The sequence below is a fragment of the Nicotiana sylvestris genome, unplaced genomic scaffold (assembly GCF_000393655.2).
Source record: "Nicotiana sylvestris unplaced genomic scaffold, ASM39365v2 Un00012, whole genome shotgun sequence".
Taxonomy (NCBI): domain Eukaryota; kingdom Viridiplantae; phylum Streptophyta; class Magnoliopsida; order Solanales; family Solanaceae; genus Nicotiana; species Nicotiana sylvestris.
The window spans coordinates 7763-79851 of NW_027184348.1; the positions used below are offsets into that span (position 1 = coordinate 7763).

The 72089-nt window shown below is 42.0% G+C and overlaps 1 protein-coding gene across 1 annotated transcript; it reads left to right on the forward strand.

Annotated features, from left to right (window-relative positions):
- The first annotated feature begins 18164 nt into the window (after positions 1 to 18164).
- On the forward strand, positions 18165 to 43299 carry LOC104215777 (uncharacterized). Its single transcript, XM_009765674.2, has 5 exons — positions 18165 to 18684; positions 19571 to 19806; positions 19903 to 20115; positions 41904 to 42005; positions 43222 to 43299. The coding sequence occupies exons 1-5, from the start codon at positions 18165 to 18167 to the stop codon at positions 43297 to 43299; spliced, it is 1149 nt and encodes a 382-aa protein (XP_009763976.2).
- Positions 43300 to 72089: the final 28790 nt, after the last annotated feature.

A 72089-nucleotide genomic window follows, 5' to 3' on the forward strand; every position in this document is an offset into this window, starting at 1 on the left:
TGATTTTTGATGTCTTATTTGGTAGTTAGCATTGGGGACAATGCTAGCTCTTATTCATGGGGGTGTGGCCCTACTATTTGGATTAACTGTCAGGATGACTGTATATATTATTTTACCTTCTTTTAATTTCTATACATTAGTAGTGGATAGATGGTTTGTGTATAACTGTTCATTCCAGAGTTTATGTATATATTCATTTACCCCTGGTTGTATATTCTACTCCCCGTTTGTACATATTCATTAGGTTTTCATCTTGATTTTCTATTTTTCGTTTTAGTTGCAAAGTTAGGCTCGTAGCCTTTGTGTTTTGTTTTGGCATTTGCAATAAGCCCTTGGTTTTCTTAATGCCACGGTTCTTTCCAAGGGTAGATATTGTGCGAACTGGGTGGCTCTTCCCAATGATAGATGGTGTGACAACCTTCTTAAGGGTTTGAGGCCGTTTTTGATTTTTCCTTTCTTTTTTTTTGATTTTCAAGTTTTTGTAGTTAAGGATACCTCAGGCAAAGCCTCACTTGGGCCTAACACATTTGCCTTTGATCCTATGGTCGAAGGCATTATGTTGTGTTTAGGATGGTGAAAGTTGTGGCCATGAGACTCTTGTGTTGAACAAATAATCATCACGTGGTCATTTTGGGCCATGGGGCGCTTGAATCATATCAAAAGTTGTTGTGGGCCCTCGACTCCGTCTTAGGCAACCCTTGAGTGTGTGTGGTGAGAATTCGAATCGCGAGCCCAAGTACCGAGCCGATGGTCTAGAACTTGCCCTGAATGTTTGTTGAGGCGAAATCATAGGTAGAACTTGACTTGAGACGTGAGTATAGGCTCTCCTTGATCCAAAATGCAAAATTTGAACACTTTTCATGACCTACCAATGAAATAATCCCTAGTTCAACCCTTTTGAGCCTTAAATCTTTTTTGTTCATGAACCAAACAAAAAACCTATACCCGTTCCTAACGAAACCCCCTCTTGGCACCCAAATCTTCCCTTGAGTAAATGGCAAATGTCTAAGTTTGGAAGGGGGGGGGAGAGACAGGAAGGGCATCAATGTGCTAAAAAGATGCAAAAGCAAAAGAAAAGGAAGGCAATGAAAAAGAGAAAAAGACAAAAAGAAAGACAAAAATGAATAAAAACCAAAAAAGGAATCCAAGGACGACAAAAAGAAGTGAAAAAGGTGTAGAAAAGTGATAAAAAGGAGAAAAGATTTGAATTGCAAAAGAAAGAGTGACAATGTGTCCCTCTAACCCCTTGAAAGAAGTGAACTACTCAATTGAGTCAAGAAAGTGTGCCAAAATAAATCAAAAGAAGGGCTTAAGGGAAGATTAAACCCATTTGAACAAAAACACGTCCTACCTTTACCAAAAGCCTTCACAATGACTCCTCAAAAGCCCTATATGATCTTGAGTTGAGGGAAGCCTACATTAGTGGATACTTACATAAGGGGCAAGCATATGGTACTTAGAGCCGGACTCAGGGCCTCTTCTTTGTGAGAGACGAGAGAGAAATCCATTCATCTCGATTTGTGTGCAAATACACTAATAGGTGAGATTCACTCGGGGAAAGTCAAGGATGTGTGAGTTTGGGTTCGATGATGACCAAAGAAATTGAGAAAGGTTCCGTGATGAAATGTGTCAACTCTTGATGCTCTTGTGTCGCACTTGATCCACAAGTTTGCAAGTTTAAATATGTTGAGGATGCATTTGCATTGAGGGCAATTGCTAGTCCCAATTGATGCCTGCTGAGGTTACTTTAGGATAAACAGGAATTACTTGGTTGTTTTCCATTGAGGGGTAGGTCTCATTTTATTTGCTTAAGGACAAGCAAAGGTTTAAGTTTGGGAGAGTTGATAACTACAATTTCTGCATGTTTTTATACCCATTCTTACCTGAGCTTTGTGCATTTATTGCCATATAATAGTCCCAAAATGCTTACAAATGACACTTGATTGCAGGTTTGAGCGACAAGATGATACTAAAGATCTGCTCAAAAAGGAGTGAAATCTGCCAAGTATTAAGAGACAACTGAAAGGGGGGATCAAAAGGCCCTGCGCGGTCCGCACTGTTCTGTCACGCGGCCGCGCAGGAGAGTTCAGAAGCTGGGCATATCCAAGTTCAACCTGCGCGGACCGCACTGTTTTGCCACGCGGCCGCGCAGGAAAGTTCAGAGGCCATGATATTTTTAAGATAAGCTGCGCGGTCCGCGCCTCTTCTCGCGCGGTCCGCGCCCAGTTCCAACGCGGTCCGCGTCCCTTTTTGTGCGGTACGCGCCTAAGAGAATCAGAGAAGCAATCACTTGAGACAAAAGCCCATGCGACCGCACACCTAATCAGTGCGGTCTGCGTGGATGAGTTCATGCGGCCGCACGTCACTTTTGTGCGGTCCGCGCCCCCCAGTACCAGATGCAAGTAATGAAGACCCAGAGACCTACGCGGCCGCGCGTCATTTGTGCGCGGTCCGCGCCAGACCCCCAGGGGTATTTTTGTCCGTTTTTTCCTGTGAAGTATAAATAGAACATTTTACTTTTTAGCAAGAGTTTTGGAGAAGGCGGTTCGAGAGCAGAGAGCAGCTGAACTCGTGTTACCCTATTATCAGCCTATTTTGGGCCATTTCTTCTAGTTTTAAAGTGGAATCAAGTATATTAACATTGTAGTAACTATTATGTCAATTTCATCAATTATTTCTTTGATTTTTGTTACTACTATGTCTAGCTAAACCCATTAGCTAGGGTTGTGGCTCAACCCTAGTGTGGGAAATTGATGGGTGTGATTGTTTAGTGCATGAATGATGTTGGGTGTTTGCTATTTGGATTAATCTTAAGTTTTCACTAAGATTTGGTGGTTGCAAACACTAAGTCTAGCTTAGTGGGTCTTGACTCTTCTTGAGAAAGAGAGTCTATGACCTCAAGATTAACTCCAACAAGGAATCGGGATGGACCCATGAGAATGGTAGTCCCAATTAACGGGTTAAACCTCGAGAGAGTAATTACCCAACTTGAACCATAAGTTGCTTGGGCAAATTAGCCTACCCAATTGGTCTCGAGAGAGTCAATTGGGCAAAATCACTCTCTCTACCGAGAGGTGTGAGAGTGGGTGTAAAAGGTGCAACGGTTATAGCATAAGCCCCATATTCGTCATTCTTGCATTAGGAATTTCTACCCGTTAGTGGACCACCTAGGTAAATGCTGCATCCCTAGTGCTTTTATCTATCTTGCATACAATTTAGAATCATAATTTTAGCATAACCTAGTTTTACAACTGTAGTTGATAAATTGTAGCTCAGGGAGTTACACCAACCACTTCAATTGGGCCGCTCCACTTAGACTTCAGCTTGCCCGGAAATAACCTCAACCGGGAGTTGAAAAGAAGAACCATGTCACCAACTTTGAATTCCTTCCCTCGGGCATACTTGTCGTGAAGGTACTTCATCTTGTCCTTATACAAGGACGAGCTGGAGTAAGCATGAAACCTAAATTCATCAAGTTCATTCAATTGCTCAACCCAGAGATTTGCCGCGACATCCCATTCTAAGTTCAACTTTTTCAGGGCCCACATAGCCTTATGTTCCAATTCTACCGGAAGATGACAAGCCTTCCCAAACACCAACCGATACGGCGACATACCAATCGGAGTCTTGAAAGCTGTACGATAAGCCCAAAGAGCATCATCCAATTTCTTCGACCAGTCGGTCCTATTTGCATTGACAGTCTTGGACAAAATACTCTTGATCTCACGGTTGGACACCTCAACTTGACCACTCGCTTGAGGATGATAAGGAGTGGTCACCTTGTGATTTACCCCATACTTGGCTAGCAAAGAGTCAAAAGCCCGGTTGCAAAAATGAGAACCCCTGTCACTCATGATAGCACGTGGAGTGCCAAACCTCGTGAAGATACTCTTTTTCAAGAACGCCACCACACTTCGAGCTACCAAGATGTAGGTGTTGCCACAAGAACTTACGAATGGTCCCATAAAGTCTATCCCCCAAACATAAAAAATGTCAACCTCTAGAATCGTGTTAAGGGGCATCTCATCTTTCTTCGAAATCCCTCCGGCACGTTGGCATTCATCACATCTTTTCACAAAGTCACTGGCATCCTTGAACAAAGAAGGCCAATAGAAACCACAACTCAACACTTTAGACGCCGTCCTCGCCCCGCCATGATGGCCACCATAGGGCGAAGAGGACAAGCTTTCACAATACTCAATTGCTCTTCTTCGGGAACACACCGGCGAATTACACCATCGGTGCAAATTTTGAAAAGATACGGCTCATCCCAATAGTAGTCCAAACAATCCCGCTTGAGCTTCTTCCTTTGGTTAGAAGAGAGCTCATACGGAATCACACCGGTAACAAGATAATTGGCAATGTCGGCAAACCATGGCATGTCTAGCATTGAGACCGAGAGGAGTTGTTCATCCGGAAAAGCATCATTTATCTCAAGGCCGTCCAAAGGCCTCCCTTCCTCCTCCAATCGAGACAAGTGGTCCACCACTTGATTTTCACTACCCTTTCTATCAACAATCTCCAAATCAAATTCCTGAAGAAGAAGCACCCATCTCATTAACCTCACTTTCGAGTCTTTCTTCGTCGTCAAGTACCTAAGGGCGGCGTGATTGGTATGAATAATCACTTTGGCCCACATAAGGTATGGGCGAAACTTCTCCATGGCAAAAACAATGGCAAGCAATTCCTTCTCGGTGACCGTGTAGTTCCTTTGAGCTTCATTCATCGTCTTACTTGCGTAGTACACCGGATGGAATATTTTGTTGATTCTTTGGCCCAAGACTGCCCCCACCGCAACATCACTAGCATCGCACATGAGCTCAAAGGGCAAGCTCCAATTTGGTGCGGTAATGATGGGGGTAGTCGTCAACTTGTGCTTTAGAAGCTCGAAAGCCTCCATACATTTCTCATCGAACACATATTTTGCATCTTTCTTTAGCAATTTACACAACGGGTTAACTACCTTAGAGAAGTCTTTGATGAATCTTCGGTAAAAACCCGCGTGTCCAAGAAAACTCCTCACCCCTTTGACGGAAGTAGGGGGAGGGAGCCTTGAGATAACCTCAATTTTCACCTTATAAACCTCAATCCCTTTTTTTGAAATTTTGTGACCCAACACAATTCCTTCTTCTACCATAAAATGGCATTTCTCCCAATTGAGAACCAAGTTTGTGTTTTCGCATCGGGCCAACACACAATCCAAGTTTTGCAAGCAATCACCAAATGAGTCCCCAACCACACTAAAATCATCCACGAAGACCTCCAATATGTCCTCCACCATGTCGGTGAAGGTTGCCATCATACATCGTTGGAAGGTCGCCGGTGCATTACATAATCCAAATGGCATTCGAGGGAAGGCGAATGTGCCATAAGGACATGTGAAGGTTGTCTTTTCTTGATCTTCCGGGGCAATGAGAATTTGGTTATAGCCTGAATACCCATCCAGAAAACAATAGAAAGCCCGGCCCGCAAGACGATCAAGCATTTGGTCCAAGAACGGCAATGGGAAATGATCCTTTCTAGTCACCTTGTTCAACTTCCGGTAGTCCATGCATACCCTCCAACCCGTCACAGTACGAGTCGGAATAAGTTCATTGTTGTCATTGGTCACCACCGTCATTCCTCCCTTCTTTGGCACACATTGTACCGGAGAAGTCCACGAACTGTCAGAAATTGGATACACCACACCGGCGTCAAGCCACTTGATGACTTCCTTTTTGACCACCTCTTGCATGGCCTCATTGAGTCTCCTTTGATGTTCAAGAGACGGCCTAGCATCCTCCTCCAATATTATCTTGTGCATGCAAAACGCGGGGCTAATACCCCGAATATCCGCCAAGGTCCATCCAATCGCCCGCTTGCGCTTTTGAAGAACCGCCAAAGTGGCGTCAACCTGCACGTTAGTCAAGCAAGAAGAAAGAATAACCGGCAAAGTGAAATTAGGACCAAGAAATTCATACCTGAGGTGAGGAGGAGTGGTTTCAACTCCAACACCGATGGCTCCTCAATAGATGGCTTGGTGGGTGGAGTCTTGCGGTTTTCAAGATCAAGAGATAACTTTCTCGGTTCATAAGAATACGAGCCCATGCCATGTAATGCGTTCACACACTCCACCCTTCTAGCATCATCATCAACATCCATGTTCAATAGCACGGCCTCAAGTGGGTCCTAAACATTTGCCATTGCGCTTGTGTCATCCACTATCACCGTCGTGACAATGTCAACAAACGAGCACACCTCGGTGCTATTTGGTAGCCTCATTGATTTGCATACGTGGAACACCACTTTCATCGCCAACACGGAAGGTCAATTCTCCTGCTTCAACATCAACCAAGGCCTTCCCCGTAGCTAGGAAGGGCCTTCCATGAATGATAGGTACCTCGAAATCCACTTCGCAATCCAAGATCACGAAATCGGCCGGCAATATGAACTTATCAACACGAACAAGGACATCATCAATAATTCCCTAAGGTCGCTTCATTGACCGGTCCGCCATTTGAAGCCTCATAGAAGTTGGATGAGGTTGTCCGATTCCCAAGGTCTTTAAGACCGAATATGGCATTAAATTGATACTTGCTCCCAAGTCACAAAGGGCTTTTGCAAAGTCGGCACTTCCAATGGTACATGGGATAGTGAATGCACCAGGATCCTCAAGTTTCGGAGCCATAGAATGCACAATTGCGCTCACTTGATGGGTCATCTTGATTGTATCACACTCCATTGATCTCTTTTTTGTAACTAAATCTTTCATGAACTTTGCGTATCCCGGCATTTGCTTGAGTGCCTCCACCAAAGGCACGTTGATAGTCAAACTCTTCATCATTTCAATGAATTTCTTAAATTGGTTGTCACCCTTTTGCTTGGCCAACCGTTGAGGATAGGGTGGAGGAGGTCTAGGCAAGGGTGCCTTGGCTTTTGGCACCACCGGTTCGGGCATATCAATGACGTGTTCCCTAGACGGGTTCACGGCCTCTTGAGTCCTCCTCACCCTCATCAATTTCAATTCTCACATCATTATTTGCACTTGGTTCAACAACATCCTCAACTACCAACGGGATCTCATCATTTTGCAACTCATCTTCATTTACCGGAACTTGGTTTCCTCTTGAGGCATGCACATCACCGCCTCTTCCACTTCGCGTTGTCACTGCCATCACATGATTATTGTGCCCACCCTTGGGGTTTACTACCGTATCACTTGGTAGAGCACCCTTTGGGCGAGTATTTAAAGACTGAGAGATTGGGTCTAATTGCACTTCCAAGTTCTGGATAGATGTGTTATGCGAAGCTAATTTGGCCTCGGAATCTTGACTCTTTTTCATCATTTGCTCGAACATGTTCTCTATTCGACCCATGTCATTGCCCGATGAACTCGACCCTTGAGAATGAAATGGAGGTGGGTTATTGGGTTATTGATACATTGGGGGCCTTTGAAAGCCTTGCCCCCTATTACCTTGTCCACCATTGTTGTTGTTCCAATTGTTGTTCCCGTTCCAATTACCTTGATTCCCCGAATTATTGTTCCCCCAGTTGCCTCCTTGATTGTTGTTGTAATTCCAATTGCCACCTTGTTGATTGCCCCAATTACCTTGGGGTCTCCATTGTTGATTACCTCTATTCCCTTGGTAGTTGTTGACATATTGGACTTCCTCACTTTGGTCATCAAAACCTTCATTCGAATATCCACTACCATCATTGTTGTTGTCATATTGTTCACAATTACCTTGAGGTTGTTGTCCTCTTTGCCTCCTTTTCAACATAGAAACACCTTCCATTGCGTTGACTTGGCGCGGGTTTTGGACTTGTTGCAATTGCGCCTTTGCCAATTGATTCATAGTTGTGGTAAGCTCGGCTATAGCTTGGCCATGATCGTGCAATTCCTTATGCAAATGGATGACCGTGGGGTCACCTTAGGGCACGTTTGCTCGGCTTTGCCATGCCGAAGAGGTGTCGGCCATTTCATCAAGTACATCACATGCCTCTTGGTAAGAAAGTTTCATAAAATTCCCTCTAGCCAATTGGTTCACAATGCATTGATTTATGGTGTTGATGCCCCGATAAAAGGTTTGTTGAATCATAGCCTCGGTCATGTCGTTATTAGGACATTCTTTCACCATTGTTCTATATCTTTCCCATATCTCATGCAAATGGCCGCGTGAAAAGGGGCGCGGACCGCGTGAAAAGGAGCACGGACCGCGCAGCTTGACTTAAAAATGGCATGGCCTCTGAACTTTCCTGTGCGGCCGCGTGGCAAAACAGTGCGGACCGCGCAGGTAGACATTGAAAATGCCCAACCTTTGAACTCTCCTGTGCGGCCGCGTGACAAAATAGTGCGGACCGCACAGGTCATTTTGTTTCCCCCTTTTGTTGTCTTTTGACACTTGGCAGATTTCACTCCTTTTTTAGCCGATCTTTAGTATTTGTCATCTTGTCGCTCAAACCTGCAATCAAGCGCAACTTGTAAGCATTTTGGGACTAATTTATGGCAGTTAATGCACAAAGCTTAGGTAAGAATGGGTATAAAACATGTAGAAATCACAGTTATCACATACCAAAACCACGACAAGTCCGGAGAAGGGATCTCGCCAATCACTGCTGAACTGGACAACCTACTGTGGTGGGGGAGTTGCACCTGCCTGTCTATTAGGGCCTGCAGCACGACATGCAGCGTCCACAAACAAAAGGACGTCAGTACGAATAAAGTACTGAGTATGTAAGGCAGGGAACCATAAATATGAACAGTAATGTAAGCAGGGATAGAGAATATACAACCTGGAACATCTGAGTACCTCTGAGGGCTACTGACATGAATTGCATGATACATATGTATGTATACATAAACTTTTAAAACATACGCCTATGTGGGCATCATCATCATCATATCGTACCCAGCCATAATAGGCTTGGTAAACACGTACCCGGCCGTCATAAGGCTCGGTAGAATTGTACCCGACCACGTGGATCTCAGTAAAACCCAACTGATCAGTGGTTGCACAATATGTGCCGTACCCGGCCGACTATAGCGCGGCTCGGTAGAGTAAAATAGATACATATATATAATGCATGCTAGACTCATGGAATCACATTCTAAACCTTTCGGAGTGACGTAAGGTCGGTATCCTCTGTACACGTTACTAGGACCAACTCTTCATTACGAACCTTATAAGAATCAGGAAGTACCAACAACATTGATAACATAAGAATAAGAGAAGCAACATTAACATCAATCGTTCCATAAGAGGGAAAGCAATGTAAGTACTGCTAGCTTCTAAGAGTAGAGTATCTTTGGAAGCTCGTTCATTACATTATGTACAATCGGAGTCGTGCAAAAGAAGAAAAGGGATAGCCTCACATACCTTGTATATACTGCCCCAATCACAAGCTATGCAATTGTCACAACTCCTTAGTCTACAATAAGAGAAACGATACTATCGTTATCATTTAAGCGTCATAACTATTATGTATCGACCACAACCTATTTTACGTTGAAACGGACAGCACCTCCCCTATATATATGACTTCACACCATTCCAAACAATCACCAAACAGCCCAAACAACATCAATAATAAACATATTGAGCCTCCCAAAACAGTCCACACATAACCTAATTACATCATACATACGACGACCACCGTAGTCGTGTCAAACGACCCGGAAATGTTACGAATCACTGTCAGCCCACAACCCTACATATATATGGTATTCCTCCACACCCTTCCACCTCCAAAACTCCACAAAATAGTAGTAAAACACGCAGCCCAATAGCAACACAAAACAGTCCATAAAACAGTCCGTTACAAATGAATAACTCGAACTCACGGCTTCCGATCACCGTCCCGTGAGTTCTTACATGTATAGAACGAATTACCATGAATTCACAGCAGAGAAAAATGTATGAAAGATTGCAGTAACTTACCTTGCTTGTTGGATAACTCAGCCCTTCCCTTGGTTCTTCAAACTCTAGGTGTTACCTTCAAATAGAACTTGAAAGAGAGGGAAAATCGATTAGGGTTTGTGTGGGATTTTTGGGGAGGAGTTGCAGGGGTTAACTTTGGTTTTGAGGGTCTAAAATATGGATAAAATAACTGAGTTCTTAACCCCTTAAAAGTCCTCTCTTGGCCGACTTAGGTCTTTTAATTTTGTCCTATCATTTTGGCAAGTAGGTGATGCACCTACTTGTCATCTACCAATCTGCGCAGGCTTGCAAAAATATGAATATCTCTATACTCCGAGATCGTATTGACAAATGGTTTAATGCGTTGGAAACTAGACTCATAGATCTTTAATTTGGTGGGTGGATCACCCCGTAATTCCCTGTAAATTAGGAGAAAATCTTAGAAACATTTAACCTAATGTTTAAGTAAAATTATGAACCTAAGTTGCGACAACGTTTGTCGACTTTTGTTTCATAACTCGTTTGACTTCAAGACTTATGATACGGATATTATATGATTCAAACACTTTAATACATGACCTTGAGTGTATTAAGAACCTCTAGGTTTACCTGAAAATACGAGTTACAACATCCTTGATTCGTTTAACTTCTAATACTTGTTAATCACCCTTATACACCCTTGTATCACTTAAGACCAATAGGATTAACTTCTTATCATCTCAAAGGTAATTCCTTCTTGAATTTATGTTAACTAATATATGGCATGAACTAACGCATGTGGATATGGGTTGTAACATGTTTGCATAATGTTCTGGAATCGTAGCGTATCTATAGCATTTGGATAAGTGTAATCTCAGCCCTTTCTTATTTTTATCGCATTCTTCCTTTTATCATTCCATATTCCCCCCTCTAGGGGAGTACTAAGAGTTGGAGCTACGATGACCTGCCTATAGATGTTTCGCCCTTTCATCTTTGCCGTTCTTTTACATCATCGATGACCCTTACTCGCCTTGCAGTAATCCTTATTGTCACGCCCTGAACCTGGACCTGGACGTAACACGGCACTCGGTGCCTGACTACATGTGACCGAGCGAACCAACTGGCTAGCTGAATCAACATGTGGTATCATAACATACTGAATGCGGAAGATAAACTAACACATGCTGATATACCGAAAGTTTGGATGATATAAATCAAAGTGCAAAAATACTAATACAATTCTGAAACATATTTGTAACTAACATAGCTTAATATGAAAGCCTGTGACTTTGTCTAACTGTTACTCTAGTCTATGAAGCCTCTATTTGAGTACTGAAAACACTGACTGTATGTGAATACTGAAGACTGTAGCAATGATAATGCCCTGAAAGAACTGGGGATCACCAAATAGCTGGTACGAGAATCCTAGCGCTCTGAATCATCAACCTGTAAATCATTACCTGCATCGCGAGATGCAGGCCCCGGGCAAAAGGGACGTCAGTACATTTGAATTGTACTGGTATGTAAAATAGCTGAACAAAAGAACTGTCAACACTGAAACTAAAACTAAACTGCTAGCTGATAAACTGATAATTGAACAAGGAAGTAAGGATGTGAATACTCCCTCTTCTGAATGAGATAAACAACCTTTTTATCTGAACATTAAACTGCAGCCTCAGGCCCAATATGTGTATATATATATGTGTGTGCACAACTGCGGCCTCGGGCCCAAGTATACGTATACATAACTGCGACCTCAGGTTCAAAATGCATAAAGCATAAACTGCGGCCTCAGGCCCAAATGCAGGTGTTCAACATTCAGGAATTTAAATCAGGAACTGAGAATCATACTGTAATATGTGATACTGAAATAATGAGCCATACCGACTTACATGATACTGGTATAGTGAATAGGATTAAACTGAGATGAGTATTCATAATAAGTTGATTTGTCATAACTGAAACTCATAGAATATCGAATGATTATGAAACTATGTCATCTAGAGAATATAAGTTCTACTTCTATTCATGGAACCAAGGCATAATTACTTTCTGAGGAAACTAGTAATGTTCATGATGAATGGGACGTAGGGAGAATCATAGATATTCCCAAACGTAAAGAGTTAGCCTTACATACCTCAATTTGCCCCTTAGTGATACTACAATGATCCACACTACTAAGAACCTTCAATCTACAACAACAACATCCAATGGAACCCAATATTAGTAATAAATTCCATAACTTATGCCATTTAGGCATATTATCAAACACCTTGTAGGCATAGATATTTACACCTCATAACTATAGTGTTGGTTCATCCAACTATCACCATTAACCAACAATTCATTCCACCATCATTCCTAACAAATTTATAACTTCCAACAACATATGTATGACCATCCATTCACACCCAACCAACAAATCCTATCAAATAATCACCTTTAAATCCCTACCATGGTCATGCATTTAAATTGGGAATTTATGACTTCCAATCACCATACCATAAGTTGTAATACTTGATTCATACTCATAATTCCATAATAACACCATATATGTAAGTCTAAGGGTGTAGGATTACCTCTTGTAGACCAAATCTTGAAAGACAACTTTTGGGGTGTTCTTGAGATTTTGAAGAAATCCTATGAAACCCAATCAAAATCATGTTGTAACTAGTGATTGAGAAGTGAAATCACCATGATAACATACTTAAAAACTCACCTTAGGTGTGCAATTGGATGCCTTGGTCGAGTTGGGGGTGTAGAGGAAGCCCTAAGCTTGAGAAATGACTCAATTTCTCTTATTTCCGGTCTTTAAGATATTTAAAACCTTCCAGACGCGCGAGCTCGCGCGCCTGTTCGCGCGCGGGAGGTAGAATACTCAGCAAAAACGCGCGACTTCGCGCTCCTGTTCGCGCTAGTGACACCTGCCTAGTAAAATGGTCATAACTTTCTGTATACACCTCTAAATGACGAACGGTTTGTTGCGTGGGAAGCTAGACTCAAAGGGCTTTAATTTGATAGGTTGTGCATCACACAACTCATTGTATCCAGGTAGATATGCTCTCCCAAAGTGAGGTCTTGTGCATACTTATTTGCAAATTTTCAGCTATAATGAAAATTTTCAACTTGGCTTAGACTTAAGCCTCTCCTTAGACCCCAAATCATCACATATAATATGCCTCGTACACTTATTATCATAACCACTCAATTACCATCACGCTAATACTCGTTTAATGCATCCACAACCGATTCAAATTACAGGGTGTTACACTTATGTACCAAGGATACAAAATTCCTTACTCACAACAGTGACACTTAGTGTAACTAGCACATACATTCCCTTAAGCTTAACTTTGCTCCCCTTGCTTGCTTTAGGGAAACGTCTTCCTGAATGACCATTCTCTAATTTCCCATGAATCTTCTTTTATTATCCATTCTATTATTACCGGAACGCGATATGAAATTCTCATGATGCCGACCGTTATCTAATCACTCAGTCCCTAATTCATGTTTAGTTTATCTTGTTCACCTGCCCATACTGATTTCTATTACTCTGGGGTCTAACTTTTCCTCTTGGTAATCGCGTTAGAGTTGCGAACTTATTTCTCGAAATGGGGATATGACTTTATGGCCTATATTCTTTTATTGTCTCAAGGCCTGTCATCATTTGTCTTTTTCTTCACTTGACTGTAAACTTTGTAATACTGTTATCATTTTTTGACCTACCGTTATTATCCGTGTATCACATCTTACTCATAATGCTTCATTAGCTCTCTTTTTATCTCTCACTAATTATCTATGTCTACTACTTTACTCTAAATACTCGAACAAAATATTCTTCTGCTTTTGGCTCCCCTTGCTCCATCCCTTGGATCTTTCAATTGACTAACATTCTTTCTTTACTGGAGGCGGGAGCCACACTAAGGTAATATTTATTCCTCAAGGCTTCCAGTGCTCATATCTAGCTTTATTATTTTAGGCTGCACCATTTAGGTGTCTCACAAGGAGATCTACTAGCATACTTGCAATATCCTTCGAAAATGTCAACTAACACAAACAATCCATTCACCATTTTGGTTCACTCTAACCCAACCAGGTCCTGATGTTCCGTCCTTTTCTTAAACTGCACTTGTTAGCCCCCATAGGGCATAACTGAAATGGGTGTGACCAACTGTACATACCTCTGTTACTGTTGAATATAACTCAATAAGCTTATGTTCATTTGCCTCAATTATAAACGTTGTTAACCTTCATTAACTGGGCGCCTCATACCCTTCTTCATCTTGCTTCTTTTGCTTGTTGAAACTTGTATTTATCTTTTTAATCTCTCAATATCTTTCACCATAAAGGTGGATAGACATTCTTGCCTTAAGGCTCCTTATCAAGAGGCTTACACCTTTCAATACGCACATGCTCTGCTGAAGATCTCATATTTACTTATCATAAGCATGATACAAAGTCAAGTTCCTCTAATCCAACACTTCCAAAACTATATCTCTTATCGATCATCTTTCTAAACGTAGGCATCAACTTATTACGAATAAAAATAGAAGCTCGGGACTTGAATTCTTATAAGTGGGCTCTACCACACGATCTAGAGTAAGAAGAAAGAGTGACAATCCTAAATACCCTGTAGCCTCCTGCTTATAAGTATGGTGCACGACACACCCAGAAACAAGACTATACTAGACACGGCTTGTAGACATCCCTAGAAAAAAACTGCTCTGATACCACTTTTGTCACGACCCAAACTGATGGGTCGTGACGGGCACCCGGTACCTTACTCAACCGAGTACCAACGTAATGTATCTTTCTTATTATATCATCATATACATGTGACATATGGGCCTAATAGGCCAACATGATTATTAATAAACTCAAAACATAGGCCGACAAGGCCGTACAATCTTTCACATACATGACATATGTCTACACACCTCTAAGAGTACATAAATGTCATAAAGGTCAAGATAGAGTCCCGCCATACCAAACAATACATGTCTAAATCATACTAACCAAACGAGCAACTCCGAAGCAAATGGAGCGCACCAACATCTTCCGCTGAGCTGATAGCCTACTTGGAGGATTCTCGACCTATGTATCGGGACCTGCGGGCATGAAATGCAGCATCCCCTAGCAAAGAGGACGTCAGTACGAATAATGTACTGAGTATGTAAGGCACATAAATAAATACATAAGAGACATGGACGAAATATAGAGTACATGACTCAATCTATAAGTCTGAACAACTTTGTAAATCATAAATTACTTTTAGCATCATGCATATGCGTATGAATGTCATGCCATGCATAGGTACGTGTTTCATAACATCATCAGCCTCTGAGGGTATCCCATCATATCATATCGGCCACTGTGGGCAAAATCATCATCGTATACCAGCTGATCAGGTGGTGGTGCGTATATAACGCCATAACCTTTCCCATATCCCATATACATATATATATATACATACATATATACACGTATATAATGTCGTTTGAATCATATTTATATACATATATATATACATACATATATACGCATATATAACGTTGTTTGAATCATATTTCAGCCACTGTGGGCAACATCATCATCATATACTAGTTGATCAGGTGGTGGTGCGTATATAATGCCATAACCTTTCCCATATTTCATATACATATATACATACATATATACGTGTACATAATGTCATCTGGTCATGGGCCAATGCACATGAATGCCATGCATGAAAAGTACGTTAATAAAATCTTTCGGAGCTTCATAAGACCATTTTGCCTTTGAGTAATATCATAAAGTAAACTCTTTTCAACTTTCATATTTTTCTGAGACCCATGAACAGATGATAAAATATTATGACACATGAAAATTCAAGAACATAGATATCTCTAATACTTCTATGAATAGAGTCATTCATGGAATTTGTGCATTTGAACGTTTTATTTGTATCGTATGGATCATGCAAAAAGAAAGAAGGGATAGCCTTAACATACATGTTTCTTGAATTATTTGAACGAAACCGCTTCTGCGAAATATGGACAAAATTACACTTGGATTGAAACGAAACTTTTCTGCTTCTAATGTTTTTTTGGCTTGAATTTCTTTTGAAATTGAAAGATTTGCTTGCCTCTTCCCCGACGTTTATGTTATTCCTTAACATAATATTCAATCAAACTTGGATTGTAGTTGGAATTTTGATGAAATACTTGCTGACCAACGTTCTTGGTCTCAAAACCAAGAATGAATTTTGTTGTCTTGAATTCTTTTATTAAAAGAAATGATGCCCAAGTCTTGTAGTCTTTAATTGCCACATACTACAATGATTTAAAGAGTCATCAAGGATGTTGATGGGTGCTGCCACGTTACCTTTTCATCCTTATCTAGGTTTCTTAATTAATTTAATTAGGTAATATCCCGCTATCCAGTAATTAATCAATTACCCGCATAATTTAAAAATTACCCCAAATTACTTAAAATATTACTCACTTTCCACATACTTTATACACCTTACTATCATGGCCATGTAGTACTTTGTATGACACTAGTCCATAAATATCGGGTATTTTAGCTCGAGCCGTATTTTATCCCAAAATGCCAAACTTTGACAAAATTCGTTTTCTCAGACTTGCTCCCCCTTTCACCTTTATGAATTTACTAATCACTTGTGAAATAGCATAATCCTTATAATCCCTATATAATCTTTTCCTTGGACTGATGTCAATTACCTTACGACAAATTCAACGTATATTATTGCAGGGTGCAACATCGTCGTAACTTATTACTACAAAGCGTAACATCACTGTAATATAATGTTGCTGGGTACAACACTGTCGTAATTTAATACCAATATCAATCGTAATATATTACTGCAGGACGTAACACCATCGTAATATATTACTGCAGAGGGTAACATCCTCGTAATATATTACTACAGAGCATAACATTATCGTAATATAACACTGCCAAACGTAATATCGGCGTAATATTGTGGGGCGTAACACATAGCTAAAGGTTACATTGTTGAAGAAGCTCTAACTTGTTGTTCTCGTTACTTTGAGGGGATTGAGTCAAGGCTGAATAGGACTAGACGTATAAATGATGAACCAAATCTTAATGAGGCTTCTGAAATGTCCTCTATCTTCCCTCCACAAGGTAAACCAGTTGGAGGCTCCTCAACGTTCCCCTTGACTCCATTGGTGAAGACGCAAGCTCATATTTAATTGTGCAGTAGTAAAGCCATTTATTTAGTAAGTAAATAAAATTGATATGAATATGGGCAAAAGTTTTGAGTTAAAATGATTAAATTTGATATAGTTAGCTCATTTGAAGTGAGTTTAGGGATCACATAAGAAAGAGTACAAGAGGACGAAGACCTTCAGCATCAGATATACATATCCTTTACTCATTGAGAGTTTGTTAATAGAGAGTTTCCTGATTGGTTCCCAAAACGGGTGAGTGAATGGTATAATAATTTTTGCTTCACATAGCTTTACTCATTGGATTTAATATGCTTAACTAAAATAAGTTTGTTATTATTAGATTATGAACCCAAAAATTGCAGACACCATCTCTACTTATCTGAAGTTCCTAGCACGAGGTCCAGCGCCATATGCTAGAAGGTTCACTGCTTATAACATCAATAGATTCAAATTTTGAGTTTTATCTAGAGATCAAGGATTAAAAACTCAAAATAGTGGAGTTTTTCTTACTTCTGACACCTCTTGTGTTGCATCTAGTGCTGATAAAAGTGCAAGGCAAGCAGACTTGCCATACTATGTGAAGTTAGAAGATATTATTGAGCTTAATTATTATCAATTTATAGTTGTGCTCTTCAAATGTCAGTGGGCAGACACTACTCGGGATAGAGGGTTCAAAAGAGATGCTTGGAATTTTAATTGTGTCAACTTTTCTAGATTGATTCATATTGGTGATCGTGAGGATGATGATCCTTACATTGAAGCATCTCAAGCAAATATGGTTTACTATGTCGATGATGAAACAGATAAAGAATGGAGTGTGGTTGTACATCTAAAGCCGAGAAATTTATTTGATATGGGAGAGGTTGATGAAAATGAAATATATGAGAATCAACCATACCAGCAACAAGAACTTGAACAATTTTTTGATGATGCTTATGAGAATATCCAAATTGCAATAGATGAGCATATGTCTAAATAGGCATGTCAATTTTCGTGTATCTTTGTTTGTTTTTTTTTTCTTCTATATATATGTACTTTATTTTTTATTTTAATTTTCTATTACTTATTAATTTTTTTGTTGATTGCAGATATGCCGAACACCAAACGTTTTCAGAACTTACAAAAGTCAGTTCAATCAGCGCCTTCTTTACAATCTACTGATGCGGCACTAGATATGACATCACTATTGGCTTCTTCATTCCCGACTACATCACATCCAGCTCCCTCATGTCAAGCAACATCACTACCATCTCCTTCATTTCAAGCCACAAGACAGCAAACTGCTTCATTTCAGGCTACCACACAACCAACTCCTTCTTGTCAGGTAACATCACTACCAACTCCTTGCATTCAGCCGACTCCTTCATTTAAGGGGACATCACTACCAACTCCTTCATTTCAAGCCACAAGACAGAAAACCACTTCATTTCATGCCACAACACTGCCAACTCCTTCATCTCAGGCTACGGGACTGATAACTCCTTTATTTCAGGCCATGGGACAAACAACTCCTTCATTTCAATCTCCAGTTAATCCCGCACCAGCACAAGTAACATCCAATAAGCATGCTAAACGTGAGTCTTCACATCATTGGACTGTCGATGGAATAGGTAATCATTTCCTAATTCCTTCTTCTTAATCTGTTGCGTCTTTTTTGACTTTGAGAGATTGGTGGTGTGCATTTGGAATATTTTTATGTGACCACTTATCCTTTGTTTTGTTTCTTTTTATGTGACATCAGCTTATGAATTATTTAAACTGATTCCCTGATTTTGTTAAGAGTTCTTGAAATAAATAGTTAAGTTGCATAATGTAAATTTGTATAATTAACAGAGTATGTCCATGTCCAGTTATTTATTAGCGAAAAAGGGTAAATTTGGTTATCAATTCATGACATGCTATTCTAATTTTCTTAGCTTCTCAATCATTATAATAACTCAAAATTTGTACCGCCCTATTAGAGGTTACTGTTTGTACAGAAAAATTATAATTTTTGGAAGCTGGTTTTATTCCTTTTATTACTTCAAGAATGTCACTTAGGAGAAAGAGTTGCAGCTCTAGAGTATAAAGAATGTCACTTCAATAATGTCAATTTTATTATTTTTCATTTCTTTCTCCATTGTCCATTAGTGAAAGAACAAAAATAAACTAAACTGGACTATGATCTGATTTATACTGCAAGTGGAAGTGCTGGCCATCTACTTGTTGAGTTGAGAAAGAGATCACAAATGCAGTTAGGCAAACACATCATATGCTACAAACAACTAAGAAATTAAATGTTTTAAAATCCCACACTCTACCTTTCCATCTTGTTTCTCCTTGAAAGAAAGCAAATATGAAAAAGAGACTAGCCCTTCAGTTAACTATCAAGCATGTAAAGCATGATGGATTACTTATTCATTTATCCGTTGTCTCAACATCTGATGAGAAAGAATGTTACTTTACTGAAGTTAAGACCTTATTAATATGAATTGTTTTTATTTTTATTTCTTAAAGATTCACATGGAGATACCAAAAGGCTCAAATTGAAGACTAGAGAAGCATCAAGTTTACCTCAGGAAAAACATGTGGTGGAGTTTGATTGTTTGGATCCGATTAGCGAAGCACAAGACCTTGTTGCAGGCGTATGTGGCCTTTTAGCAATTGACTGTACCATATTTCCAATTAGCTTTGATAAATGGTCGGATATGCCCAAGTCATACTTTAACGACTGCTTTAATAATATTATAAAGGTAATAAGCTCTATATCTTTATAACTATATCTCTATTGTGTCTTTTGTTTTTATATTTTTTATAAAAGATAAACTAACCAAAATTTATTTTTGAAGGCTCATTTCTGTTTTATGACCATTGAGGAAGTTGCACGAGGATATGTTTATTGCTCCATTGCAAAGAAGTGGGCTGCAAGTAGGCAGAAGTTGTGGGATGAGTTTAAAGACCCACTTAAAACCAAAGATGAGATTATGGATAATGTTCCATTAGGTATTACTCGGGATCAATGGACTTCCTTTGTGAACTACCATTATAAAGAAGAAACTCAGGTATTTTTCTAAAACGTCACATTGAAATGCATAAAAATATGATTATTCATTGTCACGACCCCGATTTTCCCACCCTCGGGAGTCGTGATTGATAACAACTAGATTGGAAATCCAAATTAGAGTAAGAATTTGAGAAGTAAATGCGGAAGCAATAACAACAAGGAATTGAACAACTAGAATTAAAGAGATGAAAATAAAGGATATGGGAAGAATTCAAGGAAAGAATTCCAAGAACTTCCAAGAACGCAAGTTCTATAGCCTTGACAAGATCAAAGTAACAACGTCTTGATTTATGGAAGAAATCAAACGCCTTTACTTAAAAAGCAAATCAAAACAATAGATTCGGATCTTGACCACTTTACGAGTAACTTGAGACAACAATTAATAACTAGTATTAATCGCCTTCTAAGAATACCACAAAGGAATCAAAGATATCATAAAAGAGAAGTAATCTTACTACCTTGAACTAAGAACTAGTAAAGGTTGAAAGATAAATCTCAAAGCACAAGTAACAAAGGTTCAAAAGAACTCTCAAAGTATGATATACTTAATCAATAAATATTGTGTCTTATGAATGAGAAGAACTCCTTATTTATAGGAGTTAAAAGCACTTAAAATAATGTAGGGGGTTGCTAAAAAGTCATCTAAATTAGGTAGGGGGCTGCTAGGGGTCACAATAGCCATCAAACTTAGGTAGGTGGCTCCTAAGGGGTAACAAAAGCCATCAAAATTAAGTGGGGGGCGGCCAAATCCTTTTGGGGCAGATTTGGGCCTTAAAACTATTAGTTTGGGCCATTGGTTTGGACTCCAATTGGGCTCCTTTTGAAACACCCCCTTTTGGACCTCTTTTAAGGTCATTTTGAGCCCTATTGGTGGACTTCAAGGGCTGATTTGGTAACCCAATCTTCCTCCTCTTGGACTTCAATTTGGACTACCAAATAATTGTAAAACTTGGACAATTCATCTCCTTTGGGCTTGAGCTCTTCCTCTACAATTAAAAGTTTCTTTATTTGCCATTGAAGTCTAGCAACCTTACTTGCAACTCTTTAGCTTGAGATCTTGTGCCTTGGAGCTTCCAAAACTCTATCAACTCTTTAACTATATCCTTGTTCTTGATGCTATCAGTGATGGCGCCTACTTGTATAAGCTAGGCAAGCCACGAAATATAAAAATTCTAACTCTTTCATTTTAATCCTTTTTAACAGTTTGAATTAGCAGGTAATCAACATTTTTAAATATTAGCGATAAACAGAATAAGCGGAAGACTTAAACAGCTAAAAATAACCAAGCCAGTACTACAAGGCCAATAAGTCTCTACCCGAAATCTGGTATCATAATATTCACGAACTATCTATGAGTACTACATACAAATGTCTGAAAGAAATACAATCTATCTCGAAATCTAATGAAAACAGAGTACATAATAAAGTAGAAGAGAACGACGGGCCTGCGGACGCCTGCAGGACTACCTCGGGATCTCTAGATGGACCGAAGGCAGGCTCCCCAAGTGCTACTATCCAAAAGCTGCTCCCGAATCTGCACATAGTGTAGAGTGTAGCATCAACACAACCGACCCCATGTGCTAGTAAGCGCCTGGCCTAACCCCGGCGAGGTAGTGACGAGGCTAAGACTAGACTTCAGATAAACCTGTGCAGTTAATAATATACAGCGGAAAAAAAATACAGGAAATAAACAAATAAAGGTGGGAGGGGGTACATGCTACGGAGAAAATATCAAGTCCAGCAGTAATTTAAGAGAAATATGAGGGAACAATTCAAGATCTACAACAAAACAATAATAACACTGTTGCGGCGCGCAACCCGATCCCTATCATTTAACACTGTTGCAGCGTGCCACCCAATCCATTTATATCACTGTTGCGGCATGCAACCCGATCCTTTTATATCACTGTTGTAGCGTGCAACCCGATCCATTTATATCACTGTTGCAGCGTGCAACCCGATACAATATAACATTGTTGCGACGTGCAACCTGTTCCATGTATAGTATAGACGCGGCGTGATATATAGTATTGTTGCGGCGTGCAACCCGGTCTATATAATTGTATACTTTTAGCAACAACCATACCAAGAGTCCCGGCAAGCGATCAATAATAAACTACACTATCCCGACAATGGATTTGGCAGTAAAAGTAAATACGTCCCAGCATGGGAGAAACAACTATTACCAATCTTAACCTAACTTCTACTCATCTCAGCTAACAGCAATACTCAATCATAAGTAATCTCCTTGAAAACAAACTTAATTCTTGCTAAGTATCGAGAATCATCAATTAAAGCATCCGTAGTATCATTTAATAACACAACAAATTTCAATTTAAGACTCACGGTCATGCTCAACACTAATGTATAGATACTCGTCACCATGCCTATACGTCGTACTCAACAAGAAGCAAATAGCAAATAGGACACAACTCCTAATCCCTCAAGCTAAGATTAGACCAAACACTTACCTCGAACATCCACGGCCAACTCAAGCCTCAACATCGCCTTTCCTTTTGAATTCGGCTCCAAATCAATTGTATCTAGACATAATCGACTTAATAACATCAATAAACGCTAAACAATCCAATCCCAATGCTTAATTATAGCTTTCCCATCATTCTTCCCAAAAAGTCAAAAATCGACCCCGGACCCGCTTGGTCAAAACATGAGGTTCAGGCCAAAACCCGACCACTCATTCACCCACGAGCCCGAATATATAATTTGTTTTGAAATCTAACCCCAAAACAAGGTCAAATTCCCAAATAATCAAAAAGCTCTAACTCTACCCAAATCCCTAATTTTCTACCCTTAATCTCATATTTTACGCCTAGAAATCTAGTGGGTGTTGATAAAATGGAAGAAAACGAGCTTAGGATTACATACATATGAAGCTATGGTGAGGTTCCTCTTCCAAAATCGCCCAAGAGGTGTGGAGAAGATAAAGTTTATGAAAAATGGTGGAATTCCTGTAATGCATTCTGTTTTTTATCTTAAAAATAACTGGGCCAATTTGGTTTTCGCGTTCGCAACAGGCACATAGCGTTCGCGATGAGTTAGGCCTAACAGACCTTCGCGTTCGCGATAATGGGCTCGCGTTCACAGAGAAGTAACTCCTCAAGCCCTCACTTTCGCGTCTATATGGTCGCGTTCGCGTAGGTATAATGTGACGACCCGGCCGGTCGTCTTAAGAATTAATGCCCCGATCCCCTATTAACTGCTTTCCCCAAGTTTATTTCTGCTATTTTAATTTGCCGGGATGTTTGGTTTTGAGTTTCGGGGAGTTTTGGGACACTTAGTCCCTAAATGAGAGCTTAAGCATTGGAAAGTTGACCGTAGTTGGAACAGTGTGAAGATAGCCTCGAAATGGAAATCTGATGATTCTGTTAGCTTCATTGGGTGATTTCGGGGTTAGGAGCATGTTCGAATTGTGTTTTGGAGGTCCGTAGCTAATATAGGCTTGAAACGCCGAAGGTTGAATTTTTGAAGTTTCCGGTTCGATAGCGAGATTTTATTCCGAGGGTCGGAATGGAATTTTGAGAGTTGTAGTAGTTCCATTATGTCATTTGGGATGTGTGTGCAAAATTTCAGGTCATTCGGACGTGTTTTGGTTGGGTTTTTTATCGAAAGCAGAATTCGGAAGATTTTAGAAACTTAGGCTTGAATCCGATGTGTGTTGGTTGTTTTGATGTTGTTTAAAGTGTTTTGAAGATTGGTACAACTTTGAATAAGGTTTTAGGATATGTTGATGCCTTGGTTGAGGTCCTGGGGATCTCGGGATGAATTCGATGGTTAACGGAGGAAATTTTTGAGTTGATGTTGTGCAGTAGCTGGTCTTCTGGTATTTTCGCATCTACGGTTTGGGGACTGCAGATGCCGCATCACAGAAGCGGCTAAAGGGCCGCAGAAGCGGTGAAGAGCTCGCAGAAGCAGAACCGCTCCTGTGGTTAGAGGTATGCAAATGCAGAAGCTGGCATTTTAATGAAATCGTAGATGCGACGTTGTGTCTGCAGAAGTGGGACCGCAGATGCGATCCCAGGGCCGCAAATGCGGAAATCGCCGGGCAGAACATATATATAGTTGCCTTCGCGAATTTGAGGGATTCTTTCACCATTTTCATCCAGGTTTGAAGCTTTTGAGAGAAATTTTTGAGGAAAACAGAGGGGAATCGCTTGGAGGCAACATCCTTGACTTCATAACTCATTTTTATGTGATTAAAGACTTAATTAGTGGTGAGAAATTTGGGAAAAATTGGTAATTAGGGCTTGAGTTTAAGAGGCCTTTAAATGAGGATTTGAGGGGTCATTTGGACTCCGATTTCAGTGTTCTTGTTATATATAGACTCGTGAGAGTACGAAGTTTCTGAAAATGTAAATTTTACCCGATTCCGCGATGTGGGCCTGAGGGGTATTTTGGTCATTTTTCATAATTTCGCGTATTAGCTTAGAATTTAATTGTAGAATCAGTTACTTGAAGTGTTATTTACATTATGCGATTGAATTGAATAGATTTGGGCCATTTGGATTCGAGTACTCGTGGCAAGAGCGTGGTGTTGGGTTGATTTTGTGCTGGTTCGAGGTAAGTGGCTTGTCTAACCTTGTGTGGGGGATCTTTCCATTAGGATTGATATATTTGGTAATCAAAATGCCTTGTACGTGAGGTGACGAGTGCGTACTTGTGCAAATTGTTGGAAATCCAGTTTTCTTTAAGTACTTATCAGTATGTTCCTTCTCCGTGGCTTATTTTGTCTCTGTTCTAATTGTTGTTCTGTCAATTCTATGTTATTTCTTACTGTTGCACTTATTTATACTGTTTTATTCCACACTGTTAACCCTTATATTGTATTTAACCTCAGTAGGGCCCTGACCTTCCTCATCACTTCCCGACCGAGGTTAGGCTTGGCACTTACTGAGTACCGTTGTGGTGTACTCATGCCCCTTCTACGCATGTTTTTCATGTGTAGATCCAGGTACTTCTACTTAGGACTACCATCCTTGAGGGAGGCGACTCCTTAGAGACTTCGAGGTACATCTGCCGCATCCGCAGACCGAGGAGTCCCTTTCTATTCCTGCCTTTTTAGTATTTAGCCCTTCTGTACTTTCTGTTCTTATTAGACAAATTCCGAAGTTAGAGCTATGTAGTATTTCTTTTTCTTAGCTTGTGATTCGTGGGTTTTCGGGTCTTGGAAATTTAGATATTGGTTTTGAGATCTATATAAATATGGCGTATGCCGAGCGACACATTTAACTCTATTATTGCCTTATTTCTATTTTTAAATTGTTTTGTTTCCGCAAGTTTTGGTTATCTTCCGCAAATTTAGGCTTACCTAGTCGTAGAGACTAGGTGCCGTCACGATGGTTCACGGAGGGTGAACAGGGGTCATGACAAGTTGGTATCAGAGCTCTAGGTTCATAGGAGTCATGGTATCAGAGACGTCCGTACTTATCTACGAGAGGCTATGTAACTATTAGGAAAATTCCACTTTATTTGATTTCCTTGTCGTGCGATATTTTGACATCACAATTCTAAACTTCTGTCTTCCATTCTCTCATAGATGGTGAGGACACGTGCTACTCGAGATGATCAGGCATACGCACCCCTTACTGCAGTCGTCAGAGGCCGGGGTTGAGGTAGAGGCCGAGGACGCGCACGTGGTGCAGCCAGAGCACCTGCGCAAGCTGCCGCCAAGGTACCACCAGCGGATCCAGCCGAAGTCCAGGCACCTGACACACCTACTGCTACTACCACTCCAGCTCTTCAGGAGACTTTGGCACAGTTCATGAGTATGTACACAACTTTGGCTGAGGCAAGGTTGCTTCCCCTTGCTGTAGCTATGTCTCAGGCCGGGGGAGGAGCATAGACTCCCGCCGCCCGCACTCCTAAGCAGCGAGTTCATGTTGAGCAGTCCCTGAGATTATTCCTGTGCGGCTTGTAGTGCTAGTTCAGCCCGAGGACAGGGCATCGGCTTCCGAGGATGAGCAATTGAGGCTTGAGAGGTTCAAGAAGTACAAGCCCCTTGTATATAGTGGTCTAGCATCGGAGGATGTTCTGGGATTTCTTGGTTAGTGTTACCGCATTCTCCACACTATGGGTATCGCAAGATCAAGTGGGGTTTCTTTCACTACCTTCCAGCTTCGAGGAGTCGCCTATGAGTGGTGGCGCATCTATGAGTTAGACAGTCCAGATGAGGCTGCTTCACTGACTTGGACTCAGTTTTTAGATCTGGCCCTAAGAGAGTATGCTCCTTAGAGCCTCAGGATGCATGGCGCGCAGAGTTTGAGCATTTGCGCCAGGGCGCTATGACTATCTCAGAGTATGCTATCCGTTACACCAGTTTGGTTAGGCATGCGCCAACCTTGGTTTCTACTGTCCGCGAGAGGATTCGCCGGTTTATTGAGGGCCTTATTCCCAACATCAGATCTAGCATGGCTCGTGAGTTGGAGATGGATATTTCTTATCAGCAGGTGGTAAGCATTGCTAGGAGGATTGAGGGTATGCATGCTAGGAAGAGAGAAGAGAGGGAGGCCAAAAGTTCTCGAGAGTCAGGCCATTATTCTAGCACCCGTACCCCAGTTGCAGGTCATTATGGTTGGGTTATATGAGTTGCCCTGTTCATTCAGCTCTTCCAGCAGCCAATGGTATTCCAACTCCTCCTAGACCTCAGGAGACTTATTATGCACCACCAGTATCTACCGCGCCTCCTGCGCGGGGTGCTTTCAGAGGTCAGTCCAACAGACCTAGCCCTAGCCAGTCACAGCCACCATGTCCTACCAGAGCTTATTTTGAGTGTGGTGACACACGTCATATGGTGAGGGATTACCCCAGACTTGGAAGGGGTGCACCTCCACAGATTTCTCAGCTACAACGTGCCATACAGAGTTCTCAGGCTATGGTTACTGCTCTAGTTGCTACCCTACCTGCTCAGCCAGTTAGAGGCAGAGGTCGACCTAGAGGGGGAGGCCAAGCCAGATACTATGCCCTTCCTTCCCGTACCGAGGTTGTTGCCTCCGATTCTGTCATCACAGGTATTATATTGGTTTTCCACAGAGATGCATCAGTTCTATTCGATCCAAGCTCTACTTACTCTTATGTGTCTTCTTATTTTGCTCTGCATTTGGGTGTATCTCGGGATTCTTTGAGTTACCCTATTTATGTTTCTACTCTTGTGGGAGATTCTCTTGTTGTGGACCGCGTTTATCAGTCATGTTTGGTTTCTCTTAGTAGTTTTGAGACTAGAGCCGATTTATTGTTACTTAGCATGGTAGATTTTGACATTATCTTGGGCATGGACTGGTTGTCGCCCCATTATGCTATTCTTGATTATGTTCCAGTAGTACGGGATTTTCCCGATGTGTTTCGAGATGATCTTCTAGGCATGCCACCTGATAGAGATATTGATTTTGGCATTGATCTGTTACCAGGCACTCAGCCCATTTTTATTCCTCCATATCGTATGGCTCCTCCTGAGTTGAAAGAGTTGAAGGATCAGTTACAAGAATTGCTTGATAAGGCTTTTATTTGGCCTAGTATCACCTTGGGGTGCTCCTGTCTTGTTTGTGAAGAAAAAGGATAGTTCTATGCATATGTGTATTGATTATCGCCAATTGAACAAGGTTACAGTGAAACCGTTATCCTTTGCTTGGTATTGTTGATCTGTTTGACCAGCTTCAGGGCGCACAAGTGTTTTCTAAGATTGATTTGCGCTCAAGTTACCATCAGTTGAAGATTCGGGAGCCAGATACCTCAAAGACTGCTTTCAGGACTCGGTATGGTCATTACGAGTTCCTTGTTATGTCATTTGGGCCGACCAATGCCCTAGCAGCCTTTATGCATTTGATGCATAGTGTGTTCCGGCCGTATCTTGACTCGTTCGTCATTGTCTTTATTGATGATATTCTGGTGTATTCCCGGAGTCGTGAAGATCATGAGCAGCACCTGAGGACTGTGCTTCAAACTTTGAAAGAGAAGAAGTTATATGCTAAATTCACGAAATGTGAGTTTTGGTTGGATTCAATGGCATTCTTAGGCCACATGGTATCGAGTGAGGGTATTCAGGTGGATCCGAAGAAGATAGAGGCCGTGCAGAGTTGGCCCAGACCATCCTCAGCTACCGAGATCCGCAATTTCCTTGGTTTGGATGGCTAATACCGTCATTTTGTGGAGGGGTTTTCAATGATTGCAGCCCCTATGACCAGGTTGACCCAAAAGGGTGCTCTGTTTCAGTGGACGGGTGAGAGGCGAACTTTCAAAAGCTCAATACAGCTTTGACCACAACCCCAATTTTGATACTACTTATAGGTTCGGGGTCTTATACGGTCTATTGTGATGCCTCGAGGGTTGGCCTCATAGCGGTGTTGATGCAGGACGATAGGGTGATTGCCTACACGTCCAGACAGTTGAAGATACATGAGAAGAACTACCATGTTCACGACCTTGAGTTAGCTGCCATTGTTCATGCCCTGAAGATTTGGCGCCATTACTTATACGGTGTTCCCTGTGAGATTTATACTGACCATTGGAGCTTGCAGCACCTGTTCTAGCAAAAGGATCTAAATTTGCGCCAGAGGAGGTGTTCAGAGTTGCTAAAAGACTATGATATCACTATTTTGTATCACCCGGGCAAGGCCAATGTGGTGGTCGATGCTTTAAGTCACCGGGCAGAGAGGTTGGGGAGTTTGGCTTATTTACCAGCATCGGAGAGGCCTATGGCGATGAATGTTCAGGCCTTAGCCAGCTAGTTTGTGAGATTGGATCTTTCGGAGCCCAATTGGGTCTAGCTTGCGTGGTTTCTCGGTCGTCTTTATTTGATCGTATTAGGGAGCGGCAGTATGATGACCCTCATTTGCTTGTCCTCAAGGACAAGGTTCAGCACGGTGACGCCAGAGAGGTGACTATTGGTGATGATGTGGTATTGAGGATGTAGGGTCGGATTTGTGTACCCAATGTTGATGGGCTTTGGGAGTTGATTCTGGAGGAGGCCCATAGCTCGCGGTATTCCATTCATCCGGGTGCCGCGAAGATGTATCAGGATTTGAGGCAGCACTACTGGTGGAGGCAGATGAAGAAGGATATAGTTGGATTTGTAGCTCGGTGCCTCAACTGTCAGCAGGTGAAGTATGAGCACTAGAGACCGGGTGGGTTGCTTCAGCAAATAGAGATCTTGGAGTGGAAGTGGGAGCGGATCACCATGGACTTTGTAGTTGGGCTCCCACGGACTTTGAGGAAGTTTGATGCTATTTGGGTGATTGTGGATCGGCTGACCAAGTCCGCTCATTTTATTCTTATGTGTACTACTTATTCTTCGGAGCAGTTGGCGGAGATTTATATCCGGGAGATTGTTCGTTTGCATGGTATTCTAGTTTCCATCATCTCCGATAGGGGTACTCAGTTTACATCACGGTTTTGGAGGGCCGTTCAGCATGAGTTGGGTACTCGGGTGGAGTTAAGTACAGCCTTTCACCCTCAGACGGACGAGAAGTCCAAGCGCACTATCCAGATTCTTGAGGATATGCTCCGTACGTGTGTGATTGAGTTTGGAGGGTCTTGGGATCAGTTCTTACCATTGGTGGAGTTTGCTTACAACAACATCTATCAGTCCAACATTCAGATGGCACCGTATGAGGCTTTATGTGGGAGACAGTGTAGATCCCCGGTGGGCTGGTTTGAGTTGGGTGAGGCTAGATTCTTGGGCATGGACTTAGTTCAGGATGCCTTGGAGAAGGTTAAGGTGATACAGGATAGGCTCCGTAAAGCCCAGTCCAGACAAAAGAGTTACGCAGACCGGAAGGATCGTGATGTTTCCCATATGGTTGGAGAGCGGGTTCTGCTTTGGGTTTTGCCTATGAAGGGCATTATGAGATTCAGGAAGAAAGGGAAGTTGAGTCCGAGGTTTATTGGCCCTTAGATATTGAAGCCTGTTGGGGAGGTTGCTTATGAGCTTGCCTTACCCAGCTTGGCAGAAGTTCATCCAGTATTTCATGTTTCGATGCTCCGGAGGTATCACGGCAATCCGTAGCACGTGTTGGATTTCAGTTCTGTCCAGTTGGACAGGGATCTATCTTATATTGAGGAGCCAGTGGCAATATTGGACAGACAGGTTAGAAAGCTGAGGTCAAAGAACATTGCATCAGTTCAGGTCCAATGGCGGGGTTAGCCGGTCGAGGAGGCGACCTGGGAGACTGAACAGGATATGCGTAGCTGTTACCCTCATCTTTTCCCTACTTCAGGTATGTCTCTATGCTCATTCGAGGATGAACGAATGTTTAAGTGTAGGAGGATGTGACGACCCGACCGACCAATCTTAAGAATTAACGCCCTGATCCCCTATTAACTGCTTTCCTCAAGTTTATTTCTGCTATTTCGATTTTCCGGGATGTTAGGTTTTGAGTTTCGGGGAGTTTTAGGACACTTAGTCCCTAAATGAGAGCTTAAGTGTTGAAAAGTTGACCGTAGTCGGAACAGTGTGAAGATGGCCATGGAATGGAAATCTGATGGTTCTGTTAGCTACGTTGGGTGATTTCGGGGTTAGGAGCGTGTTCGAATTGTGTTTAGGAGATCCGTAGCTAATTTAGGCTTGAAACGCCGAAGGTTGAATTTTTGAAGTTTCTAGTTTGATAGCAAGATTTTATTCCGAGAGTTGCAGTAGTTCCGTCGTGTCATTTGGGATGTGTGTGCAAAATTTCAGGTCATTCAAACGTGTTTTGGTTGGTCTTTTGATCAAAAGCGGAATTCGGAAGATTATAGAAACTTAGGCTTGAATCTGATGTGTTTTGGTTGTTTTGATGTTGTTTGAAGTGTTTTGAAGATTGGTACAAGTTTGAATAAGGTTTTAGGATATGTTGATGCATTGGTTGAGGTCCCGGGGGTCTCCGGATGAATTCGGATGGTTAATGGAGGAAATTTTGGAGTTGAAGTTGTGCAGCAGCTGGTCTTCTGGTATTTCGCATATGCGGTTTGGGGACAGTAGATGCGGCGCCGCAGAAGCGGCTTTGTGTCAATTCCTCAGGAACCGCAGATGCGGTGAAGAGCTCGCAGAAGCGGAACCGGTCCTGTGGTTACAGGTCCGCAGATGCGGAAGCTGGAACTTCAATGAAATCACAGATGCGACGATGTGTCTGCAGAAGTGGGACCGCAGATGTGATCCTAGGGCCGCAAATGCGGAAATCGCTGGGCAGAACATATAAATAGTTGCCTTCGCGAATTTGAGGGATTCTTTCACTATTTTCATCCGACTTTGAAGCTTTTGCGAGAGATTTTTGAGGAAAACAAAGGGGAATCGCTTGAAGGTAACATCCTTGACTTCATAACTCATTTTTATGTGATTAAAGACCTAATTAGTGGTGAGAAATTTGGGAAAAATGGGTAATTAGGGCTTGAGTTTAAGAGGCCTATAAATGCAAATTTGAGGGGTCATTTGGACTCTGATTTCAGTATTCTTATTATATATAGACTCGTGAGAGTACGAGGTTTCTGAAAATGTAAATTTCACCCGATTCCGAGACGTGGACCCGAGGGGCATTTTGGTCATTTTACATAATTTCGCGTATTAGCTTAGAATTTAATTGTAGAATCAGTTACTTGAAGTATTATTTACATTATACAATTGAATTGAATAGAGTTGGGCCATTTGGAGTCGAGTACTCGTGGCAAGAGCGTGGTGTTGGGTTGATTTTGAGCCGATTCGAGGTAAGTGACTTGTCTAACCTTGTGTGGGGGATCTTCCCCTTATGATTGATATATTTGGTAATTGAAATGCCTTGTACGTGAGATGACGAGTGTGTACTTGTGCAAATTTTTGGAAATCCGGTTTTCTTTAAGTACTTATCAGTATGTTCCTTCTCCGTGGCTTATTTTGTCTCTGTTCTAATTGTTGTTCTGTCAATTCTATGTTATTTCTTACTGTTGCACTTATTTATACTGTTTTATTCCACACTGTTAACCCTTATATTGTATTTAACCTCAGTAGGGCCCTGACCTTCCTCATCACTACCCGACCGAGGTTAGGCTTGGCACTTACTGAGTACCGTTGTGGTGTACTCATGCCCCTTCTACGCATGTTTTCATGTGTAGATCCAGGTACTTCTACTTAGGACTACCATCCTTGAGGGAGGCGACTCCTTAGAGACTTCGAGGTACATCTGCCGCATCCGCAGACCGAGGAGTCCCTTTCTATTCCTGCCTTTTTAGTATTTAGCCCTTCTGTACTTTCTGTTCTTATTAGACAAATTCCGGAGTTAGAGCTATGTAGTATTTCTTTTTCTTAGCTTATGATTCGTGGGTTTCCGGGTCTTGGAAATTTAGATATTGGTTTTGAGATCTATATAAATATGGTGTATGCCGAGCGGCACATTTAACACTGTTATTGCCTTATTTCTGTTTTTAAATTGTTTTGCTTCCGCAAGTTTTGGTTATCTTCCGCAAATTTAGGCTTACCTAGTCGTAGAGACTAGGTGCCGTCACAATGGTTCACAGAGGGCGAACCGGGGTCGTGACATATAATACCCCTCCCCTTGCCCAGGCTCATAAGCCTTCGCGTTCGCGATACCAGGCCCACGTTCACAAAGGGAGACCCCCCACAGCTTCGCGTTCGTGGCCTGGGTCTCGCGTTCGCGTGGAAGGAAATTTCCTTAAGCTAGAATAACTCATTGTGTTCGCGAGGGTCCTCTTGGGAACGCGAAGAAGAAAATACCAGCACACCAGAAACTGAAAAACCTGCAACTTTTATGAGTTCAAAAACCTTCCGAAAAACACCCGAGCCCTCGGGGCTCCAAACCAAACATACGTACTAACTCAAAAATATCATATGAACTTATCTGTGCGATCAAATAGCCAAATTAAGCCCTTAAACAATGAATTAAACCTCAAAATCAATGAAATATTTCAAAACTTCTTAAAACATCAAATTTTACATTTAAGGTCCGAATCACGTCAAACGGATTCCGTTTCTTACCAAACTTCACAGAATTATCTTAAATCTCATATAAGACCTGTACCGGGCACCGGAACAAAAATACGGGCCCGATACCAACATGTTCTAATCAAAATTCATTTCCAAATCCTTTAAACAATTTCAGAAAATAATTTTCTTTAAAAATTCATTTCTCGGGCTTGGGACCTCGGAATTCAATTCCGCGCATACGCCCAAGTCCCATATTTTCCTACGGACCCTCCGGGGCCATCAAATCATGGGTCCGGGACCGTTTACCCAAAACTTTGACCGAAGTCAAATTAATTCATTTTATAGTCAAAATTTATCATTTTTCACAGATTTTCACATATAAGCTTTCTGGCTACGTGCCCGGACTGCGCACGCAAATCGAGGTGATGATAAAAGAGATTTTTAAAGCCTCAGAATGTAGAAATTTCATTTTAAAACAAAGAGGTCATCACATTCTCCACCTCTAAAACAACCGTTCGTCCTCGAACGGACAGAAGAAGGATGTACCTGAGTCGGGGAAAAGATGGGGATAATGGCTCTGCATATCGGACTCGGACTCCCAGGTCGATTCCTCAGGAGGCTGACCTCTCCACTGAACACGAACAGAAGGAAAACTCTTCAATCTCAACTGACGAACCTGCCGGTCTAGAATATCTACCGGCTCCTCCTCATAAGAGAAGTCCTTGTCCAATTGGACAGTGCTAAAATCTAACATGTGGGATGGATAGTTGTTATACTTTCGAAGCATGGACACATGAAACACTAGATGTACGGCTGATAAGCTCGGCAGCAATGCAAGTCTATAAGCCACCTCTCCTACTCGATCAAGAATCTCAAACGGACCAATGAACCTAGGGCTAAGCTTGCCCTTCTTCCCAAATCTCATCACGCCCTTCATTGGCGACACTCGAAGCAATACCCGCTCACCGACCATGAATGCCAAATCATGAACCTTGCTGTCGGCATAACTCTTTTGTCTGGACTGAGCTGTACAAAGCCTATCCTAAATAATCCTGACCTTGTCCAAGACATCCTGAACCAGATCCGTACCCAACAACCGAGCCTCTCCCGGCTCAAACCATCCAACCGGAGACTGACACCGCCTACCATATAAAGCCTCATAAAGATCCATCTCGATACTCGACTAGTAGCTGTTGTTGTAGGCAAACTCTCCTAAAGGCAAAAACTGATCCCACGAGCCTCCAAAGTCAATGACACAAGCTTGGAGCATATCCTCCAAAATCTGAATAGTCCGCTCGGATTGCCCGTCTGTCTGAGGGTGAAACGCTGTGCTCAACTCAACCCGTGTGCCCAATTCTCGCTGAACTGCTCTCCAAAAATGGGAGGTAAACTACGTACCTCGATCCGAAATGATAGAATCGGGCACACCATAAAGGCGAACAATCTCCCGGATATAGATCTCAGCTAACCTCTCGGAAGAATAGAAGACTGCCACAGGAATGAAATGCGCTGACTTGGTTAGTCTATCAACAATAACCTATACTGCATCGAACTTCCTCTGAGTCCGTGGGAGACCAACAACAAAGTCCATAGTGATATGCTCCCACTTCCACTCGAGAATCTCAATCTTTTGAAATGAACCACCGGGCCTCTAATGCTCGTACTTAATATGCTGACAATTAAAACACCGAGCCACATATGCAATGATATCCTTATTCATTCTCCACCACCAATAATGCTACCGCAAATCCTAATACATCTTCTCGGTGCCCGGATGAATAGAGTACCGGGAACTATGGGCCTCCTCTAAAAACAACTATCGGAGCCCATCCACATTATGCACACAAACTCGACCCTGCAATCTCAAAACTCCATCATCACCTAAGGTAACCTGCTTGGCACCTCTGTGCTACATTGTGTCTCCGAGGACACACAAATAGGGATCATCATATTGCCAATCTCGGATACGCTCCAATAATGAAGAACAAGCGATGGTGAAAGCTAACACACGGCTGGGCTCAGAAACATCCGACGTCACGAACTGATTGGCCAAAGACTGAACATCCAAAGCAAGCGGTCTCTCACCGACCGGAATATAAGCAAGACTTCCCATACTGGTTGACTTCCTACTCAAAGCATCGAACACCACATTGGCCTTTCCCGGGTGATATAAGATAGTGATATCATAATCTTTCAACAACTCCAACCACCTCCTCTGCCTCAAATTCAACTCCTTTTGCTTGAACAAATACTGAAGACTCTTGTGATTCGTGAACACCTCACATGCCACGCCATACAGATAATGCCTCCAAATCTTCAACGCGTGAACAATGGCTGCCAACTCCAAATCATGAACCGTATAGTTCTTCTCATGAATCTTCAACTGCCGCGAAGCATAGGCAATGACCTTTCCATCCTGCATCAACACTGCACCAAGTCCAATACGAGATGCATCACAATAAACTATGCAAGGCCCTGAACCTGTGGGCAAAACCATCACCAGTGCCATAGTCAGAGTTGTCTTGAGCTTCTGAAAGCTCACCTCACACTCGTCTGAACACCTGAACTGGGCACCCTTCTGGGTCAACCTGGTCATCGGGGCTGCGATAGATGAGAACCCCTCCACGAACCGACGATAGTAGCCTACCAATCCCAAGAAACTCCAAATTTCTGTAGCTGATGCTGGTCTAGGCCAATTCTTGACTGCCTCAATCTTCTTCAGATCAACCTGAATACCCTTTTCCGATACAACATGACCCAGGAATACAATTGAACTCAACCAGAACTCACACTTTGAGAACTTAGCATATAACTGACTATCCTTAGAGTCTGAAGAACCACTCTGAGATAATGCTTGTGCTCCTCCCGACTGTGGGAATATATCAAAATATCATCAATGAAGACTATCACGAATGAATCCAAATAAGGCCTGAATACTCCGTTCATCAAATCCATAAAAGCTGCTGGGGCATTTGTCAACCCGAATGACATCACCAAGAACTCAAAATGCTGGTACCGGGTGCGGAAAGCTGTCTTAGGGACATCGGATGCCCTAATCCTCAACTGATGGTAGCCAGATCTCAAATCAATCTTAGAAAATACCTTGGCACCCTGAAGCTGATCAAACAAATCATCAATCCTCAGCAATGGATACTTATTCTTGATTGTCACCTTGTTCAACTACCGGTAATCAATACACATTCTCATCGACCCATCCTTCTTCTTAACAAACAACACCAGCACACCCCAAGGTGAAATACTGAGTCAAATGAAAGTCAAGCAAGTCTTGCAACTGCTCTTTCAACTCAGGTGGGGCCATACGATACGGCGTGATAGAAATGGGTTGAGTGCCCGGAACCAAATCAATGCAAAAGTCAATATCCCTGTCGGATGGCATACCCGGCAGGTTTGAAGGGAAAACCTCAGGAAACTCACGAACAACGGGCACAGAATCAATAGAAGGAACCTCAACACTAGAATCACGAATATATGCCAAATAGGACAAACACCCCTTCTCGACCATACGTTGAGCCTTCACATAAGAAATAACACTACAGGTAGAATGAACAGGAGTCCCTTCCAATCTAAATGAGGTAAACCCGGCAAGGCCAAGGTCACATTCTTGGCATGACAGTCCAAGATAGCGTGGTAAGGTGATAACTAGTCCATCCCTAATATAACATCGAAATCAACCATGTCCAGAAGCAACAAATCTACACGAGTCTCAAAACCCCATATCATGACTATACAAGAGCAATGGACTCGATCTACCACAATAGAATCACCCACTTGTGTAAACACATAAACAGGAGCACTCAAAGAATCACTAGGCATGACCAGATACGGTGCAAAATAAGATGACACATACGAGTATGTAGACCCTTGATCAAATAAAACTGAAGCATCTTTATCACAAACCAGAACAATACCTGTGATAACTGCATTGGAAGCCTCAACCTCAGGCCTGGCTGTAAGAGAATAACATCGGGGCTGGGCCCTACTACCCTGGACTACCTCTCTGGGACGGCTTGCAGCTGGCTGGCCTCCACCTCTAGTGGTCGGAGCTCCACCTCTAGCACCTCTACCTCCACCTCTAGCACCTCTACCCCACCTCTAACTGGTTGGGCGGGCTGTGGAGCACCTAGTGCCTAAACCATAGCATGGGAAACCTGTTGCTGCGACTGAGTACCCACCAATCTCGGACAAGCCCTATGGATATGACCATACTTACCACACTCATAGCATCCACTTGAGTGCTGCGGCTGAGAAAACAGAGACTGACCTTGGCGACCTGAATGACCACCCCGAAAACTCTGGAGCGGCGGAGCACTAATAAGAGATGGTGGTGCACTATAGGAATGCTGATCAGGATACTACATATGAGAACCACGGCCACCTGAAGCACTGTGAGAAACCTAAAGTGCTGACTGAAAGGGCCTAGGAGAATGGCCTCTACCATACGAATCCCTGCCTCTAGACGAGGCACCACTGAATCTGCCTGAATGACGGGGCCTCTTGTTCGACCCATGACCACCTCCCTACGACAGAACCATCTCCACTCTCCTGGCCACATTGGCCGCCTCCTGGAAAGTAATCTCACTCCTAGTCTCCCTAGCCATCTAAAGAAGAATCGGCTAAATAAGTCCATCAATGAACCTCCTCACCCTCTGTCTCTCGGTGGGAAGTATGTTAAGAGCATGACGAGCCAAGTCGATGAATCTGGTCTCATACTGAGTAACAATTATGGAACCCCACTGGAGAAGCTCAAACTGCCTCCGATAGGCCTCTCTCTAAGTGATGGGGAGAAACTTCTCTAGAAATAGCTGAGTAAACTACTCCCAAGTTAAAGCTGGCGATCCGGCTGGTCTAGCCAAACAGAAATCGCTCCACCAAATCTTGGCGGATCCAGACAAGCGAAAAGTGGCAAAATCGACCCCATTAGTCTCAACTATCCCCATGTTCCTGAGAACCTCATAACAGTTGTCTAGATAATCCTGGGGATCCTTAGTAGATGCACCACTGAAAGTAGAAGTAAAGAGCTTGGTGAACCTATGCAACCTCCACAAAGCATCGACAAACATAGCTGCTCCATCACCGATCTGAGCTACCACACCCGGCTAAACTGCTCCAACTGGCTGAACCGTTGGAGATTGAATCTGGGGAGCTACCTGCTCCGGAGTGCAAGTAGCAGGAGTCTGGGATCCTCCTCCAGAATGAGAGACGGCTGGTGCTACAAGAAGCAAACTTGCATGGGTGACACTCTCCATAAGGCCCACTAGACGGACTAGAGCATCCTGGAGGACTGGGGTAGCAATAAACCCCTCTGGGACCTGAGCTGGGCCTACCGGAACTGCTGGGGCCGGAACCTCATCATCAAAGTCAACCTGAGGCTGTGCTGCAGGTGTTGCTGCCCTGGGCTGAGGTCTGCCCCTGCCCCAGCCTCTAGCATGGCCTCGGCCTTGCCCTTTGCCCCTTGTGGGAGCTGCTGCTGGGGGCTCGAGCTGCTGATCAGTGGATGAGGAAGCGCGTGTTCTCGCCATCTGTGAAAGAATTGAGTAGAAATTCAATTAGCATTGAGAAACCAAACCGCACGACAAGAAAGAACAAATGTGATGTTTTTCCTAACTCTGTAGCCTCTAGGGGATACATACAGACGTCTCCGTACCGATCTCTCCGGCTCTACTAAGCTTTTCCGTGAATTGTGAGACCTATGTAACCTAGAGCTCTGATACCAACTTGTTACAATCCAGATTTTCTCACCATTGGGAGTTGTAATGGCGCCTACTCGTAAAAGCTAGGCAAGCCACGAAATATAGAAATTCTAACTCTTTCACTTTAATCCTTTTTAACAGTTTGAATTAGTAGGTAATCAACATTTTAAATATTAGCAATGAACATAATAAACGGAAGACTTAAATAGCTAAAAATAACCAAGCCAGTACTACAAGGCCAATATACTCCTCTACCCGGAATCTGGTGTCACAATATTCACGGACTATCTATGAGTACTACATACAAATGTCTGAAAGAAATACAATCTGTCTCGAAATCTAATGAAAACAGAGTACATAATAAAGTAGAAGAGAACGCCGGGCCTGCGGACGCCTACATGACTACCTCGGGATCTCTGGATGGACTAAAGGCATGCTCTCCGAATGCTACTGTCCAAAAGCTGCTCCGAAATCTGCACATAGTGCAGAGTGTAGCATCAGCACAACCGACCCCATGTGCTGGTAAGTGCCTGGCCTAACCCCGGTGAGGTAGTGACGAGGCTAGGACCAGACTTCAGATAAACCTGTGCAGTTATATAATATAAAACAGAAAAATAATACATGAAATAAACAAATAAAGGTGGGAGGGGGTACATGCTACGGGGAAAATATCAAGTCCAGCAGTAATTTAAGAGAAATATGAGGGAACAATTCAAGATCTACAACAAAACAATAATAACACTATTGCGGCGCACAACCCGATCCCTATCATTTAACACTGTTGCGCGTGCAACCCGATCCACTTATATCACTATTGCGGCGTGCAACCCGATCCTTTTATATCACTGTTGCGGAGTGCAACCCGATCCATTTATATCACTATTGTGGCATGCAACCCGATCCAATATAACATTGTTGTGGCGTGGAACCCGTTCCATATATAGTATTGATGCGGCGTGCAACCCGTTCCATATATAGATTATTGCGGCGTGCAACCCGATTCATATATTTGTATACTTTTAGCAACAACCATACCAAGAGTCCCAGCAAGGGATCAACAATAAACTATACTATCCCGGCAAGGGATTCGATAGTAAAAGTAAATACGTCCCGGCAAGGTAGAAACAACTATAACCAATCTTAACCCAACTTCTACTCATCTCAGCTAACACCAATAATTCAATCATAAGTAATCTCCACGAAAACAATCTTAATTCTTGCTCAGTATCGAGAATCATCAATTAAAGCTTCCGTAGTATCATTTAAGAACACAACAAATTTCAATTTAAGACTCACGGTCATGCTCAATACCAACATATAGATACTCGTCACCATGCCTATACGTCGTACTGAACAAGAAGAAAATAGCAAATAGGACACAACTCCTGATCCCTTAAGCTAAGGTTAGACCAAACACTTACCTCGAAGTTCCACGGCCAACTCAACCCTCAAACACCGTCTTTCCTTTTGAATTCGGCTCCAAATCAATTGTATCTAGATATAATCGACTTAATAACATCAATAAACGCTAAACAATCCAATTCCAATGCTTAATTATAGCTTTCCCATCATTCTTCCCAAAAAGTCAAAAATTGACCCTGGGCTCGCTTGGTCAAAACACGAGATTCGGGCAAAAACCTGATCTCCCATTCACCCACGAGCCCAAATATATAATTTGTTTTGAAATCTGACCCCAAAACAAGGTCAAATTCTCAAATAATCAAAAAGCCCTAACTCTACCCAAATCCCTAAGTTTCTACCCTTAATCTCATGTTTTACGCCTAGAAATCTAGTGGGTGTTGATAAAAATGGAAGAAAACAAGCTTAGGATTACATACCTATGAAGCTATGGTGATATGAAGATGAAGTTCATGAAAAATGGTGGAATTCCTGTAATCCATTCTATTTTTTATCTTAAAAATAACTGGGCGAATTTGGTCTTCACGTTTGCGATGAGTTAGGCCTGACAGACCTTCGCGCTCGCGATAAAGTGCTCGCATTCGTAGAGAAGTAACTCCTCGAGCCCTCGCATTCGCGTCCAAGTGGTTGCGTTCGCGTAGGTATAATACCCCTCCCCTGCCCAGGCTCATAAGCCTTCGCGTTCGCGATACCAGGCCCGCTTTCGCGAAGGGTAGACCCCCCAAAGCTTCGTGTTTGCGACTTGGGTCTCGCGTTTGCATAGAAGGAAATTTCCTTCAGCAAGAATAACTCATCGCATTCGCGAGGGTCCTCCCGCAAACGCGAAGAAGAAAATACCAGCACACCATAAACTAAAAAACCTGTAACTTTTATGAGTTCAAAAACCTTTCGAAACACATCCGAAACACACCCGAGCCCCCGGGGCTTAAAACCAAACATACGTACTAACTCAAAAACATCATATGAACTTATTCGTGCAATGAAATAGCCAAATTAACCCCTTAAACAACGAATTAAACCTCAAACTCAATGAAATATTTCAAAACTTCTTAAAACATCAAATTTTGCATTTAAGGTCCGAATCATGTCAAACGGATTCCGTTTCTTACCAAACTTCACAGAATTATCTTAAATCTTATGTAAGAGCTGTACCAGGCACCGAAACCAAAATACGGGCCCGATACCAATATGTTCTAATCAAAATTCATTTCCAAATCCTTTAAACAATTTCAGAAAAAAAAATTCTTTAAAAATTCATTTCTCGGGCTTGGGACCTCGGAATTCGATTCCGGGCATACGCCCAAGTCCCATATTTTCCTATGAACCTTCCGGGACCGTCAAATCATGAGTCCGGGTCTGTTTACCCAAAACGTTAACCGGAGTCAAATTAATTCATTTTAGAGTCAAAATTTATTATTTTTCATAGATTTTCACATATAAGCTTTCCGACTACGCGCCCGGACTGCACACGCAAATCGAAGTGATGCTAAAAGGGGTTTTTAAAGCCTCGGAACGCAGAAATATACAATTGAGTGAAATGTATCTTATTGTTAGAACATGTGTAAAAGAAATGCTGAAAATCGGAAGAAATAAATAGTTCCACACACCGGTGGCTCCAAACCTAATTCTAGAAGAAAGGCTAAAATGGTGAATGATGTCACGTTATTTACCTTATTTTACTATTTAAATTTTAGATATTGTATCTATTTCTTTTACTTTAATTAAACTATTCCAACTATTTTTTGTTTTCATACATAGATGGGTGAGACAGGGAGGAAGCCTGGACGAGCACAACTTTATCTTGCTACACATACGAAAAGAGATGGATCATATGTAAATAAGGAGGCAAAAGAAATATGTGTAAGTTAAAAATATAAGACCATTACACCTACATCATTATGTTTGTTTCAACCTTTATGTCATGATGTTTTGGTCTAGTCTATTCACTGACTCTCGGTGATGATTTTGTTCATACATGTTGACTTGTTTGCCTAAATGACTCTAGTCGGCAGTCTTGTTCATGATACTATGTTGCTTTTAACAGCTAAGATAGAATGATCCATGTGTGACTATCATGAAAACTAGAATAAAAGGAATCATATGGTGAACTTTGTTGGCAAAACTTATTCTTGACAACTACAATGCTCAAGCAGATAAGCCTATCATATGACAGTTTTCATATGACTATCATGAAAACTACAATACTCAAGCAGATAAGCCTTTCAATATCCAGGTACACGAACTTATAAAGAATCTTTCAGACTTTTTTTTCTTTGCAGTAATATTTTCAAAATATACTATATGGTAAATATTGATATGACAAATGACGATATAACATCGTTCACATGCTGCTGACTCTTTAAGACTAACTATTCATACTTGTATCTGCATATAAACTTCGGTGACATATTGCTTCTAATACATGAGTGTATATCAAAACGACATAGAAAGAGAGAAGCTTTCCATATCATATATGTTTTACACTTATCTACTGGAACTTGCTCCTTATTTTTAGGAAGTTGTCATGTGTCTAAGTCATTAATGAACTTCTGCAATTGGTTTGTTTGATCTGAAGCAAGATTTTCAGGGAAAAGGGCATATATAAGTACATCATATATACAATAGTTTAATGGACAGATTTATTAACATTCATATGTTGAAGTATAACTTTTCATCTTATTCATAATTTGTAAAGATCCAACTTGCAAATGTTGACATGTTGTGTTATAGACGTAGACTACTGTAACTACAGCTAACTGCTTGAACAAAATATCCTACATATTAACAACTAGTTGTGGATTATAGAATATAGCTGAGACAAAGTGCAAGAATAAGTATATTCTGAAAATACTTATGTCATGATTTGTTCTAATGATTAACCTACTTATAGAAGGTTATGAAGTGTTGGACCTTCAGGGAGGATGATAAAACAAGTGCATATGCCCAACTTTGTCAACTACTGATGCTCTAGGCTACTGATTGCACCCTTTGGCAAGAAATAGATAATTATTGCGAAGTGTAGTAATAACCAATTTATAATATTGGCTTAGATTTTTTTAATGTGTATTGTGTTTAGGAAAAAATTGAGCTAGCAGTGAGTGAAAGTATAGTGGATGAGTCTGAAATTTCTCCAAAGAGAATCCTGGGAAGGTGAGATGTTTGGGATTAGCAGCTACTCCAAGCAATACTTTCAGAGAGATAAATCTTCATCTAGAACAATTTGTTGGGATATTTGCTTCTCCTCCTACAACGATAAGTGCTAAGTTCTTTTATTTTTGGTGTATTGTGCAATTTTATTTTTCATTTGTGAAGTGCTAAGAGTCACTATGATAACTGGTGCGACTTTGGAGTTTTGGGACTCCATAGTCACTATGAAAAATCAACAATTTGTCTATCCTTTTCCACCTAACAAGCTGGAGAACCACAATGAATATGTAAGCAGATTGCTACATAGAATCCTTTCCAATTTAATCATGTACTCATTCCTTCACGTTTCAAATTTGACATGTAGAAATGGCAAGAATATTACAATGCGGAAATGTCAATGTAACTTGAATTTTCCTCTAAGGGACCAAATCTGACTTGTGTTTCTGGGCTTTCAAGGAAGAAGCAGATTACTACAATGAATACCACTCTAAACAAGTCATACACTAGTAGAAAGAACTTGCATAGAATCTTAATGTAGAGTAGTTACATGACAGAACCCTAAAATAGAATTCCACAGTATGATTCATTATAATTGAAGTGGATGTATTAGGACAATGTAATAGTTGACTAATATAGATGGTTAACTATATTGAGATTCACCAGTATTGTTGCGGCGTGCAACCCGATCTATATAATTGTATACTTTTAGCAACAACCATACCAAGAGTCCCGGCAAGGGATCAATAATAAACTACACTATCCCGGCAATGGATTTGGCAGTAAAAGTAAATACGTCCCAGCATGGGAGAAACAACTATAACCAATCTTAACCTAACTTCTACTCATCTCAGCTAACACCAATACTCAATCATAAGTAATCTTCTTGAAAACAAACTTAATTCTTGCTCAGTATCGAGAATCATCAATTAAAGCATCCGTAGTATCATTTAAGAACACAACAAATTTCAATTTAAGACTCACTGTCATGCTCAACACTAATGTATAGATACTCGTAACCATGCCTATACGTCGTACTCAACAAGAAGCAAATAGCAAATAGGACACAACTCCTAATCCCTCAAGCTAAGATTAGACCAAACACTGACCTTGAACTTCCACGGCCAACTCAAGCCTCAAACATCGCCTTTCCTTTTGAATTTGGCTCCAAATCAATTGTATCTAGACAAAATCGACTTAATAATATCAATAAACGCTAAACAATCCAATTCCAATGCTTAATTATAGCTTTCTCATCATTCTTCCCAAAAAGTCAAAAATCGACCCCGTGCCCGCTTGGTCAAAACACGAGGTTCAAACCAAAACTCGATCACCCATTCACCCACGAGCCCGAATATATAATTTGTTTAGAAATATGACCCCAAAACAAGGTCAAATTCCCAAATAATCAAAAAGCCCTAACTCTACCCAAATCCCTAATTTTCTACCCTTAATCTCATATTTTACGCCTAGAAATCTAGTGGGTGTTGATAAAATGGAAGAAAACGATCTTAGGATTACATACATATGAAGCTATGGTGAGGTTCCTCTTCTAAAATCGCCCAAGAGGTGTGGAGAAGATGAAGTTTATGAAAAATGGTGGAATTCCCGTAATGCATTCTGTTTTTGATCTTAAAAATAACTGGGCGAATTTGGTCTTCGCGTTCGCGACAGGCTCATCGCGTTCACAATGAGTTAGGCCTAACAGACCTTCGCGTTCGCGATAATGGGCTCGCGTTCGCGGAGAAGTAACTCCTCAGGCCCTCACTTTCGCGTCTATGTGGTCGCATTCGCGTAGGTATAATGTGACGACCCGGCCGGTCATCTTAAGAATTAATGCCCCAATCCCCTATTAACTGCTTTCCCCAAGTTTATTTCTGCTATTTCGATTTGCTGGGATGTTCGGTTTTGAGTTTCGGGGAGTTTTGGGACACTTAGTCCCTAAATTAGAGCTCAAGTGTTGGAAAGTTGTCCATAGTTGGAACAGTGTGAAGATAGCCTCGAAATGGAAATCTGATGATTCTGTTAGCTTCATTGGGTGATTTCGGGGTTAGGAGCATGTTCGGATTGTGTTTTGGAGGTTCGTAGCTAATATAGGCTTGAAACGCCGAAGGTTGAATTTTTGAAGTTTCCGGTTTGATAGCGAGATTTTATTCCAAGGGTCGGAATGGAATTTTGAGAGTTGTAGTAGTTCCATTATAACATTTGGGATGTGTGTGCAAAATTTCAGGTCATTCGGACGTGTTTTGGTTGGGTTTTTTATCGAAAGCAGAATTTAGAAGATTTTAGAAACTTAGGCTTGAATCCGATGTGTGTTGGTTGTTTTGATGTTGTTTGAAGTGTTTTGAAGATTGGTACAAGTTTGAATAAGGTTTTAGGATATGTTGATGCCTTGGTTGAGGTCCTAGGGGTCTCGGGATGAATTCGGATGGTTAACGGAGGAAATTTTGGAGTTGATGTTGTGCAGTAGCCGGTCTTCTGGTATTTTTGCATCTGCGGGTTGGGGACCGCAGATGCCGCATCGCAGAAGCAGCTTTGTGTCAATTCCTTAGAAACCGCAGATGCGGTGAAGAGCTCGCAGAAGCGGAACCGCTCCTCTGGTTAGAGGTATGCAGATGCAGAAGCTGGCATTTTAATTAAATCACAGATGCGACGTTGTGTCTGCAGAAGTGGGACCGCAGATGCAATCCCAGGGCCGCAAATGCGGAAATCGCCGGGCAGAACATATAAATAGTTGCCTTCGCGAATTTGAGGGATTCTTTCACCATTTTCATCCAAGTTTGAAGCTTTTGAGAGAGATTTTTGAGGAAAACAGAGGGGAATCGCTTGGAGGTAACATCCTTGACTTCATAACTCATTTTTATGTGATTAAAGACTTAATTAATGGTGAGAAATTTGGGTAAAATGGGTAATTAAGGCTTGAGTTTAAGAGGCCTTTAAATAAGGATTTGAGAGGTCATTTGGACTCCGATTTCAGTCTCGTGAGAGTACGAGGTTTCTGAAAATGTAAATTTTATCCGATTCCGAGACGTTTGCCCGAGGGGCATTTTGGTCATTTTTCATAATTTCGCGTATTAGCTTAGAATTTAATTGAAGAATCAGTTACTTGAAGTGTTATTTACATTATGCAATTGAATTGAATAGATTTGCGCCATTTGGATTCGAGTACTCGTGGCAAGAGCGTGGTGTTGGGTTGATTTTGTGCTGGTTCGAGGTAAGTGGCTTGTCTAACCTTGTGTGGGGGATCTTCCCATTAGGATTGATATATTTGGTAATTGAAATGCCTTGTACGTGAGGTGACGAGTGCGTACTTGTGCAAATTGTTGGAAATCCGATTTTCTTTAAGTACTTATCAGTATGTTCCTTCTCCGTGGCTTATTTTGTCTTTGTTCTAATTATTGTTCTGTCAATTCTATGTTATTTCTTACTATTGCACTTATTTATACTGTTTTATTCCACACTGTTAACCCTTATATTGTATTTAACCTCAGTAGGGCCCTGACCTTCCTCATCACTACCCGACCGAGGTTAGGCTTGGCACTTACTAAGTACCGCTGTGGTGTACTCAAGCCCCTTCTGCGCATGTTTTTCAAGTGTAGATCTCTTTCTACTCAGGCCTACCATCCTTGAGGGAGGCGACTCCTTAGAGACTTCGAGGTACATCTGCCGCATCCGTAGACCGAGGAGTCCCTTTCTATTCCTGCCTTTTTAGTATTTAGCCCTTCTGTACTTTCTGTTCTTATTAGACAAATTCCGAAGTTAGAGTTATGTAGTATTTCTTTTTCTTAGCTTGTGATTCGTGGGTTTCCGGGTCTTGGAAATTTACATATTGGTTTTGAGATCTAGATAAATATGGCGTATGCCGAGCGACACATTTAACTCTATTATTGCCTTATTGCTATTTTTAAATTGTTTTACTTCCGCAAGTTTTAGTTATCTTCCGCAAATTTAGGCTTACCTAGTCGTAGAGACTAGGTGCCATCACGATGGTTCACGGAGGATGAACCGGGGTCATGACAAGTTGGTATCAGAGCTCTAGGTTCATAGGAGTCATGGATCACAAGCCGGTCTATTTTTAAGCTATTTTTTATCATGTCTATGTTTAAAACCTCTTTAGTAATAGTCTGTTGTCAATCATGTCCAAAATGCAAACATGAATTTGCTTATGTGTGTCCTGCCAAATTTGCTTATGCTTTATAGTCCTGGGAAATAAGTATTTGGACTTTCTACTATGTTAAATTTTTTCAACACATAGCTACTGCTCGTGTCCTTCATTTGGGCCTTGTATTTGGTTCTATGTGTTGCTGGGCTTGGCTGTTGGATTCAAACTTACTAGACTGATCTTATGAGTGTGAATTCGAGGCTACTGGAGCTGTCGAAGGCCTGAAAAATATTGGGTTATCTGTACTGGTCCTGTTATTGAGCCTATAGTGGTCTGCTTATATAACTATTCAGATTTAATTCTAGGTATATAATAATCTTGTAATTGAACAGATTGGGTGATTAATAAAAGGGGTAGGGTACTTTAATTCTCGCACAATTGGTAGAAAGCATGCCTATAGTACTTACGTGCTCTATTTGTTATTTTGACTCTTATGTGTTGCACACTAGTAGAGATCATGTCTATAGTAATCTCACACTCACTCAACCTGTTTGCTATCAAAACAAGAGCTTAAGTACTTTATTTATTCCCTATATCTGCTATTATGTGTTACTAGACAGCATGCCTATAGGATCTCTAATGCCCATCTAGAAATCATGCCTGTAGGACTTTAATTGGCTAATTTGCTATTACTATTGTTATCATATTGCTCGCCTAGAAAACATGCCTATAGGGGCTAAGTACTACAAAAATTAGTTTCAATTGTCAATCGTTAGAAATCCTACCTATAGGGTCACTCGCTTAAAATGGTTTATGAGGTCAACAATGTTAATGTTGGACTCTCAAACACTGTTTCATTGCTTAACTATACCACTATAAGAAATCATGCCTATAGAACAATGTCACCTTCCTAAGACGCATATCTATAAAATCAGCGCTAATAGCTCTAAGCTTACAAATAGTTTACTGCCTCCTCGCCTAAGCCACTAAGAGAAATAATGTTGTGTATACGATGCTGGAATTCAGAGTCACCTAGAAATCCTATAGAATTTTCATTCTTAATTCTGAAGCTGCGCACTTCCTAAATTGCCCGCGTGCATTTGCTGTTTATGTATGGGGGCAAACTTGAGCCTTTATTTGTCTTTACTTGAAGTCCTATTTATTTTGTATGTCGCCTAGTTTTATCATTTTGAGCAGCCTAAGTAAAGTCTAGAACCACCCAAATAGAAGTCCAAAGCCTCTTGGACCATAGGCATGGGACGGGTAGTGCACGCATAGGGTACAACTTAGAATTGAATTAGAGCGTGTTTAGGTAAACAACTTTAACATAGTAATCGGGTAGTAGGAGATGATAGTCTGTGCTCGCTAAATAATATGAGTAACTCCCATCTGCATAATTGGTGCTCTAACGCACCTTAAAAACCGTTAGGTGGCGACTCTTCTTCTTTTAGCACTCTATCTCCCATCTAAAAGAGTTGTCACAATGTTTAAACCCACTTTCGCGAGAAAACGGGGCGCGACAGCATGGCGACTCTGCTGGGGATATACTTAGGCTCCTACCATAATGAACTTGACTTATGTGGATTATTTATTTCATGCACATCCCTTCCCATCTTCAACTTTATTTGTTTAAATTTGTTATGATATGCGCATCCCTTCCCACCTTCACCTTTATTTGTTTAAATTTGTTATAACATGCACATCCCTTTACCGTTCACCTCTATTTGCTATGATTGCTCTTCATTTTGTTTAAGACTGCTATATCATGCCTCTCCCATCCCTACTCCCTTATTTGCAATTACATTCTCGCACATATCCCACAAACTAACTTCTTCCTTTTGTCTTTCATTTTTATGTTTTTCATGTTTTACCTTACTTCTATATTTATTGCTTTTACATATTTAATGTAAATACTTGGCAATATGTTATTATTTCTGCATAAATCATGCTCCACATCACACTCCATTCGTACCAATTATCAATATAGCAGCATTTAATGAGTGTCCGCACTCTTCCAAAATTACACTTTTTAAACTGGAAAGGCTTATTTGCGGCAGACTAGACGATCAACGGTGCAGTCGATGGTTCCATGACTTTCCCTCTTAAGTTTTCCACTTGAGAGTTCTAGTCTAGGCCATTCTAGAAACCTTACTCCAATATCAAATGTAAATGCATCATGTTAAACCTAGTACGGGTTAGAACGTTGTAATAGCCCGCTAAGATAAGCCTTGTCTAAAGTCCAACGGGATTTTCACAATCCCAATGGACACTATCATGTTATGTGCATTACTTAGAGAAAAAGTGCTAATATGTTGATCATTATTGTGTAAGTGGTCAAATCTGGAGGGGAAAAGAGCTTTTATTTGTTTGCAGAAAATGAAGCACGAAATCCCAGGTTCGGCATGGTCCAAACATCCGACCTCTGCTGCTTGACTGGTGGAAAAATCTTACGCCTTGTGACAAGAATCATGTGAGAAGGGTACTTGGTGACTTGCCATCTTTGCTCGATATCCGGCCAAATAAGGTATTGGTTGAGGCCGCTACCATGTTCTGGGATGAGAAAAGGGTCGTCTTCCGCTTTGGTGACATAGAGATGACTCCTCTCCTAGAAGAAATAGGAGGTTTCGCTAAGTTTCCGTGGGACAGTCCAAGGTTACTAGTGCCAGAGAATCGCACCCCTCGTAGTTTTCTAAAAATGCTAGGTTTTAAGAAAAATAATGAGTTGCTTTGTTCGAAGAAATCATACATCCCATTTGAGTTTCTTTATGAGAGTTACGAGCATAGTAAGTCATATCGCCTTCATCATGAGGAACTCGCCATTACATCTTTAGGTTAGACGCACTGTCGAGTTTATGTATCCATCGTCTGCTTCTTGGGGTTGTTGATATTTCCAATGAAAGGGGGAATGATCCATACTCAGTTAGCCATAGTACCAGAACTTTGATGGAAGGCATTGAGGGATAGAATTATACCATGATCCCCATGATCTTAGCTGAAATGTACCGCCCTCTGGATCGGTGCAAGTAAGGATTCAGACACTTTGAAGGTTATAATCTGTTACTACAAGTCTTGAACACTTTCAAAAGGGAGAATATCGCCAAGAGCTTCTGCGATGACCGTTGAATGACTACATAGCTTACCATCACCCAAAGAAAATGACATTTATCCTAGACACGTTTGCACAACCTGGAAATGCTGTAAGTTGGGTGCATTTCTTCAGCAATCTAACAGACGAGCAGGTACATTGGATGTTTGAATGGTTTCCTAGCAGTGAGTTCAACATCAGGGCAAGAGAGACTACTTATCTTGTACTAATCGGGTTGAGTGGCATCTATCCTTATGCTCCTATAAGGGTAATAAGACAAGCGGGAAGAAAATAGGTTATACCTCGGGTTTCCAACATGGTCCAGTACAAAGCAAACTTTAAAGGGGACGTCATTCCATTCAAGTTCGAGGCACAGAAACCAGAACGTCATCGTGTAAAAAGAAACTATTGAGCTAGACAGGTATCATGCTGGTCATGTGTGATAGCATCAAGAACAAGGATATAGTTAAGGACAATGATAGAGATGATAGAGTTTTGGAAGCTCCAAGGCCATTTACAAGATCTCAAGCTAAAGAGTTGCAAGCTAAGGTTGCTAGACTTCAATGGCAAATAAAGAAGCTTTTAATTGTAGAGGAAGAGCTCAAGCCCAAAGGAGATGAATTGTCCAAGTTTTACAATTATTTGGTAGTCCAAATTGAAGTCCAAGAGGAGGAAGATTGGGTTACCAAATCAGCCCTTGAAGTCCACCAATAGGGCTCAAAATGACCTTAAAAGAGGTCCAAAAGGGGGTGTTTCAAAAGGAGCCCAATTGGAGTCCAAACCAATGGCCCAAACTAATAGTTTTAAGGCCCAAATCTGCCCCAAAAGGATTTGGCCGCCCCCACTTAATTTTGATGGCTTTTGTTACCCCTTAGGAGCCACCTACCTAAGTTTGATGGCTATTGTGACCCCTAGCAGCCCCCTACCTAATTTAGATGACTTTTTAGCAACCCCCTACATTATTTTAAGTGCTTTTAACTCCTATAAATAAGGAGTTCTTCTCATTCATAAGACACAACATTTATTGATTAAGTATATCATACTTTGAGAGTTCTTTTGAACCTTTGTTACTTGTGCTTTGAGATTTATCTTTCAACCTTTACTAGTTCTTAGTTCAAGGTAGTAAGATTACTTCTCTTTTATGATATCTTTGATTCCTTTGTGGTATTCTTAGAAGGCGATTAATACTAGTTATTAATTGTTGTCTCAAGTTACTCGTAAAGTGGTCAAGATCCGAATCTATTGTTTTGATTTGCTTTTTAAGTAAAGGCGTTTGATTTCTTCCATAAATCAAGACGTTGTTACTTTGATCTTGTCAAGGCTATAGAACTTGCGTTCTTGGAAGTTCTTGGAATTCTTTCCTTGAATTCTTCCCATATCCTTTATTTTCATCTCTTTAATTCTAGTTGTTCAATTCCTTGTTGTTATTGCTTCCGCATTTACTTCTCAAATTCTTACTCTAATTTGGATTCCCGACCTAGTTGTTATCAAGTGGTATCAGAGCGGTTTTATCAATATTTCGTTCTTGGTATGTCTTGGGATTTCTTGAATACTAAGAGCAAAGAAAAGAAAAGAAAAGAAAATTAAAAAAAAAACGAAAATCAGTTTTTAGAACAAAAAATAAAATTGCGTGCTCTCCGGGATATTTCTTTTGTATCTAATTTGTTACCAAAAATTAACAAAGGAAACAAGAAGAGGGGATCCTAGATTTTCTTACTCTTTCTAATCTAAACATATAATCCTTTCCTTTTTGTTCGCGTCATGTTTCAACCGAGCCTAATAGTTCTAGGATTTGGTTTTTCTTTCATTAGTTCCCCAAAAATCTGAATTTTACTACTAAGAATTTCATACGAGTTGGGTTTTAATTATAAATCTACAAAGTATTTTGTTCAAAGGTTATTCCGAAAAAAAAAGAGCTAATTTTTGTGATACAGTTTACACTTTTTTTAAAGATGTCGCGTACAGGTGAAATCAAAGCAAGAAATGATTTTACCTTGCAAGCTATGCATCAACAATTTGAAAGGTTGAATTTGCAACTCCAAGAGATGAGGGATACCATTGCTGATCAAAATGATACAATAGCTGAACTTAGGAGGGAAAATAATGTTAGACCCCAAGCTAGGAGAAATGTACCCCATGCTCCCATTGTAAATCAAGAAAACCCTATAGATGATTTTAATGATATTGATTTTGATAGGGTGGGAAGAGATAGGAGGGGACAAAGAGGTAGAGTAGAAGATGACAATATAAGTAGTATAAAGATGAAGATGCCATCATTCAAGGGAACAAGGGACCCAGACTTGTACCTTGATTGGGAGAGAAAGGTTGAAGCCATCTTTGATTGTCACAACTACTCTGAGGGTAAGAAAGTTAAACTTGCTGTTGTTGAGTTTTCTGACTATGCTGCTATTTGGTGGAAAAAGCTTGCTAGGGACAGATTGCAAGAAGGACAAGCACCAGTTGCTACTTGGGCTGAGATGAAGAGGGTGATGAGGAAGAGATTCGTGCCATCACACTTTCAAAGAGAGCTACAACAACGTCTTCAAACATTGAAGCAAGGGTCCATGTCTGTGGATGAGTACTTTAAGGCTATGGATATGGCTATGATCCAAGCTAATTGTACAGAGGAAGAAGAGGCTACAATGGCTAGGTTTTTAAATGGTTTAAATAAGGAAATAGCTGATGTAGTAGAATTACAACAATATGTAACAATAGATGAGTTAGTTGATTTGTCTGTAAAGATAGAAAATCAAAATAAAAGAAAGCAGACTAGCTCGTGGAAAGGTCGGACAAGCACCATCTCCAAGAAGCCATGGCCATATCATGAGATGAAGAGTTCTTCTAGACCTCAAGAAGACAAGGGTAAAGGTAAATTTGAGAACAAAGAGGGAGGTAAAACCTTTAACCCTAAACCTTTTACACCTTCTAGTTCTATTCAATGTCATAAATGTAAAGGAAGGGGACATATGATGCATGAATGTCCAAGTAGAAGAAACATCATTCTTAGAGAAGATGGAGGATATGAGAGTGAAAAAGGTGAGGGAGAAGAAGAGGGAGATGTGAGTGATGAAGATGATGTAGAACTACCTAATGAGGGCATGATTGGGGTAGTTAGAAGGATTATGACTATCAATTTGGCAAGCAATAGTGAAGAACAAAGGGAGAATATATTCCATACTAGGTGTGGGATGCTAGTGATGTTGTGGTGGGGGCAGTCTTGGGCCAAAGAATCAACAAAATATTCCATCCGATGTACTACGCAAGTAAGACAATGAATGAAGCTCAAAGGAACTACACGGTCACCGAGAAGGAATTGCTTGCCATTGTTTTTGCCATGGAGAAGTTTCGCCCATACCTTATGGGGGCCAAAGTGATTATTCATACCGATCACACCGCCCATAGGTACTTGATGACGAAGAAAGACTCGAAAGCGAGGTTAATGAGATGGGTGCTTCTTCTTCAGGAATTTGATTTGGAGATTGTTGATAGAAAGGGTAGTGAAAATCAAGTGGTGGACCACTTGTCTCGATTGGAGGAGGAAGGGAGGCCTTTGGACGGCCTTGAGATAAATGATGCTTTTCCAGATGAACAACTCCTCTCGATCTCAATACTAGACATGCCAAGTTTGCCAACATTGCCAATTATCTTGTTACCGGTGTGATTCCGTATGAGCTCTCTTCTAACCAAAGGAAGAAGCTCAAGCGGGATTGTTTGGACTACTATTGGGATGAGCCGTATCTTTTCAAAATTTGCACCGATGGTGTAATTCACCGGTGTGTTCCCAAAGAAGAGCAATTGGTTATTGTGGAAGCTTGTCACTCTTCGCCCTATGGTGGCCATCATGGAGGGGCGAGGACGGTGTCTAAAGTGTTGAGTTGTGGTTTCTATTGGTCTTCTTTGTTCAAGGATACAGGTGACTTTGTGAAAAGATGTGATGAATGCCAACGTGCCGGAGGGATTTCGAAGAAAGATGAGATGCCCCTTAACACGATTCTAGAGGATGACATTTTTGATGTTTGGGGGATAGACTTTATGGGACCATTCGTAAGTTCTTGTGGCAACACCTACATCTTGGTAGCGGTTGATTATATGTCGAAATAGGTTGAGGCCATAGCTTTGCCAAATAATGAAGCTCGAAGTGTGGTGGCGTTCTTGAAAAAGAGTATCTTCACGAGGTTTGGCACTCCACGTGCTATCATCAGTGACGAGGGTTCTCATTTTTGCGACCGGGCTTTTGACTCTTTGCTAGCCAAGTATGGGGTAAATCACAAGGTGACCACTCCTTATCATCCTCAAGCGAGTGGTCAAGTTGAGGTGTCCAACCGTGAGATCAAGAGTATTTTGTCCAAGACTGTCAATGCAAATAGGACCGACTGGTCGAAGAAATTGGATGATGCTCTTTGGGCTTATCGTACAGCTTTCAAGACTCCGATTGGTATGTCGCCGTATCGGTTGGTGTTTGGGAAGGCTTGTCATCTTCCGGTAGAATTGGAACATAAGGCTATGTGGGCCCTGAAAAAGTTGAACTTAGAATGGGATGTCGCGGCAAATCTCCGGGTTGAGCAATTGAATGAACTTGATGAATTTAGGTTTCATGCTTACTCCAGCTCGTCCTTGTATAAGGACAAGATGAAGTACCTTCACGACAAGTATGCCCGAGGGAAGGAATTCAAAGTTGGTGACATGGTTCTTCTTTTCAACTCCCGGTTGAGGTTACTTCCGGGCAAGCCGAAGTCTAAGTGGAGCGACCCATTTGAAGTGGTTGGTGTAACTCCCTTTGGTGCCATTGATCTCAAAAATAAGAATGGTGAAGTTTTCCGAGTCAATGGGCATTATGTCAAGCACTATTTAGGAAAGATTGATGACAGCCACGTGGTGTCACTCATTCATTTGAAATGACTATAATGGTAACACGCGTCGTGCCGCGACGTTAAATCAGGCGCTTCTTGGGAGGCAACCCATGTCTTTTTCTTTTTCTTTTTCTTTGTTTTTCAATTATAGAGTAGGATTTTTGAGCTGATAATTTGTGAAGTGTTGCAGGGATAATGTTGAACCAGTGCAGGGCAAAAAATATGGCCTACGCGGCCGCGCAGCAAAACAGTGCTGTCTGCGTAGGTGTGAGCAGCTGAAAGGCTAAGACCCAGAAGACCCAGCGCGACTGCGTGACATTTCTGTGTGGTCCGCGCTGGAGGACCAAGAAGTACCAAGTCTATGAAAAAGTCCCACGCAGCCGCGCACCAAAACAGTGCGGTCCGCGTGGATTGAACAGCTAAAGTGAAAGATGCAAAATCCAGCGCGGTCCATGTCCATTTCTGTGCGGCCGCGTTGGTGGGTGGGTACTGGGTCCCAGGGCTTTTCTATAAATAGAGGCCTGGGGCCTCATTTTAACCTTTTCGCCAATTTTACACCTGAGCTCTAATTTTCACTGTTCATCAACATTAATTGGGCACATAGTTGAAATCTCATTAATCCCTGACATGTATTCCTTGCAGATAATGGTTCAAAAACGAGTGGCTAAAAAACAAGCGGACAAAGAAATACAACCCGGGAGAGGTGGTTCCTCTCGAGGAGGGAAAAGCAGGCGGATTGTGAAACTCACTCCTCAAACCAGGGAACTGATAAAGAAAACCCGGAAGATAATCCGGGAAGCTGATAGAGCTACATCTCATTCCCCCGGGAGTGAGTATGCACCTTCACGGAGCATTACCTCGGAGTCTGCCCCCACCCACATGTCCACTTCATTTCAGCTCCGTGATTCTCCTTCCCCGGATCATGATAATGTAGCCTCTCCAAGAAGCTGGTTAATGTCATCTCGTACTCGTCTGATGAGTCCGTAGCAAGAGAAGAAGAGCAATACTCCACATCTCCCACAGCTTCATTATCAGGGGAGAGTGGAGGAAATGCTGAGGGAGGTGAGCCACAATTTGGGGGGATTGAGCGTACTAGAAAACCGGAGGCATGGGCAGACAGGTTTGTTAGTGAGGTTGCTTTCCACAGATTCCGGGAGTGGTGGCCGAAAAGGAAATTGATTCTTGTCCCTCTCAACCCTCATGTGCAAGCACAATTCTGCACTAGAGAGGGTTGGGGCTTCTTCAAAGAACGTGTTGAAATGGCGAATGAGCATATGGTGAAAGAGTTCTACAGCAATGTTCCCCATATAGTTCGGGACTCAAAAGTAACTAAAGTAAGGGACAAGATAGTGGTATTTGATGGCAAATCGTTGAATGAATTCCTGGGGTTCGGAGAAGAGGATGAATCACAATATTTAGAAAAGCTAGCAATGAAAGAGGTGGTTCGTCCTTGGTTGGCCGAGCACTTGGCAGCCCCGGGTACAGTCCCAGTCTGGTTGAAAGCACAAGAAAAGATCTTTCGGAACACCCTAAACTTTGAAGCCAAAGGGTGGTTGACTTTTGTGTGTAGTCGACTTGACCCGTCTACACATGATCACTCCATTCCCCTCCCTTGTGTTGTCTTGGTAGCATCTATCATGGCGGGCTTCCCGCTGAATGTGGGTAATATTATGTCGAGAGTGATTTCTACAATGGGTAATGAGACCCAAACAAACTACCCCTTCCCGAATACACTCTCTTTGTACTTCAGAGAATTGAAGGTGAAGAAAAAGAAATATGATGTCAACCTGGTGGCCCCGTACTCATGGTATAGTCAGTTGGGTCCAGACAACCCGAAGAGGGGCAAGAAAAATGTGGCATCCACTTCCACCGCACCTGGCCAGTCTGAGGAGCCAGCGGTCATTGAACAACCCAGTGAGCCTTCCACCATTCCTGCTACGGATGAGGCATTGCCTCCAGGTCCGCCGTCAACAGCTGGTCCTTCTATTGCAGTTGACCCGGTAGTTCCTTCATCAAAGACTCACCGGTTCACCGCAAACCAGCTCACCCATTCCCTTGCCAGTTTGAACAACTGGATGTCAGTTGCGACATCCAAGTTGTCTACATTGACCACTGTTGTACAGGCACAGGGAGCGCCAACTACTATTGAGATTCCTTCCTCCATTGAGGATGCATTGAAGAAGATCCTAACCAGAAAAAGATGATGGCGACGCAGGATGCCTTGACTAAGGCGGTTGGGGCACATGACAAAGCATTGGAGAAATTGGCTCGGGAGCACAAGAAGCTAAGGAAGCAGAAGGCTTCCAAGGAGTCAGTGACACAGTTGAGAGTGGATACAAGCTCATGGCAGATTAGTTGCCAATTGACCTACTATTTGGGGATCCGGCTGTAGAGCCAGCAGAAGCACAGGTACAGGAGGAGGAGCAGAGGCCGAGGAAGAAGAGGAAACTCCCTAGCACTAAGGGAGTTGTGATTGAGGTAGCACTGGTTCAAGAGAGTCACTCCACTGCCCCACTAGTTGATGAGTCAGTTCTTGAGCAGGCATCTGTCCCAGCAGCACAACAGCAGCAGGCCGGAGACCAGTCTGAGGTCCCCACAAGTACAGAGGACTTAGGAGCCACTAACCAGCACAGGGTGACGGATGAGGCTTGAGGGGCCTTTCTATATCCTTTCTTTCATTTTTGTGCTTATCTTGATAGTTAGCATTGGGGACAATGCTAGCTTTTATTCGTGGGGGTGTGGCCCTACTATTTGGATTGACTGTTGGATTACTGTATATATTCTTTTACTTTCTGCACATTCGTAGTTGTAGTTGGCTTGTATATAACTGTTCATTCCAGATGCTCTCAAACTCTATGTATATATTCATTCCCCCTGGTTGTATATTCTACTCCCCTTTTGTACATATTCATTCGGTTTTCATTTTGGTTTTCTATTTTTCGTTAAAATTTTTCGTTTTAGTTGCAAAGTTAGGCTCGTAGCCTTTTTGTTTTGTTTTGGCGTTTGCAATAAGCCCTTGGTTTTCTTAATGCCATAGTTCTTTCCAAGGGTAGAGAGTTGTGCGAACCGGGTGGCTCTTCCCAATGATAGATGGCGTGACAACCTTCTTAAGGGTTTGAGTCCGTTTTTGATTTTTCTTTTTGATTTTCAAGTTTTTGTAGTTAAGGGTACCTCAGGCAAAGCTTCACTTGGGCCTAGCACATTTGCCTTTGATCCTATGGTCAAAGACATTATGTTGTGTGTAGGATGGTGAAAGTTGTGGCCTTGAGACTCTTGTGTTGACCAAACAATCATCATGTGGTCATTTTGGGCCATTGTGCGCTTGAATCATATCTAAGGTCGTTGTGGGCCCTCGACTCCGTCGTAGGCAATCCTTGAGTGTGTGTAGTGAGAATTCGAATCGTGAGCCCAAGTACCGAGCCGATGGACTAGAACTTGCCCTGAATGTTTGTTGAGGCAAAATCATAGGTGGAACTTGCCTTGAGACGTGATTATAGGCTCTCCTTGATCCAAAAATGCAAAATTTGAACAATTTCCATGACCTACCAATGAAATAATCACTAGTTCCTTAAACCTTTTTCGTTCAAGAACCCAGCTACAAGCCTATACCCGTTCTTAACGAAACCCTCTCTTGGCACACAAATCTTCCCTTGAGTAAATGGCAAATGTCTAAGTTTTGGGGGGGAGAGACAAAAAAGGCATCAATATGGTAAAAAGGCGCAAAAGCAAAAAGAAAAGGAAGGCAATGAAAAAAAAGAGAAAAAGACAAAAAGAAAGACAAAAATGAATAAGAACCAAAAAGGGAATCCAAGGACAACAAAAAAGTGAAAAAGGTGTGGAAAAGTGATAAAAAGGAGAAAGGGTTTGAATTGCAAAAGAAAGAGTGACAATGTGTCTCTCTAACCCCTGAAGGAAGTGAATTACCAAATTGAGTCAAGAAAGTGTGCCAAAATAAATCAAAAGAAGTGTTTGAGGGAAGATTGAACCCATTTGAACAAAAACACGTCCTACCTTTACCCAAAGCCTTCACAATAACTCCTCAAAAGCCCTATATGATCTTGAGTTGAGGGAAGCCTACATTAGTGGATACTTACATAAGGGGCAAGCATATGGTACTTAGAGCCGGACTTAGGGCCTTTTCTTTGTGAGAGATGAGAGAGAAGTCCATTCACCTCGATTTGTGTGCAAATACTCTAAAAGGTGAGGTTCACTCAGGGAAAGTCGAGGATGTGTGAGTTTGGGTTCCACAATGACCAAAGAAATTGAGAAAGGTTCCTTGATGAAATGTGTCAACTCTTGATGCTCTTGTGTCGCACTTGATCCACAAGTTTTCAAAGTTTAAATGTGTTAATGATGCATTCGCATTGAGGGCAATTGTTAGTCCCAATTGATGCTTGTTGAGGTTACTTTAGGATAAACAGGAATTACTTGGGTGTTTTCCATTGAGGGGTAGGTCTCATTTTATTTGCTTGAGGACAAGCAAAGGTTTAAGTTTGGGGAGTTGATAACTGTGATTTCTACATGTTTTAAACCCATTCTTACCTAAGCTTTGTGCATTAACTGCCATAAATTAGTCCCAAAATGCTTACAAGTTGCGCTTGATTGCAGGTTTGAGCGACAAGATGACAAATACTAAAGATCGGTTCAAAAAGGAGTGAAATCTGCCAAGTGTCAAAAGACTAAAGGGGGAACAAAATGACCTGTGCGGTCCGCACTGTTTTGTCACGCGGCCGCACAGGAGAGTTCAGAGGCTGGGCATTTTCTAATCAAGCTGCTTGGTCCGCGCTCCTTTTCACGCGGTCCGCGCCCCTTTCCGTGCGGTCCGCACCCCTTTTCATGCGGGTCGCGCCTAAGAGTGTCAGAGACTCAACATTCAAGGCAAAAGCCCACGCAACTGCACACCTAATCAGTGCGGTCCGCGTGGCTGAAGTTTACGTGGCCGCGCGTCACTTTTGTGCGGTCCGCATCCCCAGTGCCAGAAGCAAGATATGAAGACCCAAAACCCTCCGCGGCCGCGCGTCATTTATGCGCGGTCCGCGCCAAACCCTCAGGGGTATTTTTGTCCGGTTTTTCCTGTGTAGTATAAATAGAACATTTTACTTTTTAGGAGGAGTTTTTTTTAGTTCCATTTTTGGGCGGATAGCAGCTGAGCTCGTGAGACTCATATTTTGGTCTATCTTGGGCATTTTTAGCTTAGTTTTCATCATAGATTATTGTAGTTTACATTAGCAATTAATTAATATGGTTGTTTCATCTTCTATTTCTTCAATTTCTGTTTCTATTATGGCTAGATAATTAATGTGGTCAAAAAGGAAGTCATCAAGTGGCTTGACGCCGGTGTGGTGTATCCAATTTCTGACAGTTTATGGACTTCTCCGGTACAATGTGTGCCAAAGAAGGGAAGAATGACGGTGGTGACCAATGACAACAATGAACTTATTCCGACTCGTACTGTGACGGGTTGGAGAGTATGCATGGACTACCGGAAGTTGAACAAGGTGACTAGAAAGGATCATTTCCCATTGCCGTTCTTGGACCAAATGCTTGATCGTCTTGCTGGCCGGGCTTTCTATTGTTTTCTGGATGGGTATTCAGGCTATAACCAAATTCTCATTGCCGCGGAAGACCAAGAAAAGACAACCTTCACATGTCCTTATGGCACATTCGCCTTCTCTCGAATGCCATTTGGATTATGTAATGCACCGACGACCTTCCAACGATGTATGATGGCAATCTTCACCGACATGGTGGAGGACATATTGGAGGTCTTCATGGATGATTTTAGTGTGGTTGGGGACTCATTTGGTGAATGCTTGCAAAACTTGGATCGTGTGTTGGCCCGATGCGAAGACACAAACTTGGTTCTCAATTGGGAGAAATGCCATTTTATGGTAGAAGAAGGAATTGTGTTGGGTCACAAAATTTCAAAAAGAGGGATTGAGGTTGATAAGGCGAAAATTGAGGTGATCTCAATGCTCTCTCCCCCTACTTCTGCCAAAGGGGTGAGGAGTTTTCTTGGACATGCGGGTTTCTACCGAAGATTCATTAAAGACTTTTCTAAGGTAGTTAACCCGTTGTGTAAATTGCTAGAGAAAGATGCCAAATATGTGTTCGATGAGAGATGTATGGAGGCTTTCGAGCTTCTAAGGCAAAAGTTGACGACTACCGCCATCATTACCGCACCAAATTGGAGCTTGCCCTTTGAGCTCATGTGCGATGCTAGTGATGTTGTGGTGGGGGCGGTCTTGGGCCAAAGAATCAACAAAATGTTCCATCCGGTGTACTACTCAAGTAAGACAATGAATGAAGCTCAAAGGAACTACATGGTCACCGAAAAGGAATTGCTTGCTATTGTTTTTGCCATGGAGAAGTTTCGCCCAAACCTTATGGGGGCCAAAGTGATTATTCATACCGATCACGCCGCCCTTAGGTACTTGATGACGAAGAAAAATTCAAAAGCGAGGTTAATGAGATGGGTGCTTCTTCTTCAAGAATTTGATTTGGAGATTGTTGATAGAAACGGTAGTGAAAATCAAGTGGCGGACCACTTGTCTTGATTGGAGAAGGAAGGGAGGCCTTTGGACGGCCTTGAGATAGATGAAGCTTTTCCGGATGAACAACTCCTCTCGGTTTCAATGCTAGACATGCCATGGTTTGCCGACATTGCAAATTATCTTGTTACAAGTGCGGTTCGGTATGAGCTCTCTTCTAACCAAAGGAAGAAGCTCAAGCGGGATTGTTTGGACTACTATTGGGATGAGCCGTATCTTTTCAAAATTTGCACTGATGGTGTAATTCGCCGGTGTGTTCCCGAATAAGAGCAATTGAGTATTGTGGAAGCTTGTCACTCTTCGCCCTATTGTGGCCATCATGGCGGGGCGAGAACGGTGTCTAAAGTGTTGAGTTGTGGTTTCTATTGGCCTTCTTTGTTCAAGGATGCCAGTGACTTTGTGAAAAGATGTGATGAATGCCAACGTGCCGGAGGGATTTCGAAAAAAGATGAGATGCCCCTTAACACGATTCTAGAGGTTGACATTTTTTATGTTTGGGGTTTAGACTTTATTGGACCATTCATAAGTTCTTGTGGCAACACCTACATCTTGGTAGCGGTTGATTATGTGTCGAAATGAGTTGAGGCCATAGCTTTGCCAAATAATGAAGCTCGAAGCGTGGTGGCGTTCTTGAAAAAGAGTATCTTCACGAGGTTTGGCACTCCACGTGCTATCATCAGTGACGGGGGTTCTCATTTTTGCAACCGGGCTTTTGACTATTTGCTAGCCAAGTATGGGGTAAATCACAAGGTGACCACTCCTTATCATCCTCAAGCGAGTTGATAACAACTAGGTCGGGAATCCAAATTAGAGTAAGAATTTGAGAAGTAAATGCGGAAACAATAATAACAAGGAATTGAACAACTAGAATTAAAGAGATGAGAATAAAGGATATGGGACGAATTCAAGGAAAGAATTCCAAGAACTTCCAAGAACGTAAGTTCTATACAAGATCAAAGTAACAACGTCTTGATTTATGGAAGAAATCAAACGCCTTTACTTAAAAAGCAAATCAAAACAATAGATTCGGATCTTGACCACTTTACGAGTAACTTGAGACAACAATTAATAACTAGTATTAATCGCCTTCTAAGAATACCACAAAGGAATCAAAGATATCATAAAAGAGAAGTAATCTTACTACCTTGAACTAAGAACTAGTAAAGGTTGAAAGATAAATCTCAAAGCACAAGTAACAAAGGTTCAAAAGAACTCTCAAAGTATGATATACTTAATCAAAAAATGTTCTATCTTATGAATGAGAAGAACTCCCTATTTATAGGAGTACTAAGTCATAAAAGTCCTTAAAATTAGGTAGGGTGGCTGCTAAGGCATACAAAGTCATTACAATTAGGTAGGGTGGTTGCTAAAGAGTAAGAAAAGTCATTAAAATTAGGTGAGGGCGGCCAAGACCCTTTGGGGCAGATTTGGGCCTTAAAACAACTAGTTTGGGCCATTGGTTTGGACTCCAATTGGGCTCCTTTTGAAACACCCCCTTTTGGACCTCTTTTAAACTTATTTTGAGCCCTTTTTGATGGACTTCAAGGGCTAATTTGGTGACCCAATCTTCCTCCTCTTGGACTTCAATTTGGACCACCATATAATTGTAAAATTTGGACAATTTATTTCCTTTGGTCTTGAGCTCTTCCTCTACAATTGAAAGCTTCTTTATTTGCCATTGAAGTCTAGCAACCTTAGTTTGCAACTCTTTAGCTTGAGATCTTGTATATGGCCTTGGAGCTTCCAAAACTCTATCCTTGTCCTTGATGCTATCACCTAGCCAATTCACATCCTTTATCCTTGAGCTCTTCCTCCCAATTAATAACTTCTTCATTTGCACTTGAAGTCTAATGATCTTGTTTTGTAATTCTTTAGCTTGAACTCTTATTAAAGGCCATCTTTGAGATTCAAAAGCTTCATCCATGTCCTTGAATAGAGTTGAGCTTCCTAGGATGCTATCACGAGTGGCCAAGTTTAGGTGTCCAACTGTGAGATCAAGAGTATTTTGTCCAAGACTGTCAATGCAAATAGGACCGACTGGTCGAAGAAATTGGATGATGCTCTTTGGGCTTATCGTACAGCTTTCAAGACTCCGATTGGTATGTCGCCGTATCGGTTGGTATTTGGGAAGGCTTGTCATCTTCCGGTAGAATTGGAACATAAGGCTATGTGGGTCCTGAAAAAGTTGAACTTAGAATGGGATGTCGCTGCAAATCTCCGGGTTGAGCAATTGAATGAACTTGATGAGTTTAAGTTTCATGCTTACTCCAGCTCGTCCTTGTATAAGGACAAGATGAAGTACCTTCACGACAAGTATGCCCGAGGGAAGGAATTCAAAGTTGGTGACATGGTTCTTCTTTTCAACTCCCGGTTGAGGTTATTTCCGGGCAAGCTGAAGTCTAAGTGGAGCGGCCCATTTGAAGTGGTTGGTGTAACTCCTTTTGGTGCCATTGATCTCAAAAATAAGAATGGTGAAGTATTCCGGGACAATGGGCATCGTGTCAAGCACTATTTAGGCAAGATTGATGACAGCCACGTGGTGGCACTCATTCATTTGAAATGATTGTGATGGTAACATACGTCGTGCCGCGACGTTAAATCAGGCGCTTCTTGGGAGGCAACCCATGTCTTTTTCTTTTTCTTTGTTTTTCTGTTGTAGAGTTGGATTTTTGAGCTGATAGTTTGTGAAGTGTTGTAGGGATAATGTTGAACCAGTGCAGGGCAAAAGTGCAAAATGGTCAGTCTTTGAATATTGCCTACATGGCCGCGCAGAAAAATAGTGCGATCCGTGTAGGTTTTAGCAGCTGAAAGGTTAAGGCCCAGAAGACCCAGCACGGCCATGTGACATTTCTGTGCGGTCCGCGCTGGAGGTCCCAGAATTACATGTCTGACAAAGTCCCACGCGGCCGTGGACCAAAGCAGTGCAGTCCGCGCTGGGATGGCTGAAATTACCAAATCTCTGACAAAGTCCCACACGGCCGCGCACCAAAACAGTGAGGTCCGCGTGGATTGAACAGCTAATGTGTAGGATGCAAAATCCAACGCGGTCCGCGTACCTTTTTGTGCGGCCGCACTGGTAGGTAGGTACTGGGTCCCAAGGTTTTTTCTATAAATAGAGGCCTTGGTCTCATTTTAACCTTTACGCCAAATTTGCACTTGAGCTATAGTTTTCACTGTTCATCAAGACTAATTGTGCACATAGTTGAAATCTCATTAATCCCTGGTAACAACTCTCATTCATTTCAATAATAGTCTAATTTTTGTTTCGGTTCATTGCTTTTTACTAGTGTAACTTCTTACTTTCGTCTTTTTCTTCTTAGTTTAACTGTTAGCTTAGATTTTGTGTGTTTTTGTTTAATCATGGGCATGGAATCTTGTTAAATAATTGAGTAGGGACACTTAGGACCTACAAAGGTGAACAAAAATTGGATTTAATTGAACAAAAAACCAGCTCAGTTAAATTAGCCCTACGCGGACACGCAGCATTTGTGCGCGGTCCGCGTGACTCTGGTTAAGAGATGATGAACCTCTACGCGGTTCGCGTGCCATTTGTGAGCGGTCCGCATGAGCCCAGCGCGGCCGCGGTCCAAAATAGTGCGGACCGCGTGTGAAGAATTCAGAGAGGTCAACATTTGGGTATTTCACGTGCGCGGACCGCGTACCATTTCTATGCGGTCCGCGCTGAACCAACGCGGCCGCGCTAGGCTCATGTCTGTGCGGTCCGCGTCAGTTTATTCAGAAAGGTATGTATGGGTGTAAGTATACTACGCGGACCGCGTGCCTTTTAGTGCGGTCCACGCCCCTCTGTCTGTGTCACTGTGTCTGCATTCTTTGCATTCAACTGAACTGTCTACTTCACCTTATGTGCCTCTACTAACAATGTTAGACATGTATTCCTTGCAGACAATGGTTCAAAAACGAGCGGGCAAAGAAAAACAACCCGGGAGAGGTGGTTCCTCATGAGGGGGGAAAAGCAAGAGGATTGTGAAACTCACTCCAAAAACCAGGGAATTGATAAAGAAAACTCGGAAGATAATCCGGGAAGCTGATAGAGCTGCATCTCTACAGTTGGTAATGAGACCCAAACAAACTACCCCTTCCCAAACACACTCTCTTTGTACTTCAGAGAATTGAAAGTGAAGAAAAAGAAATATGATGTCAAGGTACCTCCGGTGGCCCCGTACTCATGGTATAGTCAGTTGGGTCCAGACAACCCGAAGAGGGGCAAGAAGAATGTGGCATCCACTTCCACCGCACCTGGCCAGTCTGAGGAGCCAGCGGTCATTGAGTAGCCCATTGAGCCTTCGACCATTCCTGCTACTGATGAGGCATTGCCTCCAGGTCCGTCGTCAGCAGCTGGTCCTTCTATTGCAGCTGACCCGGTAGTCCCTTTATCAAAGACTCATCGGTTCACCGCAAACCAGCTTACCCATTCCCTTGCCAGTTTGAACAACTAGATGTCTGCTGCGACATCCAAGTTGTCTACATTGACCACTGCTGTACATGCACAGGGAGCACCAGTTACTATTGAGATTCCTTCCTCCATTGAGGATGCACCAAAGAAGATCCTGGCCAACCAGGAAAAGATGATGGCGACGCAGGATGCCTTGACTAAGGCGGTTGGGGCACATAGCAAAGCGTTGGAGAAATTGGCTCGGGAGCACAAGAAGCTGAGGAAGCAGAAGGCTTCCAAGGAGTCAGTGACACAATTGAGAGTGGATACAAGCTCATGGCGGATCAGTTGCCAATTGACCTACTATTTGGGGATCCAGCTGTAGAGCCAGCAGTAGCACAGGTACAGGAGAAGGAGCAGAGGCCGAGGAAGAAGAGGAAACTTCCTAGCACTAAGGGAGTTGTGATTGAGGTAGCACCGGTTCAGGAGAGTCACTCCACTACCCCACCAGTTGATGAGCCAGTTCTTGAGCAGGCACCTATCCCAGCAGCACAGCAGCAGCAGGCCGGGGACCAATCTGAGGTCCCCGCCAGTACAGAGGACTTAGGAGCCACTAACCAGCATAGGGTGACGGATGAGGCTTGAGGGGCCTTTCTATATCCTTTATTTCATTTTGGTGCTTATTTTGATAGTTAGCATTGGGGACAATGCTAGCTTTTATTCGTGGGGTGTGGCCCTACTATTTTGATTGACTGTTGGATTACTGTATATATTCTTTTACTTTCAGCACATTCGTAGTTGTAGATGGCTTGTATATAACTGTTCATTCTAGATGCTCTTAAACTCTATGTATATATTCATTCCCCCTGGTTGTATATTCTACTCCCCTTTTGTACATATTCATTCGGTTTTCATTTTGGTTTTCTATTTTTCGTTAAAATTTTTCGTTTTAGTTGCAAAGTTAGGCTCGTAGACTTTTTGTTTTGTTTTGGCGTTTGCAATAAGCCCTTGGTTTTCTTAATGCCACGGTTCTTTCCAAGGGTAGAGTGTTGTGTGAACCGGGTGGCTCTTCCCAATGATAGATGGCATCACAACCTTCTTAAGAGTTTGAGTCCGTTTGTGATTTTTCTTTTTGATTTTCAAGTTTTTGTAGTTAAGGGTACCTCAGGCAAAGCTTCACTTGGGCCTACCACATTTGCCTTTGATCCTATGGTCAAAGACATTATGTTGTGTTTAGGATGGTGAAAATTGTGGCCTTGAGACTCTTGTGTTGACCAAACAATCATCATGTGGTCATTTTGGGCCATTGTGCGCCTGAATCATATCTAAGGTCGTTGTGGGCCCTCGACTCCGTCTTTGGCAATCCTTGAGTGTGTGTAGTGAGAATTCGAATCGTGAGCCCAAGTACCGAACCGATGGTCTAGAACTTGCCTTGAAGGTTTGTTGAGGCGAAATCATAGGTGGAACTTGACTTGAGATGTGATTATAGGCTCTCCTTGATCCAAAATACAAAACTTGAACAATTTCCATGACCTACCAATGAAATAATCCCTAGTTCACCCCTTTTGAGCCTTAAACCTTTTTCTTTCATGAACCAAGCTACAAGCCTATACCCGTTCTTAATGAGACCCTCTCTTGGCACCCAAATCTTCCCTTGAGTAAATGGCAAATGTCTAAGTTTGGGGGGAGACAAAAAAGGCATCAATGTGGTAAAAAGGCGCAAAAGCAAAAGAAAAGGAAGGCAATGAAAAAGAGAAAAAGACAAAAAAGAAAGACAAAAATGAATAAGAACCAAAAAGGGAATCCAAGGACAACAAAAAAGTGAAAGGTGTGGAAAAGTGGTAAAAAGGAAAAAAGGTTTGAATTGTAAAAGAAAGAGTGACAATGTGTCTCTCTAACCCCTTGAAAGAAGTGAATTACTCAATTGAGTCAAGAAAGTGTGCCAACATAAATCAAAAGAAGTGTTTAAGGGAAGATTGAACCCATTTGAACAAAAACATGTGCTACCTTTACCCAAAGCCTTCACAATGACTCCTTGATGAAATGTGTCAACTCTTGATGCTCTTGTGTCACACTTGATCCACAAGTTTTCAAAGTTTAAATGTGTTAATGATGTATTCGCATTGAGGGCAGTTGTTAGTCCCAATTGATGCTTGTTGAGGTTACTTTAGGATAAACAGGAATTACTTGGGTGTTTTCAATTGAGGGGTAGGTCTCATTTTATTTGCTAACTGTGATTTCTACATGTTTTATACCCATTCTTACCTAAGCTTTGTGCATTAACTGCCATAAATTAGTCCCAAATGCTTACAAGTTGCGCTTGATTGCAGGTTTGAGCGACAAGATGACAAATACCAAAGAGACCATGCAATTTTCAAGTCAAGATGCGCGGTCCGCGCTCCTTTCCACGCGGTCCGCGCCCAAGAGTGTCAGAGACTCGGTCATTCAAGGCAAAGGCCCAAGCGGCCGCACACCTAATCAGTGCGGTCCGCGTGGAAACACCCTACGTGGCCGCGCGTCGCAATTGCGCGGTCCGCGTTCCCAAGTGTCAGAAGCAAGATATGAAGACCCAAACCCCTACGCGGTCGCGCGTCATTTGTGCGCGATCTGCGCCAGACCGTCAAGGGTATTTTTGTCCGGTTTTTCCTGTGTAGTATAAATAGAACATTTTACTTTTTAGGTGTAGTTTTCAGTTTTGGTTTTTTATCAGATAGCAGCTGAACTCGAGACTTCATAGTTTTAGTCCATTTTGGGAAATTTCTTCTAGTATTAACGTGGATTTAAGTAGATTAACATTGTAGTTAATTATTATGTCAATTTCATCTACTATTTTTTCAATTTTTGTTTCTATTATGGCTAGATAAACCCATTAGCTAGGGTTGTGGCTCAACCCTAGTGTGAGTAATTAATGGGTGTGATTGTTTAGTGCATGAATGATGTTGGGTATTTGTTATTTGGATTAATCTTATGTTTTCATTAAGATTTGGTGGTTGCAAACACTAAGTCTAGCTTAGTGAGTTTTGACTCTTCTTGAGAAAGAGAGTCTATGACCCCAAGATTAATTCCAACAAGGAATTGGGATGGACCCATGAGAATGGTAGTCCCAATTAACGGGTTAAACCTCGAGAGAGTAATTACCCAACTTGAACCATAAGTTGCTTGGGCAAATTGGCCTACCCAATTGGTCTCGAGAGAGGCAATTGGGCAAAATCACTCTCTCTACCGAGAGGTGTGAGAGTGGGTACAAAAGTGCAACGGTTATAGCATAAGTCCCATATTCATCATTCTTGCATTAGGAATCTCTACCCGTTAGTTGACCACCTAGGTACATGCCACGACCCTAGTGCCTTTCTCTATATTGCATACAACTTAGAATCTATATCTTAGCCTAACTTAGCTTTAAACTTGTAGTTGATAAATTGTAGTTGATAATCAAAAGAAAATCAAAAATGTTAGAAGATCAATTAGGAGCTAAAACATAGTCCTAGACCATACAAACACTCAACTCCAAATTGAAGCTCCCTATGGAAAATTGACCCCGATACCGCTATTGGGTAAAAGTATTAGCGCCCACTCTTCCTTAGGTTGAGTCCGCTGCGATCACTTTTTGGCGCTGTTGCCGGGGAGCTTTACGGTGTTGACCATTTGTGTAGCTAGTATTGTGTTTTGCTTCTCTTTCCTTCTTATTTACTGACTTTGTTTGTGACGATCAATCAGGTACAATGGCTCTTAATGCAAATGACCCTCTCGGCAATGTGATAGAGGGGGAGGAGGTAGAGGATCTAGAACAAGATGAGGCCTCGGTGCCACTATCACCGCCGTGACATGTCAACAAACGAACATACCTCGGTGCTATCCGGTTGCCTCATTGATTTGCACACGTGGAACACCACCTTTTCATCTAGAACAAGATGAGGTCTTACCGCAACTTCCACGGAGAGGCTGACATGTCAATATAAATGCAAATGAGAACAACAACATTCCAGACCCTCCTCCGGCACCGCCGAGAGTGGCTCCCATAGTTCTACCAAATCAAGGATACGCCAGTGCTATTGTTCCTCCCCAAATCCGGGCGGGGAACTTTCAAATCACAAATGTTATGCTGACCTTTCTCAAGCAAAGAGGTTATTTCACGGGTGCCTCCGATCAAAATGCCTAGAAGCACTTGAAGGGGTTTGTGGATACATCAGTTGGGGTAGCAAGCAGACAAACGTGTCCGAGGATGCGTTGAGATTGAGGCTTTTCCCGTTTTCTCTTCGGGGTAAAGCATTGGATTGGTTAGAAAGGCTCCCCAATCATTCTATTACAACATGGGATGAATTGGCGGACAAATTTATTGCCAAGTTCTTCTCTCCAAGTCATATGGCAGCTCTTCGGGATGAAATTCTAGCTTTCAAGCAAGAGCCAACGGAACCTTTGCATGAGATATGGGAAAGATATAGAACAATGGTGAAAGAGTGCCCTAATAACGACATGACCGAGGCTATGATTCAACAAACCTTTTATCGGGGCATCAACACCACAAATCAATGCATTGTGAACCAATTGGCCGGAGGGAACTTTATGAAACTTTCTTACCAAGAGGCATGTGATGTACTTGATGAAATGGCCGACACCTCTTCGGCATGGCAAAGCCGAGCAAACGTGCCCCAAGGTGACCCACAGTCATCCATTTGCACAAGGAATTGCACGATCATGGCCAAGCTATAGCCGAGCTTACAACAACTATGAATCAATTGGCAAAGGCGCAATTGCTACAAGTGCAAAACCCGTGCCAAGTCAACGCAATGGAAGGTGTTTCTATGTTGAAAAGGAGGTAAAGAGGGCAACAACCTCAAGGTAATTGTGAACAAACTGACAACAACAATGATGGTGGTGGTTATTCAAATGAGTGCTATGAGGATCAAAGCGAAGAGGTCCAATATGTCAACAACTATCAAGGGAATAGAGGTAACTCCTCAAACCAACAATGGTGTCCTCAAGGTAATTGGGGAAATCAACAACAAGGCGGAGGTACTTGGAATAACAACAACCAAAACAATAATTGGGGTAATCAAGGCAACAAGGGAAATTGGCATGGTAATAACAATAATTGGGGCAACAACAACAATCAAGGAGGGTGGAACAATGGCAGGAACCAAGGCAACCGGGGGCAAGGTTTTCAAAGGGGCCCCATGTACCAACAACCGAACAATCCACCCCCTTTCCTTCTCAAGGTCTGAGTTCGTCCGGAAGCGAGATGGGGAGAATTGAAAGCATGTTCGAGCAAATGATGAAAAAGAACCAAGATTCCGAGGCCCAATTAGCTTCGTATAACACATCTATCCGGAACTTGGAAGTGCAATTAGGCCAAATCTCTCAGTCTTTAAATACTCGCCCAAAGGGTGCTCTACCAAGTGATACGGTAGTAAACCCCAAGGGTGGGCACAATAATCATGTGATGGCGGTGACAACGCGAAGTGGAAGAGGCGGTGCTGTGCATGCCTCACGAGGAAACCAAGTTACGGTAGATGAAGATGAGTTACGAAATGATGAGATCACGTTGGTAGTTGAGGATGTTGTTGAACAAAGTGCAAATGATGATGTGAGAATTGAAATTGATGAGGGTGAGGAGGAGACTCAAGAGGCCGTGAACCCATCTAGGGAACACGTCATTGATATGCCCGAACCGGTGGTGCCAAAAGCGTAGGCACCCTTGCCTAGACCTCCTCCGCCATATCCTCAAAGGTTGGCCAAGCAAAAGGGTGACAACCAATTTAAGAAATTCATTGAAATGATGAAGAGTTTAACTATCAACGTGCCTTTGGTGGAGGCACTCG

Excerpts from the sequence above, each read along its gene's own strand:
- LOC104215777 (XM_009765674.2), top strand. The coding sequence starts at position 18,165 with ATGCCGAACACCAAACGTTTTCAGAACTTACAAAAGTCAGTTCAATCA. Across the intron at positions 19,807-19,902 it reads GCTTTAATAATATTATAAAG|GCTCATTTCTGTTTTATGAC; the intron begins GTAATAAGCTCT and ends TTATTTTTGAAG. Across the intron at positions 20,116-41,903 it reads ATTATAAAGAAGAAACTCAG|ATGGGTGAGACAGGGAGGAA; the intron begins GTATTTTTCTAA and ends TTTCATACATAG.